The 56,987-nt window shown below is 30.4% G+C and overlaps 6 protein-coding genes across 16 annotated transcripts; 1 reads left to right on the top strand and 5 right to left on the bottom strand.

Annotated features, from left to right (window-relative positions):
• Positions 1-6,398: 6,398 nt before the first annotated feature.
• LOC115716206 (two-component response regulator-like APRR3) lies at positions 6,399-10,430 on the bottom strand. Its single transcript, XM_030644948.2, has 8 exons — positions 9,737-10,430; positions 9,175-9,336; positions 8,951-9,081; positions 8,708-8,857; positions 8,290-8,458; positions 7,867-8,209; positions 6,954-7,740; positions 6,399-6,872 (listed from the first exon to the last, which is right to left on the bottom strand). Exons 1-8 carry the CDS (start codon positions 10,050-10,052, stop codon positions 6,759-6,761), a joined length of 2,172 nt encoding a protein of 723 aa, XP_030500808.2. The 5' UTR covers positions 10,053-10,430; the 3' UTR covers positions 6,399-6,758.
• A 10,204-nt stretch (positions 10,431-20,634) lies between these two features.
• Positions 20,635-25,594, bottom strand: LOC115702547 (mitogen-activated protein kinase homolog NTF3-like). Of its 7 annotated transcripts, XR_009687749.1 has the most exons (5): positions 24,730-25,594; positions 23,950-24,367; positions 23,599-23,663; positions 23,289-23,390; positions 20,635-20,970 (listed from the first exon to the last, which is right to left on the bottom strand). XR_009687749.1 is itself a non-coding variant. In XM_061115134.1 (4 exons), exons 3-4 carry the CDS (start codon positions 24,357-24,359, stop codon positions 21,326-21,328), a joined length of 438 nt encoding a protein of 145 aa, XP_060971117.1. In that variant the 5' UTR covers positions 24,360-24,367; positions 24,730-24,825; positions 24,993-25,594; the 3' UTR covers positions 21,146-21,325. The 7 variants fall into 7 exon arrangements, 4 of the variants coding, with proteins under 4 accessions (XP_060971119.1, XP_060971117.1, XP_060971115.1 ...); XR_009687747.1 differs by lacking the exon at positions 23,289-23,390 and having other exon boundaries at positions 20,638-20,970; positions 24,730-25,592; XR_009687748.1 differs by lacking the exons at positions 20,635-20,970; positions 23,289-23,390 and adding an exon at positions 21,146-21,353 and having other exon boundaries at positions 24,730-25,592.
• A 4,874-nt stretch (positions 25,595-30,468) lies between these two features.
• Positions 30,469-33,879, top strand: LOC133037720 (ribosome-binding factor PSRP1, chloroplastic-like). 2 transcript variants are annotated; one of them, XM_061115130.1, is made up of 7 exons: positions 30,469-30,620; positions 31,310-31,369; positions 31,654-32,119; positions 32,624-32,767; positions 32,862-33,128; positions 33,277-33,385; positions 33,473-33,879. In XM_061115130.1, exons 3-7 carry the CDS (start codon positions 31,859-31,861, stop codon positions 33,598-33,600), a joined length of 909 nt encoding a protein of 302 aa, XP_060971113.1. In that variant the 5' UTR covers positions 30,469-30,620; positions 31,310-31,369; positions 31,654-31,858; the 3' UTR covers positions 33,601-33,879. The 2 variants fall into 2 exon arrangements, with proteins under 2 accessions (XP_060971113.1, XP_060971114.1); XM_061115131.1 differs by lacking the exon at positions 31,310-31,369 and having other exon boundaries at positions 30,483-30,620.
• A 378-nt stretch (positions 33,880-34,257) lies between these two features.
• LOC133037718 (subtilisin-like protease SBT3.9) lies at positions 34,258-41,931 on the bottom strand. Of its 2 annotated transcripts, XM_061115127.1 has the most exons (10): positions 41,545-41,929; positions 41,353-41,444; positions 41,174-41,271; positions 40,483-40,638; positions 38,759-39,435; positions 38,118-38,197; positions 37,653-37,898; positions 37,435-37,549; positions 35,953-36,145; positions 34,258-35,044 (listed from the first exon to the last, which is right to left on the bottom strand). In XM_061115127.1, exons 1-10 carry the CDS (start codon positions 41,662-41,664, stop codon positions 34,413-34,415), a joined length of 2,409 nt encoding a protein of 802 aa, XP_060971110.1. In that variant the 5' UTR covers positions 41,665-41,929; the 3' UTR covers positions 34,258-34,412. The 2 variants fall into 2 exon arrangements, with proteins under 2 accessions (XP_060971110.1, XP_060971109.1); XM_061115126.1 differs by having other exon boundaries at positions 41,174-41,444; positions 41,545-41,931.
• Positions 41,932-44,607: 2,676 nt separating this feature from the next.
• On the bottom strand, positions 44,608-48,308 carry LOC133037719 (transcription termination factor MTERF8, chloroplastic-like). 2 transcript variants are annotated; one of them, XM_061115129.1, is made up of 3 exons: positions 47,747-48,308; positions 46,337-47,635; positions 44,608-44,968 (listed from the first exon to the last, which is right to left on the bottom strand). In XM_061115129.1, exons 1-2 carry the CDS (start codon positions 48,021-48,023, stop codon positions 46,356-46,358), a joined length of 1,557 nt encoding a protein of 518 aa, XP_060971112.1. In that variant the 5' UTR covers positions 48,024-48,308; the 3' UTR covers positions 44,608-44,968; positions 46,337-46,355. The 2 variants fall into 2 exon arrangements, with proteins under 2 accessions (XP_060971112.1, XP_060971111.1); XM_061115128.1 differs by lacking the exon at positions 44,608-44,968 and having other exon boundaries at positions 46,179-47,635.
• Positions 48,309-48,952: 644 nt separating this feature from the next.
• LOC133037717 (uncharacterized) lies at positions 48,953-51,729 on the bottom strand. 2 transcript variants are annotated; one of them, XM_061115123.1, is made up of 3 exons: positions 50,519-51,729; positions 49,557-49,684; positions 48,953-49,443 (listed from the first exon to the last, which is right to left on the bottom strand). In XM_061115123.1, exons 1-3 carry the CDS (start codon positions 51,425-51,427, stop codon positions 49,272-49,274), a joined length of 1,209 nt encoding a protein of 402 aa, XP_060971106.1. In that variant the 5' UTR covers positions 51,428-51,729; the 3' UTR covers positions 48,953-49,271. The 2 variants fall into 2 exon arrangements, with proteins under 2 accessions (XP_060971106.1, XP_060971108.1); XM_061115125.1 differs by having other exon boundaries at positions 50,528-51,729.
• Positions 51,730-56,987: the final 5,258 nt, after the last annotated feature.

Below are 56,987 nucleotides of genomic sequence, written 5' to 3'. Positions count from 1 at the left end.
CCTTCTTGATATAGGTAGTACCAATCAATCCATTTAAGCTCTCTACAACTGTGTAGTCCCATACCTACACAGTCTCAGAATCATCCCAGTTGACCTTCCCCAGGCGGTGTGGGATTGCACAGCTTACCCGGTATATCCCCTTACGGATCACGGGACTACTGACTGTCACAATCACCCCCCCTTACGGGGTCCGACGTCCTCGTCGACCACACTTCCGGCTGGGTCAAGGCTCTGATACCATTTGTAACGTCCCCGCTTCAAGCCTCCATTGGGTCCTTACACCCACGGAATGAATGGCTCTTATACACGAGTACGTCACTCTGGCTACTTCATGGACTGATGACTGACCCTACAGACCAACACGAGTGTTTTCAGCGTGCTTTGTCCTCACTCGTACGCATCCTGTGAAAACTTCCCAGGAGGTCACCCATCCTTGAAATTGCTCCAGGCCAAGCACGCTTAACTATGGAGTTCTTTCGAGATGGGCTACCGAAAAACAAGATGCACCTTGTTGATATAGGTAGTACCAATCAATCCATTTAAGCTCTCTACAACTGTGTAGTCCCATACCTACACAGTCTCAGAATCATCCCAGTTGACCTTCCCCAGGCGGTGTGGGATTGCACAGCTTACCCGGTATATCCCCTTACGGATCACGGGACTACTGACTGTCACAGAGCGATGGAGGAAAAGAAATGGAGGCAGGGCCGGTCCTGAGAGTAGGCGAGCTAAGCGTGTGTTTCGGGCCCCCAAACGCTCAGGACCTCAAAATATTTAATGTGTAGCTATAAATGATTGCATATTACAACTCTTACGACTTTTTAAAAGTTTTACCATTACTATAAATGATTGCATATTGAAACTCTTACGACTTTTTAAAAGTTTTACCATTACAATAAGCATTAAAATTATTATTTTGATAATATTTTTTTTTTATTTAAGCGTTTATATATTACAATGTATAAATTGAGACTCGAACTCAGAACTTTCAACACACACGCACCTTCTTATGGCTACTTGAACTAACCTCAAATAATTTATTTTGATAGGATTCCAAAATTTCATTTTTCCTTAGATCTTATATATCTTTGGACCGGCCCTCGAGAATATGTGAAATCTTTTATTTGGCAAAAGGTAAGAGAAATGGAGGAAGACTTCTTCATCCAAATTAAAATTTTCAATCTCTTAAAACAAAAATATTTTTTAAAAAAAGACAAATATATATAATATCATATTTATCCTTAAAAAAACAATAAATAATTATGTTAGTAATGATAAAATTTAGTAATTAATCGACATTTTCCATTTCTAATACCAAACAATATATAAGAAAGACATAAAAAAGAGTTACTTTCCTCATCGTTCATACTAATTCATTTCCTTCCTTCCTACCCTCCATTCTTGTAACCAAACATATCCTAATTCTCATTAATTATAGTTTCTTATTGCATATAATCCAAGAGTGGAGTAATGGAGCCAAAGAGCAATGGTACCAAAGAATTGAACACATGGCAAACATGTAGGGACAACCCCATCATTCATTGGGGTCCATTGGTATCACATATGCTATGATATGATTATTATGATATACATATTTATATATATACAACATCAATGAATATATATACATTTTCCCACTCTTTGCAGCCATACAACAGGCTTTAAATGATTCAATTTTTCTTCTTTCTTTTAAAGCATTTGAATTTATTTAATTCATTTAGTTGAGTGTATGCAGAAGATAACACTCTTAGCTAACACTTTTAAAATAATTGAAGTGGAAAAGTATTATTTTTCTTTAAAGGGTCATATGATCATTATCATCATGTATATATAGTGGTAATTTCCTTTGGTATATATGAATTAAGTTACTATAAGACAAATGAGTAATGATTGAAAATATGTACACATGTAATTATATATACATATAATGAGTTTCTTCAATGAAAAAGAGTTAAAAAGTGAGATGAAGACATGGAGAATCTGCTGCAGAAACTAACTTTAATTATTAATTTGGGAAAACTCATTGGAGTCTTATGTTTAGATTGTTGTAGTTGTTACTTTTAAGTTAAGTAAAGAAAATGTATGGTGAAAGATTATTAGATGAGATGAGCCTTCAAATCTCAGCCATTGGATTAGAATACTAAGAAAGAAAAACAAAATGAAGTGTTTTGACAATTTTAATTTAGTGGGTCACTAACAACTACATGACCCTACCACCAAGTTGTTTGAAATTTTCAAGAGAAGAACATTACAATCTTCCAACAAAGAAAAGAAAAGCAAGAGCTTTTGAAATTAGAAAGAGAGTTATTTCTCTTTTTCTCTTATTATTATTATTGAATTTAGCCCTTGAATTAGGAGAGTTAACCCTTTTTTTATTTTATTTTTTCTTGGTTGTTAAATTAAATGGTAAGGGACATAAAAACATGCCCTTTATAATGAATTTGATTACAATGGGAAAGGAAACATCATTGGCTTGGCTTTTTCTTTGCTTTGCTTTGTGTTTTTAGAGATAAAAACATGTGGTGATGGGGCTAATGAAAGCAGCCTCTTAATTGGTTCCACTTCCACTATATATATCATATTCATCACATATATAAATATATTATATATGAATTTATGAATGAAAGCCAATTCACTAACAAGAAGAGTTTGTGATTTAATTTTTAACATGAATAATTGGAACACTTTCGTGTACAAGTCTTTCACGTACATTTTCTTGAGGTGGGTTTGGTTTCAGGCCTAAATTTCTCAAGTTGATATTGAGTCTTTTTCCTTTTGATATCGTTTTGTCATTGAGAAGAAAAACTGAATTGTTTTTCATTCTAATTGAAGTCACATCTCGAGTCACGTGACAATATGAGATTGGTCAGCATCCTCGAGATATTTAACAATGTTCAGGGGAAGAAGGGGAAGAATTAATGATTTAAATACTTTTTTTTCACTCTTATTTTAGGGCAACTTGCTACAACTTTTTTTTTTCTTTCCAAATATGTAGGTTTTCAACATCCATTTATGACCACACATTAATACATGATGCCCATATTCATTCAATCAATATAAAATCAAGATATGTGTATCCAATATATACATTCCAAATATTGCAAATAGTGATGGGACACTGTATTTTAAAACTATGTATGTATGTAACATTATAATTTCACAATAAAGAGAAAAATCAAAACTTTCAATTTCTCCTAAGTCAAATCATAGCAGCTATTGATTTGAATGCTCAAATTTTTGAAACCAAATACTAGTTACACTCTATTAAGAACTACAAAGAAGTAAAAATGGAGACCCAAACATTATTTCTTTTTTTTTTTTCAAGAAGTAAAGGACCACAAAACTCAAATACTATTTACACTTCATAAAAATGAAATAAAGTTATGTTAAGTAAATGATATATATAATAAATTTTTGAAATATACTCTTGTGTTTTAGTAAAAATATTACTTTTAAATTTAGTTGTAAGTATCTAATCACTAAACACTTAAGTGATAGGTTTTTCAGTTAGTAATTGTCCAGCTCATTCATTCATTAGCCATATAAAAGTGGATTTTTTTATTCACTCTTTAACTAAGAAAATAGAGAGAAGGAGAGATGTACAAACTTGTGTTTTTGATCATCATGAGTCTCATGTGAGATTTTTATTGTGTAATGAAGCCATTGCTTCTTAGTGTGTTTAATCAGTCTGGTTAGTTCTTTTAATCACTAAAGTGAAAATAATTCTCTCAAAGTTGTGTTCAATTCAGAGTAATTCAATATAAGTTCTTATACTTTCATTGTCAATTCATTTTATTGATTTAGTTTAATGTCACTCTTTTAGAATATCGAGATGATCTCAGATTATAACAATTGGTGTCAGAGCCACGATGAATGAACTCTGAGAATTCAAGAACTTGATATAGAATTCAAGAACTCAATTAAAGAATGTCATCGACAAAGTTCAAGGTGGACAAGTTTTCGGGGACTAATGATTTTAGTCTATGGAGAATCAAAATGAAAGTTTTTCTAGTTCGTCAAGGAATAACATAGCAATCGATGAAGAACTCGTGAAGGAATTAAAAGATTAGAATGAAATGAGAGAAGCGGAATCAAAAGTTCACAGTGTTATATTATTGAGTCTTGGTGATGAGGTTCTTCGAGAGGTTTCAGATGAAGAATCTGCTCTAGGCCTATGAAAAAAGTTAGCATCGATTTATTTTAAAAAATCATTGACTAACAAATTGTATCTTGATACAAAGTTATGCGCTTTGAGAATAGATGATACTAAAGAATAGAAAAAATATTTAGATGACTTTAAAAAAAACAATTTTGGATCTTAATAATATTGGTGTACTTGTTATTTCAAGTCAATAATCAGGTGAGGAATTGATTCTTGACTTAGGGTGTTCCTTTCATATGATACCTCATAAACACATTTTCAGTAGTTGTTGATTTTTATGGTCCAAATCAAAGAAGAAAGCAGTTGCAGATTTAGAAAAATATTTTAGATTCTTATAATCTGAATCATAAGACCCAAGATCTTAATAAATTTATATGCATTAAATTTATACTTCAAGATGAAATCATTATACATGTTGATAAACTATTAGGGTATCCTTAATTTTTTTTCGTTATTTAATTTGACAAGAACTCAAACCACAGGTCTTCTAGATCAATCTCAACACTCAGAACGAGTGTGGGCTCATATGATTAATTACAGGATGATTATTTATATCACAGTGTGTACTCAACTCATGAGACATTATGATGGTAGAGAGAAAGGGACTCACACGAGTAGGGGAGAGAAAGAGAATGATTGGTGGTCATTTTGTTTTTAGAAAATAATTGATCGATCCTTTTAAGTCAAATGTGTATATATATAGTTTTTATTTAACCCAATAAAATAAAGATAAATAAATCATTTATTCAAATTTAAATAAATAACTTATCCTAACTAATTATTTAATCATTTAATAATAAATATTTTATCCTATAATATTTTTAATTAAATAGTTACTTATTTAAAATTATTTATATGATAAAATAATCGAAACAAATCATACCGTCTTTCAAACTGTATGAATGTACAGTCATAAGCATGTGACATTATTTTAATGACCGAAATTGATTTTTCATTCTTTTTTCTTAAAAAATATTTATAATTTATTCTCAATATATAATAAATGATTAATTCTAATCATTATCTTATTTAATTTTAGATTAAATAAATATTATTTTCTACTAAAATAACATATTATCTCTCATAATATTATTTAACTAATAAATAATATTATATTCAATTAATACATAGTTTTAATAAATAAAACTAAATAATTAAATTAATTAATTATTTAATTCATAATTAAATAATCATTTTCAAAATAATAAGAATAATTTTCAAACAAAATTAATTCTTTCTCAAAATAATCAATCCTCATATTAAACTACCTCATTTATAATGTGGTATAGAGGTAATCAGGAGTACAAACCTATATTTCTAAGCTCCAATAAACTCAAGATTACTAGATCTCATAAATATAGAATTTTTCTCTTAGACAATATAGAATTATATTTATAGAATTATTCTTTATAGTCCATTCATATAATCTATACAGGTAGTTTGTCCTCCCGTTTATTAGTTCATAATTAAAGCTAGTCAAAATTATTATTTTATCCTTTTAATTATCTCTTAAATTGATTCACTCACAAAATTAACACTTTAAGAAAACTAATATTTAATCTTTTTGGAAAACTTAAATTCCACTTGTTGTATAGCATGTTCTCATGCCATCCTTGTTAATGTTATATAATTGTTGGGCCCATTTCTTCCACCTTGTTGGGTGCAGTTTTATTTTTAGACACTTTCTCAAAAAATCTCATACTAATAGAGTTGGTAGAACACTTATATCTAAAGTAACTCTTACATATTCTTTCGATGTGGGACTTGAGTTGATACCCCAACAATAATCTATTCTGACATTAAAAAAAATTGAAATGATTCATTAGTTTTAGTTTTCTTTTTTCCAAAAAAATTTAATGATTCATCAAATTTAGAAAAGAATAGAAGAGTTATAGTTAATTAACTAATTTGTGGCAACATTGTACACCATTATTGAGTGGTGCAAGTATAATTATTGAGTAAAGAGCATTAAAGTTAGAGCCAAAAAGATACAATCAATTATGATGTGATAGCCAACCAATTGGTGTTACACAAAAAGGTTAATGGTAGTCAATTTATATTATGGTTTTTGTTCTTTTCAGCTCTAACAAATTTCAATGGCACACCTTCATAGCATAACCACACTTATCTTTATTTCAAAAAGTATTTTGTAAAGAACAAACCCTTTATTGAAACTTGTCAAATCAATACTCAATACCACTTTGTGTATTTATACAAATACAAAAATTGTAAGAACTACTAAAAAAAATGAAGTCTTTCATATATAGTAGTATACAAGCTGGTGATTGGTAATGATGGTGTTACTATGGATACAAATCACAATACTAAAAGAGTGTATATACCAATATAAACCTATGAGATTGTTAATCAACAAAATTCACAGCTACCCAAAAAGAAAAAAAGAATTGAGTAGAAATTACAAAGCTATACATAAACCACACTAAGTGATTTTCTCTTGTGCTTATGGCCCCCAAAGTTCACTCTCATACTACAACAAAAGAAGTAAAAGATTTCGAAATAAACTACTATTGATCATCATTATGAGTGTTTTCTTCAATCATTAATGTTATTCAAAGCTCTAAATAGTTATTAACTCCTAAGAATTTCCTTCGGTTTCTGCTATCGAAGGATCTGTTTGCGCTTGGCGAACAAACTGTCCCTTGACTCGGGGACGTTGCTCAGCGAGTTTCTTTCTGCTCTCGTAACGGACCTGGAATAGACATGAATTCGTTAGAAAAATGAAGAACACTTAAAAAAAGTAATGAAATTGAGAATGGTAATAATGTTATACCTTCTTTTCAAAGCATCTATCTTTCCTCTTCATTCGAAATTTTGTAAGAGCTGCTTCTCTTTGAATGGCTCGGTGAGAATTCCCGCTGTTATTAAAGTAACTTTCATCATTCTTGTTCTCGGAAACAGTTCTAATCATGGCAGTCTGATCAACATTGCTATTACTTCCACAAGCACTTCCATACCCAATACTATTAAGATGACTTGCATTTCCATTACACAAACTACTACTAGCGCTTTGATCGGTTGTAGGAGAGATACGCCCACGATCTTCGAAAAAATCCAATTTATGTTCTTGATTTAGCAAGGATTGATCTTTGGCGATGCTGTTGTTTCGACAAAGGCCATTTGACTGCTCAGATTTGTTCTTTTCAGGAGTCGTTTGGTAAAACGCATTGATTAGCAATGAAGATTCTTGTTGGGCAACCGAGCTTGGACTGATCCCGGAGGAAGAACCTGATTGTGAACAGAACCCTGAAGGTACTACTACAGAACCATAGCCTGCCACTGGATTATTAACCCTTACACCTTTCACAGGAATCGGTAGAGGAAATAATCTCGGTTGAGGGGAATGAGTTGCAACTTCAGAATGGTTAGATTGACCTGTAGCCAATGTAATATGACTTTTCGGTGAGCTTTTTGAGGGACCAGGGGGGGTATCAGAGTTAAAACTAAGTCCAGCAGCAAAACCGAACATATGCTTTTCGGTGTTTGATCCGCTTTCTTTATCTTGATCGCATACACCGGCTGATGTAGGGTTTGTGGGCTGCAACGGTTTATTGATGTATCTGCATGAATAATCACCGAAATGTAGCAAATACAAGTTAAGAAAGATAATCCAATTGATGAAACTTTCCATATCATCATGACATATCTCACTGGTCAAAAAGTGAGATGATCGAAATAGAACTCACCGTGTAAAGGCCGAACCATTAGAATGACCAAGGTTGTGCCTCTTCTCAACCATATGGCTCTCAAAGTCACCAGAACTTGATCTCAAGGTAAGATCCAATTTCGGACCAGAATCAAACTTGCTAGTTCCATTACTAGATGAACAATTTTGATAATTGCAATTTTGATTTTCATCGAAAGCTCCATTCAAATCAATGGTGCCTCTAGAATGATTGAACAGGAATTTATTGTTCTCACAAGCCTCACTAGACATAATAGCATCCCTCCTACTAATACTTTCTGGCTTGGAACACTTGCCTGGTGAAATTTCGGTTTCACCATCCTGATAGATTCCCATCATTGAACCTATTTCGATTGTGACACCGTTAGATTCTTGAACACTGATTCAAGAATAATACTTAAAAAAAAGTTGTAATATTATTCACCTCTTGCATCATTTCCATGCATGAATCTCTGTCCTGTATTGATGTGCCCTTCACTCTTCTGTGTTCTCGAGTCACTTGGAAAAGACTCGCCCCGTGTTGGCTGTGAGCATTCCTGCATCTGATCGACGTGGACATTCTCAACCTCCATTTCTGGCCTTGTACAAGAGCTCTGCAGGAGACAGCAAACATGCAGTCTCTATATGAAACCTAGACTGGAAGGAAATTCCTTTTTTAAGAATTAATACTAACATATTCCTCGGCGAAGAACATACTCTATATCGCTTATGACCAGTCTAAATTTATTCTAAACTAAAACCGTTCATTAATATCTTCAACATTGAGATACTAGCAATTACATTTCTGTCAAACAATAAAGGTTACAAATTCTTTGGAGGCTCATACAGAAAATATGAGATACCTGAGAATCGCTCCCTTTATCGATGTTTTCTTCATTTCTTTGAATGGAAGGAATATAGCCATTGGATTGATTGGTTGCAGGGTCATTTTCAGAAGTGGCTTCACCCTTATTTTGTGCAACACCTTCATATCGAAGACCATTTCTCGAGGCCTAATAGAATCACGAAACAAACAAAATTAGAACATTGTAAGAACAAGACAATAATATTCGATACAACACGAAATCTTAAAAGCCTGTGCTTACAGATTTTCTTCTCCAAACATGTTGCCATAGATTACTCAGTTCATTCCTTCTAATAGGCTTAACAAGATAATCAGCAGCACCTCTCATCATGCATCTGTAAACTATACCGATCGAATCTTGTGAAGACATCACTGCAAAGATCCACAAAATACATAAGTACATGAAAATCGAAAAACACTAAACACTTAACAAATACATCATTTTTCCATATTTGAAAAACATACTTATAACAGGAATGTTTTTGCAAACATCATGTTCCATGATTAAGGTAAGTAACCGAAAACCGGATACTGATGGAAGATCCACTTCTGTCAATATAAGATCTATGTTATGGGGTCTTCCTTTCAGTAATTCCCATGCTTTTAAGCCATCAGCCACAGCAGCAACTGCCCAAACCAAAGAAAACATTTTCAGTTACTAATCATAATAAACAGCATAAACATAAGGAAGCTAAGCCATTAGAAAACAACCCCCTCAATTCACTTGGGCTTTGTTTGGATCTCAGATTCTAAATTTGATTCACATATTCTTGTTTCATTTTTTTAAAACCCTAAAATCTGAGTTCTAAATAGAGTAAAAGTCAAACCATATCCTTCCTTCAATTGGTTTTTTTTTTTCCAATTTACAACAAACATTAAAGCAACAAAAACATGAAATTTCACCCCAATTACATAAACTTGACCAAAAACACAAAATTGGAAGAAACCCCATTTCAATTTTGCAAACCCCCTAAAAAAAACATAAAAGCAAAATCAAATTAAAAGAAACACAATACAACATACATACCTCTATAGCTACATTTTCTGAGAAGAGCAGTAATAATCTGCCTTGTTGAATCATCAGCTTCAACCAACAAAACCCTCATCATCATTCTGGGCAAAAATCTTTCCCAGGTAGTAATAGCTCCACTTGAGCTACACCCATCTTTCATCTTAATCTCCACAACTTCATCATCATCACCATCATCACAATCATCACCACAATCATTATCAATTTTATTATTATTCTCCATTTCTTCCATCTTCTTCTTCCTCCTTTTCTCAACTTCACTATCTCCTTTCACTGCCCAATCCTCACTACTACTCAAAACAGCCTCCCCCATCTTCAAATTCTCTCTCTAAATCTGTAAAAATCCAGTCTTTTTTCTTCCTAAACCGAAAAAATCCAGTCTTGAATTGTTGATAAGCTGGGAAAAGCTTGAGGAAGAAAGCTCAGAAAAAAAACTTAGAGTTGTGGGAGTTGTAAATAGAAAACTATATTTGGTAGATATTTTTATGCAGTACCTCGCTTTTCAATTTGAGGTGTGAGATGTCTCAATTCAATTTGAGCTGTTAGATTGGATTCTAATTGTGAAAAAGTTAAATCCCATGGATCATAATTGTGCAAAGGTAAAGTTTTTAAGAAAATAGGTAACCGATTCAATTGTTTGAAGTGATGTACTTATTTTCTTTAGGAAAATGCTAAAAATATATACCAATAGTGTTTGGTTGGTACCACTCAAAATATTATATCATTATATTTTGATTAAATGATATCATTGTTGGTGTAATGTAATTAAAGTAGAAAAATTTACCTAGTAAATTAAAATTTTAAAATATATATATATATATATATAAAAATATGTTAATACCAAATTTTTTTTTGTTTTTGAAATTTTTATTTATAAAAATACTTTTTTAATAAAAATAATTTTATAATTTATTTATAGTTGTCATGAGATTATTTTTCTAATTATTTTTTGTTTTTTTATAATTTATTTATGGTTTTTATAGTGAGTATGAGGTTGATATCTCATTATTTTTTAATAATTTTTTTTACCTTTTATTGAGTAAAGTATATTTTTATATTTTTAAAATTTTACAAGTATATTTGTATAATTTAAAATTTTAGACCATAAAATTGTAATAAAACATGAGGAAAAAAATATTTTTAAAATTTTCTATAAAAGTATCGAATTTTACATGATTTAGTATAATAATTTTTATTAAATATTACTAATCGTATATAATTTAATATAATAATTTTTATTAAATACCACTTACCAATTTTAAAACTTCAACTCTTTAATTTTCTTATATATAATATAAATAGCATTAATATATTTTTGAGCAAGTTATTATATCTTTCTTCATCCTATAATTATATATGGATATGAGTGTTGTTGTATGTCAATTAAAAATGACATAAAAAAAGTGTATACCTTAGGAGAAAAATATATTCATTTCGATATCTTTATAATAAATATTATTTTGAACCTTATATTTTATAAAAATTATTTAATTATTTTCGTTATGATAATTTTAATTTTGTATTTTTTAAAATAGTACTCCAAGCAAATTTTTTATTTAATAAAAACTTAATAATAATTGAACCTCGAGATTTTAAGACTAAATTGGTTAGATTTTTTGTATCTATTCATGTTGAAAATTGGTTTTAAGTTGATTTTATTAAAAAAATGATAAAAATCAAGCTCGGGATATTATTTTGTATTATTTTTAAAAAATATAAAATCTAATTTATTATTTAATTAATTAGAGAGTACAATCAGTAATTTTTCTAAAATATAAAGTTTAAAATAATATTTATTAATATTTGTATGATTATATATATTTGTTAAAAATTATGGTTATTCTTTTAAATATTTTCTAACATAATTATATTATGATTTGCTGGTTTCTATAATTACTTTAATATATAAATATAGATATTAGAGAAAATTGCATTAATTACTTTTGTTAAACTATCAAAAAAATTATTTTACTAATGAATAAATACTAAAATTTTACTTTTTCAAATTAAATTATGAAACATTACTTTTCTTGTACTTTAGTACCAATTGTTAAATTTTACTCTTTTGATTAGTTAATATTAATCAACATATTATTTTTCCTTTTCATATTTTTACCATAAAAAATATAAAGTTTTAATTTTTATCCACTAATATAAAATGGCTAAATTTATCATATTTATTATTTATAAAATAATTTTTATGTAATATGAGTGATCTAACACCTCATGACTATATGAGGGACTCATAAACAACCTTTGAAAATATCTAAAATAAAAAAGAAAACCAACCCTTTAAATTTGGGAATAATCCAACGGCTGAGATTGATCCAGCCACTAATCAGTGATCACGGCCTCAAACACAAGTGGTGTTAAATATCTCCTAAGCAAAAATATCTACAAAAAAACAACCCCACTTGCGGAGTGGGGCCCACAATGTGCCACGTCATCAGCCCAATCTAATTCCCAATGCCATAGATCAAATGTTAAAGCGCCATTGATCAATACCACTTTTTTTTTATTTATTTTTATTATTTATTTATTTTGGTGGTGCAAAATTTTCCTTGTAATAAAAAATAAAAAAGAAATAATGATTTAGATATTTTGTTTGTGGGTCCCACTTTTAATGTATAGACACAAAGTTTGATACTTTTAACAACAATCCCTATTCTTTTGCTTATTTACCTATAACTTTTTTTAAAAAAAGTTTCAAAAGATTTTATGTTATATTGTACAGTTAATAATTAAATAATTTAATTTAATTTATTACTACCTAAATAAATTTCAATTGATTTAGATTATGAATTTTTAGTTTTTTTAAAAAATTAATTTAAATATACTAATAAAAAAATAATACGTGAATAATATTTTGACATTTAACAGTTAATTATTTATAGAATTTTAAAAATATAACATTACCGCTAAAAATTAAAATTATTTAATAATTAATTACTTATAGAATTTTAAAAATATAACATTACCATTAAAAATGAAAATTAAATATTATATTGTAAATTATTTCAAAAATTATTGTTTTTCTGTAGTCTGTCTATTTTGTAATAAAAAAATAATTTTTATTTTTATTTAAAATAAAAAAAATCAAAATGTTTTAAGATATAACTTGTTTTAAGAAATTAAATAACTAATAATTAAAATATATTGTTTCTTTTTTTTCTATTTTTTTAAGAAAAAGCACCCTCTATGTTTCTTCTGTCTAATTTAATTATGAGTAAAACAAATATTCAAATTGTGTTGTTTTTTTGTGTGTGTTTATATAGCTATTGTTTAAATTTTTTTCAGATATTTTACAACTTTTATTTATCTATTAGTGGAAGATATTATAAAATTGTGTAAATTATCCTAAGATAAAGGACTATTTTGTTATTTCACTAAAAATAGATATTTCTTTCCTTTGGAGTACTCCAAAGTCCATTAACGACGGCTGTCTTTTTTTAAGGACACGATTGTGCCACGTGTCAAATCATCAAAGGAGAAAATTTACTCTCGTGGCCACTAAATTTGGTCAAAACGCTATCTTTCTTTTTTTTAAAATATAAATTTAGGCGCGTGAGACTTTTGACCCACTCGCCATCTCATTGGTCGTTAAAAATCTTTAAAAGGATTGGCTGGCGGTGATTTTTAGACGGTCTAAAATTACGATAATATCCACGAATGTGTGACACGTGGCATCCTCGTATAGTGGTGCGGCGAATATAAGTGATCGATGTTAAGGCGTAGCTGACATGAGTTTGAGGTTGTTTAGTGGCCCTAATTTTTCCACGTGACCGTTATAGCCTTGGATATCTATATTGACTAATTTGTTTATTGTCACGTGACATGACGTAACATCGTACACGTGACTTTTTATTTAAGTTTCCTCTTTTTTATGAGATAGTAAATAATAAAATAAGTACCAAAAGTTTTATGTTTGTAAGCGGTATAAATTCAATATTTAATTTTAGCGGTATAAGTACTTAATGTTTGTGAAACTGTAATTTTTCTCTGATTATGATTCGGTTATTATCTTAAACATGGCATATATAAGACCTAAATTCTTAATCATTGGGTCTAGATAGAAATATATAGTATCAGTTAGTTCCAAATGTTATTTTGATAAATTTAAAATAGAGTCTGTACTAACGAAACTAGATAAAAATTATAGTTTTACAAACATTAGGTACTTTATGCCACTAAAAATAAACATTAAGTTTATGCCGTTTACAAACATAAAATTTTAACTACTTATGTCACTATTTAGCATTGTTTCTAACATATGAATACAAGCACGATAAAGATAAATGAATAGGATTTTTTATAAGCTTTAATATATTTTAATATTATGATATTACCATCAATTATTTAATTTATTAATGAACATTGATGGTATTTTATTTTTTATAATAATTTATTTTTTAAAATGTTATTGTACATTGGAGTATCATAATAAATATAGTATTGATTGAGATTTTTGGCAACTAATTTATCGAGTGATTAATTTTTTTAAAAATTAAAATCATGTCTTTATTAAAAGATAACCTCTATTACCAAATGAGGTAACAAAACAATTAGAATAGACGACTTAAAACGATAATCAGGGCATAATATAGCAGCTTTTGTAAATAAATGAGCCACCATATTTGCTAGTTGTTTAACAAAATGAATTGAAACACTTCTCAGAGAATTAAGTATAGCCTTACAACCATTAATCACTTGACCGAATGTGGAAATCATAACAATATAGCTACGAATTGCTTGCACAACAGAGAGACAGTCCGTTTTGAAAATCACCTGTGACCATTGATGATTTTTTATCCAACTCAGTGCTTCTCAAATCCCCATTGCTTTGGCAACTTCAGGAGAACTCGACCCCTGGAATAGCTTTGTGCAACCTTCTATCAAGAACTCACCTGAATTGTGTGCCACATACCCAGCACCAAAACTCCAGGCATCCTCAAACAAAGCCGCATCAACATTGATCTTAATACTATCAACATGTGGGACTACCCATTGCTCAGCCCTATCTCCCGATAAGAAATCAGCAAACAAAGGATCTAGATGTTAATTTTGAGCAAGTAGTCATTGCTTAAGATAGTTTGTTGCTGAAGAAACGATGCTTTCGACACCCACAATCTTATTTCACCAAACCTTGTCATTCCTTGCATTCCATATGGCCCAGCAAATAGCCACCAACAACTAAATACGATCTGTTTCCAACACCAAAAACTGAGAAATACACCAGCCAAGAAAAGAGGTACCCGACTGCAATGTGGTACATATCCCCCACCCGATTCCCGCACATAGTTGGGCTTGAAGCTAAAGCATGTATGATTGTTTCATCCTCAAGTGAACATCTTGGACAAAGATTAGCAACATCAACATGCTTTGATCTTAGCTGAACCATGGTTGGAAGGCAACATTTACCAGCTCTCCACAAAAGATTTTTCATTTTGGGGGGAACTTTGATCTGCCAAAGCTTCTTCCAAAACTACTCCTCCAACACATCATCGACATTAGCGACACTAATCATCTCTTAGAGCAGCCGGTAAGCACTTTTTACGGTGTATAAACCAAACAACTCCTTAGACCAGCTCAAGATATCAGCACCACTCGTCACAGGTAGCAATAGGATAAGATGTCGATCCCTCTATTCAAACAGATTGGCACCAATTTCTTCAACCCAACTCGAGCCATCAACTGTCATAATGTTACACACCTTAGCATGTATGAGACTTGGGTGATTAGAAATTACCATGGGGTTAGTCTCATCTAAGTGTACCAAGGTTCGCTGAACACCGATATATCCCCACTGTTCCCGACTGTACAATGAGTCCCTTTGATAACTAAATTTTGCGCCTCCAAGACACTTCGCCAAACAAAGCTTGGGTTGGAGCCAATAGTAGCAGTCAGATACGATCCATGAGGGTAGTATCTTGCATTAAAAATCTGAGCAACAAGAGACTCAGGTTTAGTAATGAGCCTCCAGCCTTGCTTGCCTAAGAGCACCAAATTAAAGTCCTGTAAGTTTCAAAATCCCATTTCGCCCTTACTTTATGGCTTCAAAGCCGCTTCCATCGAGTGGTTAATGTTAATAGAGTGTATAAGTAGTGAAATTTCTACGTGATTCATGCATTAAAAAGTCTTAGTCCACAAGTCACTTGTATTGAAATTGAGAGTTATAATTATGACAGAGTGTTTAGACGATTTGACAACCTTTATCTAAAATTCTTCCCCCTTTTATAGTGGACATGTCTTCCTATTTATAAAAAAAAAATGTGGCTTATTCAAGAAGGCAAAGGCCCATTTATCTTACAATCACTACTACGAAAAAGATTTTTTGTGTTGGTCAATGTGTTTGGTTAAAGTCATTGACCGGCGTAAAAGTTAACCCTCACTTTTTTGCTTTTATTGGTAACATATGCAAATAATGATTAATTTGCTTCAGTTGTAACTCTGACACTAAAATAAAAACTAACGCTAAAGATATAAAATTAAAAAAAAAATAATATCAATAAGCTTTTACCGTCGATCAATATTTAAAGCAAAAATGGTTAGCTTCTATTGCTAACTAACGCTAAAGTGGGTATCTTTTATTGATAACTGACGCTTAAGGCGTCTTCTTTTACAAAAATAATAAAAAATAAATAAAAGAATCATCAGTTATGGTTTTCGGCCCATTTAAAGAAAAACCCCTAATATAAACCTAACATTATAACCTAACCCTCTAGTTGCCCACTATTCTCTCTCTGTTGCACCGTGGAAGCTTTCTCCCTCATTTTTTTTTCTTTCCTTGGTTGTTAGATCCAGATCTAGATCTAGATGGTGCTAGGTGAGATTAATCTAGTTTAGAATTTTTTTTTTAGTATTTTTTGTTCACATTGGTTCGTAATTGAAGCAAAGAATTAATTTACATCGCCGCACTACTATTTGCATCGATCATGAAATGAAGCAAAAAAAAAAAAAAATACATCGATTAAGAACTAAAGTAAAAATAACAATATTTGTGTTTATAGCTATAACGTCGGTCACACTAACTCACACAAATATTTTATATGTTACTTAAAAATCGTAGCAAAAAACTTTTTTTGTAGTAGTGAATTCTCTTTTTGGTTGTATTGACTGAGGATTGTTTCCTTAGTGTGGAGGGTTTTCCCTCTTCACGAGCTTGCAGACTAGGGCCAAGATAGGTGTTTGGTGAGAAAGGACAGGGCATGTCTGTAGTTGATGTGACTACTGAGGGCATGAGCTTCATATACACAATTGTGAAAAATACATGTTAGAAAGGGAGCAATGAAAATTTCTAAGTTATTTATTTACTTTTGTGGGAAACTCATTTTTTCGCTTGTACATAAGGGATATGCTACAATATTTTTTCTAATAATGCACTACGAAGGTTGGGGCGACATGCATCGGGGGGATCCGAGGGGTCTTGACCTTCCCAGATGTTATTTCCCCTTTATATTTTACTTACGTAATTTTTTGGGTTGACGCGACTCTCCGGGAGGGTGCTTTCCTCTCAGAGCTACTTGCACTTTTCCCAAGAAATAATTATTACTAAGTGTCTTAAGTCAGACCCCTCTTGCCACATGGCTAACTCTCTAAGTGCCATGTGGATGGTCTAAATTTTGGAATAACATATAGCATATCTATTTTTGTGTTAAATTTAATATAATATATAAATTTTACCCTAGTTATGGTCTTAAATCAACAGGAAAATTTAATTTTTTATGCATATATTACTCTAAAATTAATCCGTTAAACCCATATGTATTAATATTAGCCAAATAGGTCAACATTTCTTTTTTTTTTTCTCAAAATACCCTCCCCATTTTCAAACAGCCACTATCTCTCTACCCTCTTTCCCTCTCTCGGTCTCTTCATCTTCTCTGAATGAAAACTCGAACCCCTACCAATTTTCCATCCGAGGATTCACGCAACCCACCACGACCCACGACCCAAACACCATCCTTCTCTACCACCCACGACGACTGTGAATGACGACCACCGTGACTGACGAACTGAAGACCTATTTCTCCACGACCACCGCGACCCACAGACCCAATGTCAAAGGTAGTGTTTTTGAATCTGTGATTTTTGAGTTAGAAAATACATTTTCTAGGTAGCCCAGATACATGTTTGATGCATCCCTGATGTAGGCCCGATACATCATGATGTAAAAATTGGATCTGGGTTGAAGACAAATGCTCGATATAGGGCCTGATAGGGTCCGATATAGAGCCCGATAGGGCCCGATGGGGCCCAATGGCCAGTGAATATTTTTCAGAAAAATTGACTGGCCATTAGGCCCCATCGAGTTCTATATCGAGCTTTTATCTTCAACCAAGATCCAATTTTTTCATCACGATGCATCGGGTCTGCATCGAGAATGCATCGAGCTTGCCTAGAAAATGCATTCTCTAAAGCAGAAATCATAGATTCAAATCTAACCCTAATCTAATCCAAAATGTACATATCAGACCTTAAATCTATCAATAAATAATATTTTAACCCTAAATCAATAAGAAAAACATTCAAAATACCATAGGGGGAAATCTTACCTTGGTAGTTGTTCGTCTTCATGGTGGGTCGACTCGGTGGTGGGTGGAGTGGGTCTTCGTCCTCACCATGTGGTGCTCAGATGGTGGGTTCGGTTGGTTGGACAAAGTTCGAGAGAAAGAGAGATAGGAGAGGAAGAGAGAGAGTCAGTTTTTAGAATGAGAGGGGTAAATAGGTTTTTAGTAAAAATTAATCTATTTTACAAATTTTGAATAGTTTTGAATTAGTGAATTAATTTTAGTTATTAATATTACATTGCTAAAATATATCATACTTTATAAAGAAAATTAAAAATTATTCCAATAGTATATCAAAAATCATGTTAAATTTGATACATACTAAAAATTATATTGAATTGACACGTACCAAAAACTGTACTAAAATAAGAATAAATAAAAGTCAAGTTGTGCTAAAATATGTAATAAAATCCTATTTGAATAAAAAAGAAATTAAAAATTAGTGGAAGGTTGATAGTGACTTTAGACTTATCACCCCCATCAAGTAGACAAGGGTCAATAATGTCTCATTTATATTGTTGGGCATATTTCTCTATTCTACAATCAATAAAAACAAATATCTACATCTAATCCTAGAAAATCAAAAACCTATAAATGTTCACTTTTTTTTCCTTAAGAAACTCATTCAACATTAATCATATTAATTAATTAAGATTTTTTTGGGTGAGAGAATGAGAGAGGTTGATCGGAAAGAGACAATACATAATAATTATACTCAAACTTATTTTTTATAAATGCTTTTTAATTACTTTTATAAACGAAATGAATGGCTAATAAATTAATTAATATATAGTTAGACACAAAATCCTCTTAAATATTTTAGAAGTCATGTTTAAATTTTAATTGTTCAATTTCATTAAAAAGATGTTTTGATACATTTTTATCTGCTTCGATATACAAACCAGTTTATTAGTTCAATTTTTATTTTATAATTATGTATGATGTAATTATTTAGAATCACTTATAAATTTTTTAAAAATTCTGAATAATTTATAATACCAAAAATAATATTCAAATATTTAATTACATGTGTGACTATTTTTTTCTCATACGTGTAGTAAGAAATTATTTAAATTTTATTTTAATTCTATAATCTATTCAAAAAAAATTTAAAATTTGTAAATGCTCCTAATAAATTACTAATATACATATTCGTCAAAATAAATTGGATTAAAAAAATTCTTCTTACATGCCAATATACATATAGTACGTACCAAAATAATTTTTTAAGGAGATGTACTGATTTTTCCTATATTTTTTATAATTATAATTATTTTTATTTTTATCATAGATAGATGTAAAGAACTTTTGCAGGTTCATATTAAAAGCCATGCAGTTCTATGTATTAAATTAAAAATTATTTCTTCTATAAAATAATTTCGGAAATAAATATCAAAAGTTTAGCAAAAATCTACACTATACCTCCCAAAAAATTGTTCTAGTATATATTTGTTTGGACATGCATAAAATCTTTTCAGTTTAATTCTTTTTTTATAGCCGTGTATATTGTATTTATTTAAAATTATTTATAAATTTTATAAAGAATTTTTAATATTTATAATGCCGAAAATAAAATTAAAATATTTTTTTACACTTATAGTTATTTTTTTTCATATAAGTAATTATTTTAACTTTATTTTTAATATTATAAATTATTTATAATTTTTTTAAAAAAATTATAAGTAATTTTAAATAACTACAAAGCATACAATTATAAATATATATATATATATATATATATAAAGCTCTCTTAAATACCGAAAGATTTTAATAAAGAGTTAATAAAGAGTGTATCAAACAACCTTTTGAAAGATTTTACTATACACTTACCCTATAATTTTAAGTAATGATATTGTCAATTTGAACCTTTTTATTTTTTATTTTTTATCCTCCCTTAATTAAAAATACATGCATAATGAAAGCAATAAAAATGTATTTTTTTCTTGGTGTAATAGATGAATTAATGTACCATCTTGAAGTATATAGGAAAAAGAAATGAAGATGTTTTCTAGTGTCCAAAAAGAATATATATAATGAATTCTTTTTAAGGACATTTGTTGTTGTGAGTAATACACAACTTTAGCTTTCAAGGCTATATAACATGCTATGTTCATATATATATATATATATATATATATACTAGTTAAGAGTTACGTGTCTCGGCACGTAAATATTAGTTTTAGTTGAAGTTTAGTTTTTTATATTTTTTCTTATTTAGATTGTGTGATCATACAAATGATTTGTTTTATTAAAGTAATATTTGTGCTATTATAATTGAGTATTCAAATAAAATTAGGTATATATAAGTCATAACAAAATAATACTTTATTATTTACTTATAGAAAATTTGGAGGAACAAGACATAAGTTTTGTAAATTTTAAAGCAAACATTATGTAATAAAAATTAAAGTGAATGTGCGATCTTAAAATAGAAGAAAAAGGTATTTAAAAAAGACTTAATATATGGAATATTGTTAGAAAAACTAAAAAGAGTATAGTGAAACTTCTACCTAATCTTCCATTGGTTCAGCTGCTTGAATGATGAATTAATTGTACTTTGAACTCATTGTTCGTTTTGGGTCTACATACAACTGAAAGTGTACTGTAGCAGAGGTATGTACAATACACATATAGGACTGATGCTGGCAAAATGCTTCCGTTTACCTATTTTTATCGGAAAACCACATCAGGAAAGGATAAATATAGTCAAGATCCTTACAATATTCATCATTCCTGTGCATTCCATACACAAAGCTTTGATAAAAATCTATACACAATAAGAAGAAACATAAATTTACAAGGCTTTGAAGCAAAAATATTACTAAAGCCACAAACAAACAAACGCAAGTAATAAATAAATAAACTATATACAATTGTTCAGAAAAATAAAGTTTTGGTTGGTAAAAAGAGGTACTGGATTTTAACTTGCAAACTGTGCAGAAAATATCACAATTGTTTGGTTTGTAAATTTATCTTAATTAATTACTAAGGTCTTTATTTCTCGTAAAGTAAACATGATTTATAATGCCCGAACTTTGAAATTGTCTCTGCAAACAAAATGGTAACCATAAGATAAACACACGCAGTCAAATACATTATATAAATATATATATTATATTGGAAAGAAAGGAATTAGGAAGTTAGGATTACACTAAATCACAAAGTCGAACATGCAGATAAATTTAATTTCTATCATAGTGTATGTGCTTGTATTAGCTCCAAGTTTATAATATTAATGGTATCAAAAGATAGGAAACCAGAGATGAGCTGATCAAACATGCTTTTAGCTAATTGGGGGTTAAGAAAATGAAAAGCAAAACCAACACAATACTATCGTTCATCCATGCTGCACAGTACAGAGTGTCAAAAAAAACAACAGTAAAGGCAGACAGAAGGTTGTTTTATTACGGATCTTGATAACTAAGAATGCAAAATGCAAATCACATGTAAGAATGTAAACTACCGATAGAGTAGCAACCCACAAAATGCAAAACTTTCAATCACCCAAAGCAAATTAAACATTAACAAAACCTTAATAATAAGCTGGTGGTGGGTACATTCCTCCTGGAGGACCCCTTGGCAAAATATAACTCAAATGCTTTTCAACAAAATATAATTTATGGCATTGAATCTAACTTATTAGTTAATTAAAACAAATAACAATGTCAGTAAATATATGAATCAAATAATCAAATAATCAAATAATTATCATTCACAAATAAACCCTACATAAATATACATGTGCTATGAATATGCACTTTAAGTGAGACCAATATCCAAAATTAAAACAGTAAGACCAATATTAAATTGGCAAGTGAGAAAATGGAAGAAAAAGATGAAGCTAAACTGTAGCCCAACATAGAACAAAGCACAAATATATAACAAAGACTAATTCATCATCTTATTTCATTTCCACCATTTTCATCTCTAAATTTCTCATACTGGGTTAATGGAGTCTTAATAATCTTCAATATTAATCCACCTAATCATTTCAATTTCAGTTCTTTAGAATTTCAAGCTTTATTCTACTTTCTAATTAAGCAACAAGTTATTGTTATTAATTAGTATCTAATTAATTAATTACCAGGTAGTAATTTTCGAATGCCAATATGTTTTATGCATATAAATATTCTATTAGTATCTATTTATATCTTTTGTTTTTATCGCTTTAATTCCTCTTTTGTGTGTTTTTTGTTTTTCAAATATTTACTTGGTTATACATATGTGTGTGTTCAATGAGATGGTATGAAGTTTGAGACTTGAGTTAGCCAATTAAATGAAAAGAAAATAAAAACAGTACGAGGCAAAAAGGATCAGCTAATTAATATGTTTTATACATAATGCAGCCTTTTGTGATAAGTGTAAAAATACATGCATATAAAAATTACTCTATGGAATGTACTAATAATTTGAAATATATATACTTTGATTCATGAAAAAGTTTCATATAACAGATAAATTTTGTCTAATTAATTATTAAGTAATAAAACTTCAAATACCAGAATAAAAAGTTAAATAACATACCAGAAAAACTATATATACATGTAGCAGCAATTAATTTATAAAAACCACACATATGCGCATATATTAAACTAAACCAAGCATATATAATCATAAAGTTCAAAAATATTCTAACCGATCGAATTAAACCTCCAATGGTTATATCTTCAAAATACTAAACTAATCAAATCAGTTGATATATATACTATAATAAATGTATTTTTTTTCAATACTAATTGGAATTATTGATAGTTATTGTATTATAAAAACATAAACCAATTAATATACACACACTATAATAAACGTATATTCGATCAAGAACTAATAATTATATATTAGTTACATGTTTTTCATCGTATTAATAATCGATGATGATGATGAATCTATGTAAGGTTGAATACATTTGTAAATTTCTTAGCAGACCAATTGTGCATAAACAGATTAATGAAAACATATTTATAGAAAAATATAAGAACATATACCTAAATACTGATACTGATAGATGAGAAAGTAAAGAGAACCTACAGACTTTTTTACATTATCTCATTTAGAAGCTTTGATATATCATTTTTCAAAGTTCCAATCTACCAATAGGAAACATTTGCAAGATTTAGAAATAAATATTACTAACAACACCCAATCAAAAGAGAGAAACACAACGGCATATGCAACCATAATATGCTATTACATATGAAATTTATACAAGAAGTAACATGATAATTAGAAACAAATCACATACAGTAGATATTCAGCTTAACTAACACATTATAAAGAGGAGAGAGGGTTGTTCACCATAGATTGATCGATTTCAGAAGATGCCAGAGAGATAACACCAGCAAGTGTTTTAATTGCTAATCCTGCAAGAACAACAACAACAAGTTAATGACAAATTCAAGACATTGAAGCAAGTGATTTGATCTCCTATTTAATTTTAAGAAAACTTCATACTGATTTAAAAAAAGTTATTACCGGCAGGATCATTAATGGATAGCTTAGATCTGAATTTTGATGAGACTATGAGTTTAAAAAAGAAAAACCAATCTCAGAAATTATTAATCTTGTCTACCATGCAACTGGAACCAATATTCTACCAGTGCAATTCTATTAAATACAAAAGGCTTGCTTGCAGTGGTCAAAGCATACCTGAAAAAGGAAATACTGGCAGTGGTCATTACTAAGTGATTGAGAAGATTTATAATCTGGTGCAGATCTGTATCCATGAGTTCATACACCAAGTAGACATCCTTGAAACTTTTCCTATGGATAGGCACCATGACATCTTTCAGAGCAATCACATTTTCGTGCCGAAGCTTCAACTCTCTCAAAGTTCTCAGAGCATCGATTCGGTTGTCGAAGACATTGTGTATTTTCTTAATTGCAACCTTCTCATTGGTTTCCCTATTAACAGATGAGCAAACAATGCCATAAGCTCCATGACCAATTGGCTTGATGGGCACATACTTTGTATCAAGTTCAAACAAGGTTTGCCACATGGAGTAGTAATGCTTTCCTGGGGTTCTAATCCCATTTGCAGGCTCTACAGGAGTTGCCATTCCTATTCCTAGAGAAATGAAAAACATTAATTATAAATAAATAAGCAAACAATACAATTACCATACTTGGATTTAGACTATAAAGATCAGATTTTTTTTTTCTTTTTTTCGTTTTAAGCTAATAGTAAAATGTAGATGTTTTTGGAATCAATTTCGTACAACAAATTAAACCCCACTTCTAGCAAAAAATAATAATAATAATAATTAAACCCCACTTTGATAATTCACAACTGAAATTGAATAGTCGATATATGATAAAAACATTCTCTGGCTCTCATCTCAAACACTACTTTCAATAATTTACAGACTAAAAAATTAAATAAACAATTTTATTATTATTATTATTGAAAAGGAAAGAGCAAAAAGTTACCTTTAACGAGTTAGTGAATTTCTCGTGTCCAAACTCAGCGAATCCACATCCGAATTCATCCCAACTCAGCGAAATTATCAAAGATGCTCAAGATTCCTCCAGTTATTTTACAGTAATGCAGATTGAATATAATCATTGAAATTGTCAGGATCAGTAAAGTTTCAAATATCAATTATTTGTTCTACCAATTTCAAAATCAAGAGATCAAGCATCAAACAAGGAATCAAAATTTAGGGTTTAAAAATGGAATTATATTCACAGACCAATCATCTTCCCGATCAGGGTGAGCTCATTGCGCGCCTCCTTGATAAGCTCCTCGACCTGGCCACAGGCAAGTCGCTTCTCGATGACCTCCCAATCTTCTTCTTCCTCACAAACCTTGAGACGTTGTCGTGTGAAGTGCTCCATAGCCTTGCGGTAACCCTCATCCGCTAGTATGGCCTCAACCTCTTTTAGGGTTTTGTTGTAGAGCTCGATGAGGACCTGCCTAGCATTGGGGACCACATCCAAACCGACGATTCCCGTCGTTTGCTTCACCTTGGCCAATAATGACCCTTATTGTGTCAGATCTGAGAAACCCAGATCAGAAAATCAGTACAAGCCAGATGCGATACCTAGGGAATGGAGCGAACCGTGAGGAGAAGAAGCGAAGAGCTCATTGTTCCTGTTGAGGGAGAGGCGGAGAGACGAAGAAGAGGTTGTTGAGGAAATCGATTGGGCAATGGCATCCTGGAGTTGGAGAAGAGAAGAGGCATTAGGGGAGCTCGATTCTGGTGGTCTTTTTGGATTCAATCCCGATAGAAAAGGCCATCGGTGAAACACTATTAAGAACCCAAATCGAATGAAACGATTGAGATGTGATAGATATATTTTTTATATAAGTATAGTTAACGACGTTAAAAGAAAACGTTTAAAAAAAAAAAGAATGGTTCTCTTGGCGTTAAAAAAAAAAAAGAATCGTTAAACCAAGAATCGTTAAACCAAGAATTGCCGTTAAATAGGCACTTTTAATATATAAAGATATATTTATATATATTATATACACACACCATATTCAAGATTGCTTATAAAAACCTCCCACAACTCAATAAATACATGCTAATCTTCAACCTAAATGATAATTAACATGTGATACTAAAAAAAATAAGACTATATCCAATCTTCCATTTTAAATACAAGCATAAAAAGAAAACAAATTATATGTCTCAAGAAGCAATTTTCCAATAATATTAATTTAAAAAAGAAAGTGAGAAATTAACATGATCATCAAGAAAATGTTTCCACCCATAGAACAAAACAAGCTTTCTTATACCATTTATATTTATTAAACCTAGGATAATACTAATAGTTGTAAAACTAACCAAATGTTGACTAGAAAAATTATGAGATTTGAATAGTTTATTTATTTATTTATTATTATTATTATTATTATTATTATTATTATTATTATTATTATTATTATTATTATTATTATTTTATATTGCATAATCCTTGGCTGATGGTTCTTGGGCCACTACGTACTGTGGTCCTTAAAATGACAAATCAAATTATAAATGTAACATTTCATAGGGATTTTTTTGTATTAATTAAGTTTGTTGGAATCATTTAATTGAATTTGGAAAAGAAATATATTGAAGAAAATAAATTTTACAAATATATTTATATATATATATATGGAAGAGGTTTCAATGGTTACATTTTTATTGTAACCATCATGGTTACATTTTTTTTAAGCCATTGGATTACTATTAAATGGTTGTGATTAATTTAGAAATTAAATAAAAATAAATAATAAATAACTTGTAACCTGAAAGTAACCTAATTATTTATTTCCTTATAAAACTTTAATTAAGATTAATTATATTTTAAAATTAAATTAATTATAATTATTAATTAATTTTTTGCAATTTATTACTATATAAGGATATTTTAGCAATTTATTTTTTTATACTTAAATTATTTAAAATTTTATAGCAAAGCTTTTTATAATTTAAAATTATACACATATAATTTCATAATTTAAATTTTATTATACTTATAATCTTAATTTAATTATTACACTTAATTATTTAATTTTTTTATTTAAATATTTAAAAAGTAAAAAATGAAATAAGTAGAAGAATTTTTTAGAAAAAAAATGGCTGCACTTGTTTTGAGGTCTCATACTTAGTTCATATAATTGTAACAAAATAATTAAATATCATTTAAAAATAATTAATTATTTGAAAATTTATTATAAGAAGAGAATTTTAATTTGTGTCAAAAGAAGTTTAATTTTTGTAAAAAAAATAAATTTTATTGTAAATATTATAATTAAATAGCTTAATTATTAAAATAATTCAAGTAAGGATTTAAATATAAATATTAATTGCTAAAAGAGGTCTTGTTAAATATTTAATTAATTATTTTAAGAAAATAATTAATTATAATTAAATAATTCTAAAAAAGGAATGTCTATTTAATTAATTATTTTAAGAAAATAGTTAATTATAATTAATTAAATCTAAAAAAGGAAAGTCTACCTATTAGTAACCTGCTATTACAGGTTAAAGAAAAATGTAACCATATAGTTACAATAAAAATGTAACCATTAAATAGTCACCCATATATATATATATATTAAATTAATGAATATTAAAGTATATTATTTGATTTTAATTTTATGTTGAGGTTTTTAACATTGTTTTTTTTTTTAGAAAATAGAAATATATATTTAATCGGTAAATCAAACAAATACCATGTACATGAGAATAAAGCTCTAACCATTTAATTTTACGTTGAAGTTTTCAAATTTGATTTGATCATGCCAATTTACTTAAACTTAGGTGTCGTTTGGTAACACTTTTATTTTTTAATTTTTTAATCACAAAATGAAAGTGGAATTTTTATTTTTAAAAAATTTATTTTTTAAAAACAAAAATGCGTTCTATAACCACTTTTATTTTTCAATTTTAAAAACAGAAAACAAAAGTGTGTTCTCTAAAGTTCATTTTTATTTTTATTTTTTGATTTTATTTAAGTCGGGTCTAGGTCCGGGGCCGAATTCGGGTTCAAGTCAAAAGCCGGGTTTAGCGCCTGGGCCGTAGGGAGGGGATTTGGGTCCGGGTCTGGTCGTAATCTAAAAGATTGATTAAGAAAAAAAACTGTTTAAAAAAATATTAAAAGTGATTTTTTTTGTTTTTAAAATTTTAATTTTTAATTATAAAATTGAAAAGTAAAAACGGTTTTATAGAATATGTTTTTAAAAAATATTTTCACTTTTCTACTTTTAAAAATAAAAAACTGATTAAAAAAATATTACCAAACGCCACCTTAGTTAAGGATTTCATATCTCACTAAAAAAAATATTAATTTTAGGTTCGGACATATTCATTTTCGATAAATAGGGAAATTATATATTAATTTTTAGGTTCGGGCATATATTTCTATATTTAGTAATAATTATGAATTTGACCTTCTCATAAAGTTTTTTTACATTCTCGCCCAACTTAAAACAAAAATCTCTAAAGCCCTTGATCGTGTTAGAATTTAGAGATATGATGAATGATTGTTCCATCTCAAAACCAATTGACAATGGAAGGGGTAGTTCATTCATCTAAAATGCCTTGTCTACAAATGTTCATACAATACAAACAAAAATAATACCCTTACCTAAAAATTTCACATTTGAAACAAAATTGTGAACAATTGAAAATAAATATTACTTTCACAATGATTTGTGACTTAAAGCACTCACAACAAGTGAGTTAAAATAACTAAAAAATATAAATTTAGCTAAAAATGTTCAATATGCCACTATATCATGTGAGGTATAATACCTCAAACTTTTAGCTCATCATTTTTTTTTTTTTGCTAAATATAGCTCAATAAATAGTTGTGAGTAAACATATTTTTAATATTTTTTCTTTCACTCTCTTATATTATTTTACATTAAATATGGGTTTAAGGCACGACAACTACATCTGGATTGACGAAATGTACGTCGTTCTTCATAGTGAGGGTATCAGATGCGACTAACCAAAATCGTTCTTGATAAAAATTCTTTTATTTTCAAAATAAATAACTAACTTTTTGGAATGAAAATACTCTCATTAAATGCAAAAATATCGTTCCTAAATGTTTTTTGTTTTTTTTTTCTTCGAAATATTACCATTTAAAAGGAGTGAGATGTTTCCTCTCTAACATCTGGCGCGACACATGTTGTTCTAGATACTTTGAAAAGTTGTTCTAGATGTATCTTTTGGAACAACATTTAAAAGTATATAGAACGATAAGTGTAGCATCATATACTTTTGTACATATAAAAAAAAATGAAAACATAGAAACCTGTCTCTTCCCTCAACCCTTCTCTTTTCGCTGATTGTTGTGGTAATTTGCACACGCAAGTGTAGCGTATCGTAACAAGTAATAGACTCACCAGGAGTGAGGTCAATCCCACAGAGATTGTAATTAAGTACATTAAAATTAAACTTTTACTTCTATTTGGTCGAACAAAAATTAAGAATAAATTAATACTAGAAAACAATAAAAACAGTAAAAGGAGAAGTAATTAAATTAATATAAGAATTTAACAGTGAATAAAGTTAGGGCTTCGATTTTAATTGTATCTATTGATTATGGCCTAATATGATTATCTTCATGTTACCAATTTCTATACAATAGCAGGTTTACTAAGGTAATTTATAGTCATCTCAGATATATAAATCTCAATTATATGCAAATTTTATAATCTCGAGATAAATTAAACATGCAACAGGCATTAAACACAGAAATTCTATAAGCTATCTAAACCATACATGTACTCTCGTCCTATATCGAAATTCAGTTCTATTTCACTATAACATATTGGCACCCACTTCTCAGATCTTGCATCAAAATTATAAAAGCAATTAATTGATGACCAGACAATTAAAAATAATTAAGTATGAATGAAATAGAATACATAGAAATTGAGGGAAGATAAAATCATATTAAAACCATAAAATAATGTCAACAATATCCATCTAAACCCTAATTAAGTGTTTAACTACTTATATTTATGAGAGCAAAATCACACATATTAACTTAAGAAAAGAGAAGAAAATAGAGAAGAAAAGAATGCTGAAAAACCTCTGAAGAATACCTCTAGTATTGCAGTTGATCTCTGAAATTCGTATCTATAGACTGCTGTTTATTTCCTTCTAAATTGCCTGAAATCAACTGAATTTCACTCTTTATATAGCCATTGAGGGATTGAAAAGATAAAAACGCACATGTTGATGATAGCCAAACCTTAAATCAATTTTGAAGAATACTGTCTTACCCTGAAGTTGATCAAACAGATCATCAATTCTAGGCAAAGGGTATTTATTTTTAATAGTTAACTTGTTCAGCTCTCGATAGTCAATACACATTCGAAGAGTCTCCTCCTTCTTCTTTACAAATAAAATTGGAGCTCCCAAGGGCGACACACCAGGTCGAGTGAACCCTAGATCCAACATCTCTTGAAGTTGTATCTTCAGCCCTTTCAATCTTATCTTAATTAGGTTTCTTTCGATATTTGGAGTTGGCGCCTACATAATAAAAAGGAGAGTAAGATTGAACAAAGTAAAATATGTGACCAATAAGCTAATCCCCATTGATATGAAGTGGATCACTTTATATATTGGGTTTGGAATAATTAGGAATGTTGGGCAGTGACATGGACGTGTCTCCCAAGTCTAATTTTAATTTGTTATAATAAATTTCAAGGCCATGAATATGGTGTTCATGCTTATTAGGGTTAGAAGATGCAAACGAAGATGAAGACAGAGATAAGAGATAAGGACGAAATGAATAAAACTTTGTTAATCGAGAGAGTAGTAGAAAAGATCAAGAACCTTAACAAACTATCTTATCTAAGTGTTACTATGGTAAAGTCATTTTCTAATAAATTAGTTGTCAAAATATTATTTAATTTATTATGAATATTTAATTCACTTAAATATATTTTTCTTGTGGTAAATGACGTTTTATGGCTGTACTATATTGTTTAGGAATTGTTTTGATAAGAGAAAAATAATTCTCTTTATGGAATGTTTGAATAAATAGTTTATATATATAGTGTAACTGATCCTAAATGATTGAGATTTGATATTTTTAATTTTGCTATGTATATAGTAAATTGTGTAATCATTTTATAGCAAGAAATAAAATTAAATTCGTGATCTTGGCTCTACATGAAAAATTTGTTGATTCCGTCTGAGTTGTCACTACAGAGTGTGTTTCAATCGCTGCAAATCAGGGTTTATTTTAATGAAGTTTCATACAATTGTAAAAAATATATTGTGACTGTCTTTAGGATTTTTATATGCTATAAATAGGATCTAGAGAGCTGTCAATCGTTCTCATCTCTTCAAGTCTTATTATTTTATATTTTGAGATTTGTGTGAAGAGTGTTTATTGTGAGAAAATTTACAATATTCTACTAAGTTTTAGTTTTTGTTTTAATGTTCTTTTATTGTTCTTAAAATAAGGTGAAGAGCTTCGTTGAACAAAAGAAAAATTCTTTAAAAGAAGACTTATCTAAGATTTATTTAACGTCTAGCTCTTGTTTTTTAAGATTGTATTTTAAAAAAACTGATGTACTATATTGTAAATATAGCTGATTTTTCATGTTAATGTTAGTTAAATTTTATTAGAAAAAATGCACATTTATAGCATTTATGCACTAAAATTATTTTTTTTTTAGGAAGAAAAAATATATAAATTGTTACCCAAATTATTTGTTGTAGTGTAATAGAAGATAAAACTTATCTACGGAAAAGAACAGGCCCCCATGCGGAACAAAGAAACCTCACTTAATCTAAACCGTTCATTTGGAATGTACGGTGTGGATTAAGGACATGTGTATGATCAAACAAACTCTAATAAAATTTCTTAAAAAAAATCATTTTTTTTTTGTAGATAATGCATGTATGACACGTCTGTAGACGAGTATATATCCAAAAATCTGATTTTTATGTCTCCTTCATCCATATTCACACTCTATAAACACTAAAGCCACTATCTTTCCCCCCAAAACCCTCACTTTCTTGCATTTTCTTTCTCATTTTAACTCAATCCAAACACTTTTTGCAACTACCCACAAGCTCAAATTTTCTGATCAAAAATGGCTACTTTACTAACTTCTTTGCAGACAACCCCTCTTCACTCCCTTTATTCCTCTTCATCGTCATCTTCAATGGCAACAACCCTTTTATCTGGATCATCTGTAAAGCCCCAAATAGCCCCTTTAACTTCAACTTTCTTGAACCCATGTAAGTTTGTGAAAACCATTTCAGAGATTTTGCCCAGAAAGAAGTGTAGTAGTATGTCTTGGGATGGTCCACTTTCTTCGGTCAAGCTCATCATACAGGGCAAGAATTTAGAGGTAGTTTACTTGATCTTACTTGGGTTTTCTTTCAATTCATGAAATATGTAATGAAAATTTCTCAGTTTTGTGCTTTTAATTGTGTTATTTGATTATAAATAAGCATTTGAAGAATTTTAATCACAATCAAGGCATTAGCTCAATGATTATATTGGAGTTACATATGTAGTGAAATTTCAAAACCCCTTTAGTGTTTAAGTTTTGACTAGATTGTTTTTCCATACTAAATTCTAAGATGAAATTTAGTCAATTAATGTTTTGGATTACAATTGTCACTAATACTACACAGTGTTACACATTGAACTAAATCGAAATTGGAGACTTGTTCTTACACTATGAAAATAGTTCAGGGACTCATTAACAATTTTATAGTTGTATGAAATGCTTATAGATATGTAATGTCATTTTCACAAATGGATTATCAATGAAATGAATGAGAATTAGGAGTATTCCTATTGGAGTTTGGCACTAACTCGAAGAGTGCTTCCCTATTGCATAATGCAGTTGACAGACACAGTTAAAACTCATGTGGAAGAAAAGGTTGGAAAAGCAGTTGTAAAGCATAGCCACCTAGTGAGGGAAGTTGATGTTCGGTTGTCAATTCGGGGCGGTGAGTTGGGAAAAGGACCAAGGATTAGGAGATGTGAGGTACAAAACAACCTTACTTATTTTGGTTTTTGATACTACTTTTTTATGGGATTGCAGCGAATAGTTCGGTGTTTGAGGATTTGTGTTCTCTCAGGTGACTTTGTTCTTGAAGAGACATGGGGTAGTTCGGGCCGAGGAGGAGGCAGAGACAATGTATGCAAGCATAGACATTACTTCCTCTATTATACAGAGGAAGTTGAGGAAAATCAAGGAGAAGGAATCAGACCACGGCCGACACATGAAGGGATATAACAGGTCGAAAGTTAGAGATCCTTTGACTCCTCCATTAGAGCAATTCGAAGAACCAGCTCCCGAGGAAAAGGAGGAGGAAGAGGAAGAGGAAGGAAACATTATTGAGGAGGTTTTCACCTAACTTTTTCATTGAAATCATAGTAAAACTTATGGAATAGAATTAGATTGCATCTTGATTTAAGTCTAATTATATATCTTCAGTTTCCTTTAGCTTTAATCATCATTTTCACCCTGATAATATTCTCAATACATTTCAGATCGTTCGAACAAAATACTTCGATATGCCACCGTTGACTGTCACCGAAGCAATTCAGCAACTTGAAAACTTAGATCATGACTTCTATGGCTTCCGAAATGAAGAAACTGGTAAAAGAAAAAACAAAACAATGTCCTTTGCTTATTAAGTTTACATCATTATTAGTTTAATATGTCCATTGGTTGATTACTCTGCAGGCGAAATTAACATAGTGTACAAAAGGAAAGCAGGCGGGTATGGACTTATTGTACCGAAAGATGGAGCTTCGCGGTTAGAAACTAAGGTGGTGGTGGAACCAGCTAAGGAACACTCATTGGCAGAATAAAAAATTGGAGTTTCCTTCTGTATAGACTCGAAATTCGCATCAACTAATTTGAAGGCAAGTGCTGCATAATACAATGTGGATTTCTCCCCAGAGAATTTGATACCATTTCTAGCCAAAGTTCCAATATGCATTGCATGAACAAAGTTTTTTTTTCCAGATGTTCTTGTAAAATGAGATACCCCATGATCTAATTTTGTGTCTGAACACAAAGACATCACATGTAACATGTTTTAGTCTGTAATTTCTATGTTATATAAATGGTCAAATTCAAATTATATGAATGAGAAAACTCATATGTTAAGAATTATCATCTTGATTCTCATACCATAGTGTTAGTATGTTTTTTAGGTACTATAAAAGTGTTATGAATTGCATAGTATTTATTACCATTTAGAGTAAATTCTACCTTAAATCACAAAATTTATAGTATATAATAAAATACATTCCATTCTTTTTTTCCCATAATGAGTGACAAGTCCATTTCCTATATATGTAATTTTTAAAGTGTCATAATGCTTCATTTTGAACTTTATTGAAGGCAATCTTGAACATTCTACAAAAAAGTGTTGCTCTTTTGGTTCTTTCTCAAGAAAATTGGTCTCATAATAGTATTAATAAACATAAGAAAATGGTCTCAAACTAACAAAAAAAATGTCATATATATATAGTTTTAAACTTTATTAATATTAGTCTTGATAAATCAGCAACATTTTTTGTTGCTGTTTTTTGTTCCTCTCTTCCCAAGAAAAATGAAAATGGTCTCAATTAAAAACCATATATAAATTATGGTATAATTAGAAACTAATAATTAATTAATTATTAATAGAGAAAACTCTAAACTCAGTTCTGACAGAAATTGGAGTTGTAACAAGATGAACACCATCACTCCAAGTCAAGCTTCCAAAATAGTAACCAGTAGTAACCTTATGAGATGAAGAAACAGTTACTTTAAAAGACAAATTCTTTGTTGTTGAGTTGAACACCATAAAACGAGGTCGTATTGATACTTTAATACCTTGTGGTTGATTCACAATAGCCTTATAAACAGAGTTTATTGGTCCCACATTTGTGACTCTTCTTCTCAAACTTGTTCTTCTTCTAAGTGATGGGATTGTAATGGTTGGTAGGTTCAAGTTGAGAATACTATTTTTATTTTTATTGTTTTTATTATTATTATTATTAGTTGGACATAATGAATTATAATAGTTATTGTTACTATTTGGGGTTATAACTATTTGTTGACCAAGCTTGGTTATGGCAGAGGATTTATAACCCATTGAACAGAGATAATAGAGATAATCAGAAGTGTTCATGTCATAAACAAGGCCTGGATTTACAGCACTGTTGAAATTGATTATGCCACCTCCATAGTCAAATGGGTCTGCAAGTTTCATTGTCTCTCCTTCTGCAAATATTGGCTCACCAGAAGGATCATTATTCCATGCTGCAACATAACAGAAAAATAATTAATATATATAATCATATAGTATACTACAACTAATACTATATATGCATAACAAAACAAATATATTTGAGTGAATTCATAAATTATACATGCAGTGTAACATGACACTATTTTAAACCTTATTATATTTATCAAAGCTGGAACAATAAACCCTATTATAAACACTATTATATTATACAGAGATAGATTTCATTGGATTTCTAAAGAGAATTATTAATTCTTAATTGGAAATAAAAATAAATAGTTCATGCATTTATATATGATATTTAGAGATTTATTGTTTCTGACTTTGTTTTCTTATAGAGTTACACTTCAAAATCAATTAGTAATGAAATGAATAGTTAATGCATGTTATGTATGATATTTAGTTTCAACTTTTAACACGCTATCAATGTGGGAATCTCTAACATCCCCACAACATTATTTTTTTTCTCACTTGCACAGCTTGATCACAAGTGGCTCGTTTACCTTACAACGACTCCTTTTTTTTGGCTCACTATCCTGAATCACAAACGACTCTTTTAGCTCGTTTTTTTGGACCGGTTTTTAAATTTAGTTCGAATACTTCTTAGAATTTAATTTGACTCGTATACCATATTAAAATTATACGATGCATGAGATTTTATCTCAAAACTAATTGACAGTGAGAACAGTAAGACTTTTCAACATATTAAAATTATACCATATTTAGTTTCAACACATTATGAATGTAAGACTTTTCAACATTCCCTATTTTTTCTCTTTTGTTTCACCTTAACTATTATCTTAACAAGTTAAAGTTAACCTTGCTTGGAGTGAGGATACCATATATCTTCTGCATATTTGCATGGAGTTTTAAGAAATTGGTATTGGTTATATATATATAGAGAGAGATGAAGGTATAGGACCTGTAGTGACAATGGCAGACTTGATAGCAGCAGGAGACCAATCAGGGTGGAGAGACTTAAGGAGTGCAACAATTGCAGAAACATGTGGAGTAGCCATTGATGTTCCAGACATGAAAGCAAACCCATTCTTCTTCTTTGGGTCAGATGGAGACACTGCTGATAATATGTTCACTCCTGGGGCTGCTATATCTGGCTGCAACCACACACACATGTCAAGAGCAGCAATACGAGTTATATAGTATTTTTCTTGAAGGGCAAATTAAGGTTCCAAGTGAAATATATGACATTATTATTATTGCAATATGGGTACCCCACACATTTTTGATTAAATTATGAGAAATTGCTAACTACACTTATAGAATATTGTTATTAAGCACTTTAGGTGGCGTTTGGTTGGAGGTAATAAAATAGAATGGAATGGAAAAGAAACAATTTTCATTCTATTCCTTTGTTTGGTTGCATTTTAAAGTATTGGAATGGCATTCCAATGGAATGCTCTTTCCACCATTTTGGTGGAATGGCTATTCCATTTAAAAAAAAAAAGAATGACCATTCCAATATAACAAGAAAAAAAATTTAATGATTTTTTTATCAATTTTTTTTTTTATGCATTTTAAATTTTATTCCATTCCATTCCTATTCTTATTCCCATTCCAATTCTTATTCCTATATTTTCATTCCTCCCAACCAAACGCCTCCTTAATTATTAAGAGATCCAACACCACATGTGATGTAGTGCGTTGTGAGTAGTTAGTAGTTTTTTATATTATTTTTAAATCAAAATGTGTGAGACTTGATATATTGAATTGCACTAATAATAATATGTCATATCTTGTGGTGCTTATAACATGCCATGTTAATAAAATATTAGATACGTTAAGGTCAGCAGTCTGTAAAAACAAACTAACAAGATAAGCTTTTACAGATTGGGCCAACCAATTAAAAAGGTTAGATTTTTGTCCCCAAAATATGACATGTGTATTATTGTGCCCTTTAAACTTTTCAACTCGTTACAAATTATCCTTAAACTTTCACAGTATTGTAAATTAGTCATTCTATCAAGTTTTATCACATGTAGCAAACCAAATAATGATATTAATGTTGTTTAATCAATTGCTACACCAATATCTCGTGTATAATTTAATAATAGGAAAATAAAAATTATATATTTTTAAAAATCAATTGATGATTAAGAAAATTACTTAAAACTAAATAAAAAAATTTTAAATTATTTTTTTAAATTAATTACACACTTAGCATTGACATAATATTGAGGTGGTAATTAACTAAGCAATCAAATTATTATTTTATTTATCTCGTGTAATAAAATTTGATAGAGTGATCAATTTATAATCATTTTTAACTGGTTAAAAAGTTCTTGTTCGAGAGTAAAAATTGTAAATAACCATTAAAAAACAAGATTATTAGATAATCAATACCCAATGGTAATATATACATATATATATATAAATATATATATACCTTCAATATAGCTGGGGCAACAGAGCTAGGCCCTCGAGAAGAAAAGTAAGCCAGTTTAGTGGAAACTGGTCTTCCATCATGAGTTTTTGTAGGACTTATTCTCACCTTAGGAGACCTATTAATATATACACAATACTTTAGTATATATATCATATATAATGCATGCATGTACATTTACATGTATATAATATATATTGTTGTTGTTGATATATACTTACTTGGTAGTACGAATGTAGTAGAGAATCTTCATGGCTACGTCATAGCTAAGTTGAACACAAGGGAAGTCATCATCACATGAATAGAGAGATCGGGTCGGGTTTTGGGCCACGATTAGGCCCAGCCCACCAGCTTTCTTGACCCAATATGCACTGTCTTCTATATAACCTTCTTTGAATGATGAAGTAAAGCATAGCACTACTTTTCCTCTAACCCATGTATCATTTCTTCTTAGACTTTTACAGTCACTATATAAATATATAAAGATGATATAATATTATTATTCTACTAATTACTTTGAGAAAATTTAAGATGAAATAAAATATTATTAAAAAATAAAGATGAATAAAATATATCTTTGTGGGTCTTTATGAAATTTAAAAAACATATAAAAATCTATATAATATGTATATAATTAGCTAAATAATATATAGAAGATGATGTATAATAATAAGGTATATAGTTACCGAGGATATTGGAGATCAGAGACCTCTGGATAAGCTAATCTGATAAACCCTGTTTTATTTCCTGTAAACATGGCTTGCCCCTGCAATTTTATTATTAATTTCTTTCATTAATATAATTTTTAAAAATAATAATAATAATAATAATAATAATAATAATGAGTTTTGATATGTGTTGAAAAAATAATTTTAACAAGTAATTGTTTCACAAACATATTAAAAAAAATATACATCATTAATTGTTTAAGTTATTAAATTTGGACGTGCAAATAAAATTCTATTTTCTTATTTTATATATTAAGATAAAAAAAATAAATAAGAAATTGTATGAAATTTTGATAGAAAAAATTAAAAAATATTATACATGAGTTAAAAAAGTATATGAAAAAAATTAAAATAATTATTAAAATTAAGATAATATAATATAAAAATATTTTGTTTATTGGCAACAAAATTCCTTATAATTTAATTGAATGTTAGTATGTACGTACTTATAATTTTATTGATTGCAAATAAAATTCTCGAATAAAAAATATTTTTTTTTCAATTTTTTTTTTAAAATTAAATAAATAAGAAATAATTGAATTTAAAATACTATTCTTCATCTTCTTCTTGTTTAGAGAGAATAGAAAGTTAGTTATTACCGTTGTTGACCAGTTATTTCCCAGAGTAACGACAGTTGGAAAAGACCGGTCAACGCTACTAGCTCCAACGGTCAATATCCATGGCGAAGCATTTTGCACAGTCTGAGGACTAGGCCCCGCATTTCCCGCCGAGCAAACCACAACAACACCTTTCGCCACCGCATGAAACGCCCCAATGGCGATCGCATTCCGGTCATCCACTTCCGGAAACGACGGAATATCAGCGGCGATCGACACCGAAATCACATCCACTCCATCTCGAATCGCTTCGTCGAACGCTTTGAGTATATCGGCTCCGGCGCAAATTCCGCCGCTGAGAAGGCTCCAACAGACCTTGTACATGGCGATTCGAGCTTGGGTGGCGCCGCCTCTTAGGGTTCCGGTACCTAATCCGTTGTAACTCGTGTTGGCCATGGAAGATCCAGCTGCGATCGTCGATGTGTGAGTTCCGTGGCCACTTGAATCCCTAGGAGAGAGAAATTCCCCTGATTCGGTGGAATTGAATGGCTTTCCGAATTCGGCTTCGAGTGCTTTGATGAAGTAACGTGCTCCGATTAGCTTTTTGTTGCAGTGTTTGGTTCCGTTGAAGTTTTCTCCTGATTTGCATACTCCTTTCCATCTGGATGGGATGGGTCCCAAGCCTTTATCGCTGAACGTTTCAGATTCTGGCCATATTCCTGCTCGTGATTCAAACAGGTGAGCTTAGATTCTTTACACTCTTATCAAATTTACTGAATTACACTATGTCTGCTATGTTTGGTAACTAGTAAATTTTAGTTTTTAGCTTTGTGAATAAAAGCAGAAATACAGCTAAACAGAACCTATGTGCTCGATAAAATGCCTAAACTAAACTTAGTTTTATATATTCAGAGAGATTTTATTGCAGTTAAAGATATCCTAATTAGTATATGTATATGCAGTCAAAGATTCAGTCTTTACACTCTTATCAAATTTACTCAAACACACTATGTGCTCGATAAAATGCCGAGACAAGTTGTGTTTGGTTGGAGGTAATGAAATGAAATGGAATGGAATGAAAAGGAAAGGAAATAAATTTTATTCCATTCCTTTGTTTAGTTGTATTTCAAAGTATTGGAATGTCATTTCAATGGAGAGACTTTTCTATTATTTTTGTGGAATGACTATTCTATTTTGAAATGGAAGGAAAGACTATTCAAATGCAAGATGAGAAATAATTAAATAATTTATTTTTATGCATTTTAAATTTGATTCCATTCCATTTTTATTCCTATTCTCATTCTTATGTTTTTATTCTCTCCAACCAAATGCCACCTAAGAATTTTAAAGCTGTTTTTCGGCTTCTAAAGCTCCATAAATACATTGGTTGGATAACTAGTGAGTTTCAGCTTTTAGCTCTAGAAAGCTCGAAGCTAGCTTTATTGAGAAGCTAATTCTAAAAGCAAAAACCCAACCAAATAGGCATGTTTTGTTGGACTTCTAATTTTAACTTCTTAGGGATCTTAGTGAGAAAGTTACTAAAGTTGGAATTCTCTTAAAACGGTTTCTTTAGAGTGAAAAACTGAATCTTACTGGTTAACCAATCAACAACAAAAGTGTTTTTTTGGAGCTTCAGAAGCTCAAAAGCAATTTTTAAAAGCCTAGCCAATTAGGACCTAAGCTTAGTTTTGTATATTCAAATAGATTTTATTGCAGTTACAAAATATCCTAATTAGTATATGTATATGTAAAGAGAGAGAATAAACCTGTATCTAGGAGACCAATGATAGCACCATCACCAAGTTTGGAAATCTGATCATAATGGGTTTGATAACGAGATGAGAGTTGAAGATAGTCCCAACTTCTAGTTGTTTGCACCTTAAAAAGTTGATTAGGTATGACTTGAGCCACACCAGGTAACTCTACAATAAAACCAAGAAAAAAGAAAATGAAATTTGTAATGATTGAAACTTTGTCTTCTTATATAGTTAAATTTTGTCCTTGAATGATTAATAATATCAAGCTTCAAAAATCTTCTCAATTTGATTTATTTTCCATTATTATTGATTACTTTTACTATATTTGGATACATGACAATGTCCTTACTATACAAAGCTTTGAATTTGATGTGTTCTATCAGTTTTTTTTTTTACTGTGGCATGGAGTATAACTTATGACTTAACTTGAAAGTGTACAGTTTTCTTTGTTTTTTGCACAATGTAATGATTACTCAAGTGTTTAAATTGAGAACCCCACTTCCCAAAAACTCAAAACCTTTTTGAAAAAGTTGGTTTAGTTTGTCAAAGTATGGGGGGTCATGTGTTGTGTTCTTCTCCCAACAACTTATGGGCTTTATTATTAGAGGGTCAACAATAATAAGCACATGGTTTGCCATAATGGAGGAGATGGGGTCCTCTTTAGTAAATGGAGTCTTAACTTTGCCTCATGATGATATACCTGAAATGGTTTGTGCTTGAGTTTTTGTAAGCTTGGCTGCAAAACCAGAGAATCCATGCTTGTAACTGTACACCATGGATTTCACAGATTCTTCTTTACTGCACAAGAGATCATTAGTTCTAAACTTAGCAAAGTTCAAATTATAAAAAAAGCTAGTTAACTTTCCCATGTTGTAGTACCTTCCAAGAACTGTAGTAAGCACCTCATGATGAGTTTTCTTGAGTAGCTTTAGATCCTCATGTTGATTTTTCCCCATATGAATGATGTAAACCTGTTTATTTAATTTGCCCAAAAAGTTAAAGCTTTAACACACCCCCAAAAAAAAAAAGGAAGAAAAAGTAGAAAAGAGTTGTGTAAAGGGTCATACTAACATTGCTTTTAGGGTCAGCTGAAGTGAGCAAGTATTGTTCACTTAATAGTGATATCAGAAGATAAATGAGTACATGTATAAGACTTGTGTTATGTTTTTTCATTTGTAGAGAACATTTCATTGCTGCAGAATAGAAAAGAAGCTTGATGATAGGAAGATAAGATTGGCTTTGATTTGTTTGTGTGTAGTGTATCAAGAGAGAGAGAGAGAGAGAGAGAGAGAGAGAGAGAGAGAGAGAGAGAGAGAGAGAGAGAAATGATGGAGGTGGTTTTATCTGTGGTGATAATGGTTCTTTATATAGAGGAAAAGGAAAGTTGCTGATGTTACACTTTGATCTAGAAAAGGGAAAAAAGAAAAAGAAATACCACCATAGGAAGAATCTAATGGAACCACTCTCAAGGGTGCCCAAGTACTTATATTCTACTAACCAATCCCATACTTGGTCAATGTGGGATCCTAACAAAACACCTCCCTTTAGAGCCCTTCCGCAACATCTCTCCCACTTGAGAGTGCGTGACTCTGATACCACTTGATACAAGTACTTAAGTAGAACTCACTCCTAAAAGTTAGAATAAGAAAGGAGGATGCCTAAATAGTTATGATTTACCAACCATTCCCTTGGTCATTGTGGAATCCTAACAATACACCCCTCTTTGGAGCCCTTCCACAGGTCACCCCTTTCACAACGCCAGTCCCACTCGAGAGTGCGTGACTCTATACCACTTTATACAACCACTTGGGTAGAAATCACTCCCAAAAGTTAGCCTAAAAGAGGAAAGTTCCCAACTTATTATTTTCTACTTAACTAGTCACATACTTAGTCAATGCAGAATCTAATAGAAACACTACAAATGGAACACTATTTAGGCAAAACTTCTTGTGATGATGCCTTGAATCATCTAAGGTAATTCAGTCCAAGGGTATAATAAGATTGATTGCGTCACACTAGCATATACAGCAGCAGCACCACCAAATCAAAAAAACGTGATGCACCATGAATTGTTTTTGTTTTTCCCTTTATTAAGTTTTCTTTGAATTAGTGCACCATTGATTTCTTTTTTATATAGATAAAGTGTTTGTCCACTTCCATTTGATATTCCAAGATGAGTCACTTTTTTCAAGCCCTTGGAGTCTTCTCTTGTCCTCATTGCTATTCCTCATTCTTGTCTAGTCTACACACTCTTATATGATATATCATTTTCAAATTCTCTACCACTACTTGATAAAAGTTTTGAATGACAGATAGGATAGTTACTACTGCTGCAAATGTTCTATTGGCTCAACTCAACCAAGTTTTTGCATTTCAAATGCTTCCATTTTGAATGGTCAAGAATTTTCCTGTACTGAAATAGTTGAACATTCTGTTGGTTGTGCCTTAGGAAGCAACATCAAGCATGAAATAATTATTAGGCAAAAATAAAATAAAAAAATAAAAAAAATGTTTTATTATTATTTACTTTCAGAGTGCTTTCTTTACAAGGTTTTTATAATAATTAACTAGTGTAGGTGTTTTTGGAGGCTACTCCACTAAGAAATATATGATTTTTTTTTAAGTAAGACCTTTTGAAATGCTCAAGCTGTTTTGTGTTCATATATGACTTTTATTCATAAGGAGGAAATGTATTAATAAAGTCTCTTGCTTATTCAATTAGTCTCATAGAATCTTCTCAATAATTTTGATAAAAAGTGTAACAAAAATTAATTAAAATACTTAGCATAAGTGGATTAAGATATAAAGATCTTTCATTAATTGTTTGTATATACCTATACATACATATATATATATATATATATATGCTTATTATTAATATATATGATGTTTCCAATAGCTGAATACAAAAAATGACAAAAGGCCTATGCATGTTATGATATGCCTAGATCCTTTTAAAGAAACTTTTTGGTGCTTATTTATTTATATAGGTTTTGTAACAAAAATTAAATAAGAGGGCAAATAAATCAATAATTAACATAATGAAGACCATTGTATTTGTAGTGGTATTCTTTGGTAGAAGAACTTATACTAGATTCTTATTGGAGACAAAGAAAACCCCATAAAATTTAGTTTGTTGCTCAATTTTTTTCTTCTCAATTAACACCATGATTACTATACTAATCAACTTTAGATAATATTACCAACAGCTTTAGACAAATCGGTTTCTAGCTTTGTCTTTTTATAGTGGAAGCACTTGATAGTTTTATCCACTGTCATTACTTTTATTTTTCTTTCTTGTCTGAAGAAAGAAGTGAGACAAAAAATAATTAGGAAAGAACAAACCAATAATCCCCTGGTGGATTAGCTATGAACCCCATAATTAGCCACTAAGAGAAGCAGGATCATCATGAATAATGAAAATCGGCAGTACTTTTTTTTTTTTTGCCCTTTAAACAAAGTAATAAATAGAATTTGTCCTCCTCGAATTATGACTTTTATAGAAGACTAATTAGGATTTTTACCCCTTAAACTTTGACATGTACCAAATTATGCCCCCTAAATTTTTAAGGTCGTTAAAAAATGCTCCGTGAACTATTGAGATTGTTGGATTTAAGGACTTTGTTTAATTTTAGTAAAAAAAGTCTAACATTGATGAAAGTTCAGGGGGCATGATTTAGTATATGTCAAAGTTCGAGGGCATGATTTAGTAGATATCAAATTTTAAGGAGCATAGTTTAGTACATAAACAATTACTGAAATAGTAAAATTAAATGAAATTAAACAAAAGTCCTAAAATCCAATAATCTCAATAGTTCAAGGGGAATTTTTAACGTCCAAAAAAGTTCAGGGGGCATGATTTGGTATAAGGAATAAAAATCCTAATTAACTTTTATAGAATTTTACTCTTAACTTTTTTTTGTTGCAAAATGAACTATAAAAATTATTGCAAATATTCTCTCTCTAGTTACATGTTAACTAATAACTATTTTTTTCAAATAATTTGTTGATTTAGCACTAACGTGATATAAATCTGATTTAGTTGAAGTGTTCGACAATAATAAAAAAATATATAAATAACAATTTAATGATAAATTATGTGAATATGTATATGCATTCTTACACTATGTTTGATAAAAAGGGGGGAGAGATGGGTGGATAGAGAGAAGTGGAAGGAGAGTGATGGAAGAATATTCAATCTCTTGTTTAGCAAGAGGGACATGAGAGATCAAATCTTAAAAAATTATTACCTCCAAATTTAGGAGAATTGTAAAAAAGACAAAATAAAATTTGTAAAATATAATAATTATCCATTAAAAGTAATAAATATTTATGTTAAAAAGGAGAATTTTATAATTTTACTAATTAATTTTTTTTCCACCTTTCCCACCTCAGAGGCTAATATCAAACAACACAATAGAGATCAACAATCATCTCCATACCTCTTACTCTCCATCCTCTCTAACTTCTGCATCCATCCTACTTTCTCTTATTCCTATCAAACATAAGAGAGATAATATTTATACGTTTAATGCTGATAAATTAGATTTTAAGTAGGTTAAAGTTGTTAAATAGACACTTGTGTTACAACTATGACTGTAACTCATGGCCACGTAAACAATTCTTAATATATAAATAAATAAATTCAAGAGGCAAAAATGTAGTAGGATCATAGTTCATAGGGAAAAAAAAATCCTTTTTAAGACATAAATCATTAGCTGATTTATAGAGCCAAATAGGCATTACTGAAGCTATGAAACATTCCCTCCTTTGTGTGATATGACATGTTGTTATGCTTTGATTTAGTTGTACATAAATAAAGTCATTTGAGACTTTTGCCGGATCTTTAATCCTAGATATGTTTTATATGTATGGCACTTTCTAGCATTTGGGGTAACCAAGGGGGGTTGTACAAACAAAGGGTCATAAATAAAGAGTGTATGGCTGAGCAGATTTTAAGTATTGGCTCCACCATTAACCCTCCACTTTGTTGTGTTAATCTGAGTAAATTTGCATTATTAGCTGTAATGTAATGATGGTTTTAGACAGTCAGCAAAGCATTTCAACTGGTTTTATGTTTGTCCAAAACCAAAAAACTATCCTTATTAGACATCTTATGGGTAGATCCAATGTTAAAGAACCTTCCCCACCTTCACAAATGAGACTTTGTAAGACACAATGTCCCTTGTCATGCTTCACAAAGTGCTGAGATTAGCACAATAGCATGTGCTTCTTTACCATTTTTGACACACTTGGCTTATTACTGACCTAATGTGTTAAAAAGGAAAATTTTGTATGGACCAAACTTATAAGCTTGGAACATAAAACAGCAACATTCTTTCCTCTTCTGATGATTTCCAAAGGATTCCAACTACAATCTTTAATTCTTATAGCCCGCCATTATACTTTGTAACTACTAAAAACTTCTATTTCAAATATGAACTACTAAAATATATTATTTTTATATGTAATTACTAACTATTTTATCGAACAAGGCATTAGGAATTCATACAATGATCATTTCACATCCAAACACACCTTATATTAATACCATCCTAGTAATTGCACGTAGTAATTTTCAAACACACCTTTAATATTCTACCAAGTTGAACCCAAAAGAGATACTCAACAGATCAGCCTGTGATTTGTTCCCACAATATTGATGTTTGAGTCTCTCTTGAATACTTATATAGTAATTGTTATAGTTTTATGTTCTTAAAATTAAAATTATGTAGGGTGAGGCAATTAAAAAACAAAAATATACATTCTACATAGTTGTTATCTCACCAAATTATACATATTTTCAATTGATTGACTGAGTCTATTGATAATTGAATTAAACTTTAGTGAAAAGAAAACTTACTGTTGTCTTAACATTCAATTCACTCTTCTTCATTCACAAGAACCGGTTTTTCTCTTCTTTTTTGAGAAAATCTCTCACTGGTAACAGTTAAAAGCTTGTTAAGCGACATTCGGTCGCCCATAGTCTTCCTTTTCAATTCATATCTGGCCTTAATTCTATCATCAAATTTGTAACCAAGGAATGCAGGGAAAGCCAACAACTCTTCGATATCTCGGCCCATCTCCTCTATTAAGTACTCCATCTTCTTCTCCAAAGAATCATAGCTATATTGCAGTATCTGAGGTTGCTTCTTGCTCATAGCAAAGATGTCTTCATAACTAAATCCATAGTTCAAGAATAGCCCAACTACTTTTTGCATATTCAAGCAACTTGTTCTAGTTATAGACCCCATTACGATTGTCAGATCTTTTGTTCTATGTCTATATCCAATCTTTACTAGCAAAACTAGTTTAAAAGCAATGTTCTTCTCATATGAAAGGCTAATAAATGTAGGAGCTTTAAGCAAGAATCTAAAAATCTCCCTCGAATTCAGCCCACATTGTTTGAGAAGCTCTATTCTAGGCTGCAATTTCCTCTCCCTACTTGCACTAAACACATTAGGATAAACAACAACAATCTTGAATATTTCCTCATCAGTTAAACCAGCAAAAGACCTGAAAAACACAACATGATCTTCCATATGTTTCGCGCTGTAACTCAAAATCGCGGGAAGCCTACTCAAAACTGTCCCTACACCATCCTCATCTCCTCCAGCTAGCTCCCTAAGAAACTCAATTCTTGGTATAAGCTGCCTCTCAAGATCATAATTCAAAATCTTTGGACGTTTTACAATCAAATCTATGCCACCATAATGGCTTAAGTAAGCAATAGTTTTATCAATATCTTCAATTGGCCTAACACATAATGCCTTAGATAAACTCAAATTGTTGAGAACATTATAAAGGTTTTCTCTTGGAACTCCTCTTTGAAGTAGAAGATTAACCTTTTGATCAAAACCCATCAAGTACAATGGGGATGTAGTTGCAAAAAGAATCTCTAACTGTGAAGTCTCAATCTTTCCTTCCAAATCATTGAGAACAAAACTTAAGAACTTACCAACTTCTTCAGATGTTAATAAAGTTGGTCTTTTAGTGATTAAGGAGCAGAGTGAAAACCCATCAATTCCAACTGATTTTAAACTAAATACCCTTGCTTGGATGGAATCCATAGATGTCAATGCTAGAGCTGAATTCTTGAGCAAAAGTACTTCAGTTTCATCCTCGTTAAGACCCACTTCCCGAAAGAATGAAAACAACATTCCTGAAGTAAAACAAAACCAATGACAAACCAATATGAGTTTAAAGATTGAGTTTTTATTTTTCATTAAAAGACTGCCAAGTGTTTGTGAAAATGATTGTTAGAGCTACTCACTCATATCAGTGTGAATGCTCGGAGTTGATACAACACAACTGCATTGGACAAGTTCCCATTTAGTGGGTGGAAAACACACTTGTGTTAATGGCGGTTTCAGTTGAAATTTTGGGGGTTTACTGATGGAAAAACAACACTCTTCATTATGGGAAATAGTGTATGAAGATAATGAGAAACGACAAGGTAATGATGAAGGTTTTAATGGGTCTAGAAAAAGAGAACCAAATGGATAGAAAGAAGGAAATGGATGTTTGGACAAAGCAAGTAAAGCCACCATTTTTGTGTCTGCTTAGTTAAACTGTAGACCACATTCAAGGCGCGGGTGTTTTCAACTTCGAAACCTCTTGAAGTAACGATTTTGGTTCAGAATTTAGATGATAGAGTCTAAGTCTAGTCTAGTGAAGTAGGCGAGAATTGATAATAATGGGCTTTTTAACACAACTCTTCAGTCCAGCTAGTAAAATGGGCCTCTTTCAGATATTGGATTTGGCCCAACGGTTTTTTATATATTTTTTTATTATATAAAAATACAAAAAAGAACTTGGTAAAAATAATAAGAAAATAACATCAAAACAATAACAAAACAACATATAAAATAATAACAAATAACAAAAAATCAACCATATAATAACATAATAATAGTACAACATAAAAAATACATCAAAAAATTATATTTTATGTAAATAAATTATCAAAAATTATAAAAACATTTAAAATTTCGTACAACTGTATTTTTATTTTATTATTTATTTTCTTTTGGAAGTTAACCCTTTTTTTTAACTAAAAATATTGGATTTTACTCTGTGCAGTTTTTATAATTCTTTTTTTTTTTAAACAATTTTATGTATATAAAAAATAAAATTAGAAATTAAGTGATAACTGATTACTACTACTACACTAATTTTTACAATAATTGGTTAATAGTGTCGGGTTATTTTGAAAACTTAATGCTACAGAGACCAGTTATCATCATATATCATTAATACAGTAAAATAAAAATCCATAGAAGTGTAAAATAAAAACTAAATAGTTCATATTTTGGTGGTACTTTATTTTTTTTGTCCATAAAAACTTAATACAATTACCTATGCATTAATATCTCTTTGATTCTTAAAATTGAAGACGAGTCCTGAAAATATTAATGGTAGAAAGTTTAAAAAACTATTTCAAACTGGAAATGAACTGTTCATTGTCCAAGAGTGCCAATAATAAACAGTCAAATTTGCTATTGTGGGGTCAGCAAGATCAGGCCTCCAAGCAAAAATTTGTACAGTAATTGTATCAATCAACACATTTACAAGAAATATGTCAAAAGAATAACAGAAAACAATGTTTTTGCCAATGAGACAGAACAAAAAATTATACATATATAGATATATCTATATATATATTTTACTAATAATCACAACAACATGTTCAATGGGCCAGTGCAAATCATCAGCAGCACAAAGACCAATTCTCAACTTCTGTTCTTTTCTTTTTTATGAATAAAAAATACCAATCCCAATCCCAATCCCAATCAAACTCACTTCCTAGGGGAGTTGTTGTTGGGCATATGTAGTTTTTGAGTGCTCTTATGCCAATTTGGAGGAACCATTACTCCATTTTTCTTCTTGCCTGTTGAAATGCCTTTTATAAGGACAACAGATGATGAGCCTCCCTTCTTCATTTTTCTAGGTGAACTGGATAGCCGAGACCTGTTGCGGTGCAAGACACACCACCCGGTACCAATTTAGTTTAGTTTAGACAATGTTGGAAGATAAAGATTTGAACTTTGAAATGGTTGTGTAAGTGTTAGTACTACACTTGCCTTTTTCTGAAATCTTGGCTAAGATTATCTGGTGATTCGGTACTACTGATTTCTTTCCTCGTAGTATTCAGGTTCTTCGTCGTTGCTTTGTAAATTTCTTCGCGGGATTTTTTTCTAAAGTTCTGACCCTTCACAAGGCAAACCAGAAAAAAAAATATATTTTATGTTCTTACAAGCTTATTTTCAAAGCCAGATGATGACAGAGCTACCTCTGTAAATCTACATATCATTCCAAGATTTGTATAAGAAAAATCTATGATGGTTAGAGCATTTTGTCAAAGTAGTTGAAACAATTTGAAAAGCTTAAATCAAAATCTACTGAGCATTGCTGTTAGGCAACATGGTGCTTAGCACCCTTATGAGGTGACGCCCTATAAATGGTAACCGATTTTCTATAACTATCATTAAAGTAAAATCAATGTGAGAGTGCTAGGCACATTATAAAAGTTAAAAAACAACTAGTAAGATGTAAGGTCATGCAATTGCAGTATCTCTCCTCAGAAACTTTTACATTTTGCAATCTCTTCATTGCCATTTATAGCAACAGAATTTTTCAAATTTACAGTTAAACCATCACTGAGTTCAATATAGAATTGTATTTATTTATCATTATAAAACAAGTTACAGCATAGATGATAAATCTTAAGTAGATTCTATATTTATGTTGTGTGTGTGTGTAAAAACCATCCAGCTACTACATTAGGCAAATGACCATTGTAAAAGACAATAAAGAACTCTAACTAAACACCCAAATTTTAAACTCTCACACTTCATATGGAAGCACATGGATGATAAATCTTACACCAAATCATATCTATTGAAGTAATAAAACAAACCAAATCCTACATAAGCCATTCTGAAATGTATCCAAAAATCCATACCATTACTAACATATGTTTATCAATACCATTCCAAGAAGATTAAATTAAACCATGAAAAAAAAAAACATATAATAGGCTTACTTTACTTACTTCATCTGATGAAGGCTTTATAGATTGATTACCACCATTAATAGCATGATGAGAATTCAAAGCTTTAACTTTCTTCTTCTCCAAAACAACAGCTCCCCAAGACAAATCATCATCACCCTCACCATCACCATCACCATCATCATCATCATCATCACCATCATCAACATCATCATTTTCTACTTTCCTTTTCTTCCTAACAAAACTACTCAACTTACATTTCTTCTCCATAACTTTCCACACATTCTTTCTTCTGAAAACCATCTTCTCTGATTTCCAACACCCAAAACTAGTATCAATTACAGTCACTTCACTCCTTGAATAACCCTTAAATTTCTTCTCCTCATTCTCTAATTCCTCTTCTTCTTCTTCTTCTAAACCCAATTCTTCTTCTTCTTCTTTATCATCAACAGCTTTAAATCTCTTAACACGAACATTCCCTTTTCTCCTCCGAATCAGACTATTACTATCCGAATTAAACGACGCCGTTATCGCCACAACGCCACTGGAGTTACTGTTAACGACGGTCGTGGTTGTATTACCCATTGATGTAGAGAAGATTCTGGGGTTTGTTTGTTTCCTGGGAAATTTTTTCCCGGAAAGTTTAGAACTTTCGTCAGACCCATCCATAAAGAAGAGTTCCGATAAAACATTGTTCATTGCGCCGACCCATTTCCGATTCCGATTAGCAGCTCTCTGAGTCTTCGTCGTTGTCGTCGCTGAGTTGAGCTGAGCTAACTCGGAAGAAGAAGAAGAAGAAGAAAAAGAAGAAGACGAGTTAGGGTTTTGTGTGAGGAAGTGATCGAGGTCGAAATCTTCGGCGGTAGGTAAACCCTTGATGGACCGGAGCCGGTCGAGCCAGTTCGAGCCGGATTTACCGGCGGCCGGCACCGAACAGAGCATTGATGACGTGGCGGAATGTGATTGGAGGGTTTGTAAAGATTGTAGTTAGAGTCGACCGCAGAGGATTAGAAATGGAAGAGAGAAAAAATGGGGATCGGGTTTCATCATTGTTAGTTAGTCGGAGTGAAAACTGAATTTGGGGTCCGAAAGCCTGTGAGTGATTTTCAGGCTTCGTATTTGTATATGCCACGTGTCGAAACCACAGTGAACTTGAATAAATCACGTGCGCAATATAATATCTTATTTAATAAAATACAAAAAAAAAGTTTGGAGTTTTTATGGTCCCTTTCACTATGATTGGCTTGCACATTCTATTAATATTGATTTTTTTTTTTTGGAAAATTATCTTATTTATTATTTTTTATTTTTTTTTATAATATATGATTTGAGTTGTTGTTGTGGTTGCTTTAGTAGTTTCTATGTGGATTACTATATAAATTTTGGTTATGATTTAAGTCGTATCTTGGTTGTTAAATGCGAAAAAAATTTGTATTAAAATGTAAAAATAAAAAAAAATATATATATATTTTTTAAATTTAATTATATATAATATATATTATTTTTTAGATGAATTATTGGGTGTATAAATATTCATCATTAGGTGAGACAATAAAAGATTCCAACTATGATTATTTGAGCCCCTTGTTTGTGAAAATAATTCTAACTAGTTTCAATGGATTAATAATTGGTTTTTTTTTTTTTTTTGGAAGTGTTGTCTAGAACTAGTGATATATTCTCTCTTTTTTTTTGCTTAACCAATAATTTGTAAGAAAGGAAAAATAAAAATATAGAATGAGAAATTAAAAATTGTACATACAAAGGTATAGCTAACAATCCTAAACAAATCTTAGAAAATGATGTCAAGTTTGCACGTTAGTGAAGTGTGTACTTTTGCTTCTATGTTGGTGCCTAATCTCCAATTGTAATATTTTGTTGGATACAAATGTGTCATGGCAATTAATTGTTCTTAGAGATGTCATGGTTTCGTGTGACGACAAGTTCTAGCATGGGTTTGGTGCTTCGAGTTCTAGACTACCCTAGAGTTTGAATGCTTGCCCCGAAATGACTTGGCTCGATAGGGAAATCTTAAATTGTTGAGGTTTTCTATTTGATTGTGAAATTTTGTATTTTAATATTCTCAGTTTAATTATTTAATTAAGTGATTAATAAAATGCGGAATAATGAAACTGGTACTGAAAACAGTTTTTCCGTAGTTACAGAATACAACTCTGTAACTCCAAAGAAACCCAGAAAAATAAACAGTGCAAAAAAGTAAAAACACACAAGATTTTTGTACGTGGTTTCAAAAATCCTTTCAGATTGTTACTAGTCCACGGGGTCACGCCCAGAGATAAGATTCATTAGATCGGTATCAAAAATACAAAGTAATTAAATTATGCATAAATAGACTCCCTCTTATTGTATGCCGCAAGCTTGATTCATTCCACCTACTAACCGAATCTTGATAAAACTCCAAGAGCTCAAACTCCCTTCGATCACCTTGAAGAGTGCTTGAATCCTCCCGATTCAAGACTTAAAGGCTATCTCCCGAAAGCCTATACAACCATCTCACGAAGGTTGTGTGCTTGTATCATCCCGATGTAAAACTTCAAAAGCAATCTCCTGAAAGCTTGTAATACCTTCTCCCGAAGGTGTGCTTGTATCCTCCCGATGCAAGACTTCAAAAGCAATCTCCCGAAAGCTTGTAAATACCTTCTCCCGAAGGTTGCACTGATGTTCTTCTTCGATGTAGACTTGAATACAGACTCAAGACAATACAACTACAAATAAACAGAGTAAGAGTAGAACAGCTCTTCTCTACATAACAAAGACTCTCTTTTCTAAAGATATGAATGAAATTCAAAGATACAAGAGAGGTACTAAACAAAGACACTCTTTCCTTAAGATATGAAAGTGAATGAAAGAGATCATAAACCTAGCTGCTATAAGATGTATTTATAATGAATATACATCTTATTGACAGCTTACATTCGGTCTGAACAAGACCTCAGCCCACTAAAAACTTCCCTAAAATAATTCTTCAATTCAGTCCAGGAATTTCCGTTTTCGTACCTATAGAATCGTGGGCAGTAAGTACAACTTTCCTTTTATAGAAAAGGAAAGTTCAGCTCCGATTTTCTCTTCAAGAAATCTGATCTAAGAAAATGGGAAAGTCAAACAAGATCAGAAAATACAGCTGGTTAGATAAGAAATTAATTGTGTAACCAAACTTACCATTTTTACCACAATTTCCATAAATAGGAAAGCTAGACAACTTTCCTTCCAAGATTGAATACACAAAATAAGGTAACCATATTAAAACATACTAACCGAAATATACAATAATTAATAAAATATTTTTTTCAATTAAATATGCCAAAAATGAAATTAATAGTTGTATCGAAAACCCCAAGAGCGCCATATTCTAAGAGCCTTTGTTGATTGATGTCTTTTTTTTTTGTGGCTAAAGGATGTGGGTCGCAATTATCCAGTATGGATGGCGACCGACAGTGTTGAGTAAGCTTATTCATTGTCAATGTTATTGGTTACCTTAGTTGTGATTTTTTTAGCTTTGCTTTATGTTGTTAGGTCCTTTTTTTTGCAATTTAGTTTTTAAAATATTATTTATTTTATCTATGAATTAAATGGTGTCTTTTTGTGTTAATTTGGTAGCTATGATTGTCCTTTTCTTTTTAAGAAACTTTGGTTAATGGTTGTATTTTTTTTATAAGAAACTTTGGTTAAAATGGATTGGATTCATCCATGGGATCCATTGGATGGATCCAATCCAATCTAATAAAAAACCAGTTAAAGCATCCAATGGATGGAACCGATCCAATCCAATACATCCATTGGATCGGATCGGATCGGATGACTCAATTCAATTGGATTGGATCGGATGAAAAAATCCAATATCCAATAAATAATTGGATTGGATTAGATGGGTCCAAATCCATTGGATGTGATCCAATGAACACCCCTACATCGGGCCCAAGGCATCGGACCCATCGGGCCCAAAGAATCGGACCCTCCTATATCGGGCCATCGGGCCCATCGGGTTGTCATCTTCAACCTCCAGCCATGCCCCCATCGGACCTGACCATCGGACGGGCATCAGGCCCGATTAAAAAAATTCCATTTTCGACAAATCTCTTCCTAATCTTCCTAAATATAACCTTAACTAACAGATTTCGCACAAAATTACAACATATTATTCTATTTCATGAATTTAAGCACCAAAAATTAAAGGAAAAAATTGAAAAAAAAAAATCATCTTAGACATTTTGGGTGGTCCGGACGGTCGGCCATGGGTCACGTAGGTCGGTCGGTCGTGGGTGGTCTGCGTGTGTGGGTGCGGCACCGAGCGAGAGAGAAAGAGAGAAAGAGAGAAAGAGAGGCGAAAGAGAGAGAGGGCAGCAGGTTTCAAATGGGTGGTATTGTGGGAATTAAGTAAATGTTATCTTATTTTACTAATACCCCCTATTTTAAGTTTAAGAAAAAATTATCCCCTAATGCATGCATAGAAATTCAAATTTTCCTATTAATATTAATGATATGATATATATATATTATATATACACATAAATTATTATTAGAGTAATTTGCGGTAAAACCCCCTCAACTATCAATTTACTTGCAAAAAACCATCCAACCTCATATTTTGGTGGGAAAACTCTCCAAAGTACTGTTTCGTTTACATTTTTAAGGTGCCGTCTATCCAGTCTCGTTAAGTCCTAATTTTTCCCACGTGGCAATGACAGGTCACTAAAAAATTATCCTACGTGGCCATATTTTACAAAATAAAATAAAAAATTTAAGAGTAATTTGCGGCAAAACTCCCCCAACTATCAATTTGCTTGCAAAAAACCATCAAACCATCAAACGAACAGTTTAATATGTGTCTAAACTATTTGGAGTAATTACATGTGCTTTCAGAATTTGATTTGTTAGTTCATGACTGTAAAAGTCTATTGAATAATTTTTGTAATATTTTATAAAGTCTTGTTGAATGATTTACAAACAAAGTTGTCCATTAATTGGAACATAATTCTTATTTCTCTCTAAGTCGTATTTTTTAGCTATTAATTTATTAACTGAATTAATGAAAGATATCATTTTATTGAAAAAATAATATTTTAACAATCTTAAATTCACAATTCATTCAAAATAACAACATACCAATAAGAAAATAAATAAAAAAGAAATACACAAGGAAGTAGAATAGTATTAAAATGGGTTTTGCAATACAAATACACCCCACTTCCTATACCTATCTATCCCCAAAAATTTGATCATTATTACTTATCAAACAAAATATGCTTTTATATATATATATATATTTTAAATTAGTGGTAGGTATAATGTGACTATTGTTTAAACCAATTTTAAATTCTAAAAGAAAAGATTGGATAATATATAATAACAAATAAGAGTGATTATATATTATACATACTTCTATTACAACTACAATAACACAACATTCATTAATCTTAATCTTATATTATTTTATTACAACAACACATCTAATTTATTTCTAAATATACATGTATAATAATCCAAATGCATAGTCAACACAACAACAACTTTAAGATCATGAACGTTAAATTCAAGAATTTAATCCAAAAAAGAAAGAACAGACGTATGTATCAAGAAACCTAAATCAATACAATAACAACCACAAAAATCTTCAAAATAAAATTCTATGCTTCCAAGTAATAAACACATTAATTATTAAGTGTTATTATGACATTTTTTTCAACGTACAAGCAATATGTTATTGTGGACTTTTATTGTGATTTTAGAAAAAAAAAACAAATCAATCAATAAATATAGTTTATCCAAAGAATTATTATTAATTTTAAATTGTATTTTTGAAATTTTCGTATGGTTAAAAATTACCTAAATTATTGTCATTATCAAATTGTGTTTATTTATTTAAAACTCGTAATACTGTGTAATACTTGTAATGTTTTGAACATTGTTATTGAATATTAGTGGTACCTTTTGACAGTTTTTTAATATTTTAGGGCAAAATATAATTAGAGTTTTTTACGGCTAAATCCTCTTAATTATTACTCGACTTGCATTTAACCATTTAAGCTTAAATTTTGACGGTAAAATCTTACAAACTACTGATATGATAACAAATTTAAACTTAGAGAGTTAAATGCAAGTAAAACGACAGTTAGAACGAAATGATATAATTATATTACCTTAAAATAAGAGGAGACACTTTGATAGTGTTACCAACTTGAGTAAAATTTTTGAAAGTGTAAAAAGAATCAGAAGACAAGATCGTTGAGTAGTAATAATTCAAAAACGAGTTAAGCAAAAAACAAATGATGCGAAATGTTAAACCACAACATAAATTTAACACCATTACATACAATTATTGATGCAATTAGAATTGGATTTCACTGCATATTTTTTATTGCAAATAAATATTTAAATTTTATTTTCAATGGTAATAATACTCAAGTTATAGTTTTAAAAATGTAGGTATCTAACCATTAAGTGTAAGTTAATAATCACATGATAATTTTTAATTAGTCCATATTAT

The sequence above is a fragment of the Cannabis sativa genome, chromosome 5 (genome assembly GCF_029168945.1).
Source record: "Cannabis sativa cultivar Pink pepper isolate KNU-18-1 chromosome 5, ASM2916894v1, whole genome shotgun sequence".
NCBI classification, from domain to species: domain Eukaryota; kingdom Viridiplantae; phylum Streptophyta; class Magnoliopsida; order Rosales; family Cannabaceae; genus Cannabis; species Cannabis sativa.
The sequence above is the reverse complement of the archived record's forward strand: the minus strand, read 5'-3'. Positions and strand labels throughout refer to the sequence as shown.

What these genes read in the sequence shown, in the direction of transcription:
- LOC133037720 (XM_061115130.1), top strand. Translation starts at nt 31,859, where the DNA reads ATGGCTACTTTACTAACTTCTTTGCAGACAACCCCTCTTCACTCCCTT. An exon ending in CAAGGATTAGGAGATGTGAG is followed by an intron (nt 32,768 to 32,861) that starts GTACAAAACAAC and finishes GTGTTCTCTCAG; the next exon opens with GTGACTTTGTTCTTGAAGAG. An exon ending in CTTCCGAAATGAAGAAACTG is followed by an intron (nt 33,386 to 33,472) that starts GTAAAAGAAAAA and finishes ATTACTCTGCAG; the next exon opens with GCGAAATTAACATAGTGTAC.
- LOC115702547 (XM_061115134.1), bottom strand. Translation starts at nt 24,359, where the DNA reads ATGGCAACTCCTGTAGAGCCTGCAAATGGGATTAGAACCCCAGGAAAG. An exon ending in GCCAGTATTTCCTTTTTCAG is followed by an intron (nt 21,354 to 23,949) that starts GTATGCTTTGAC and finishes TTTTGTTTGCAG; the next exon opens with AGACAATTTCAAAGTTCGGG.
- LOC133037717 (XM_061115123.1), bottom strand. Translation starts at nt 51,427, where the DNA reads ATGCTCTGTTCGGTGCCGGCCGCCGGTAAATCCGGCTCGAACTGGCTC. An exon ending in CATCAGATGAAGTAAGTAAA is followed by an intron (nt 49,685 to 50,518) that starts GTAAGCCTATTA and finishes TGCCTTGTGAAG; the next exon opens with GGTCAGAACTTTAGAAAAAA. An exon ending in AGCCAAGATTTCAGAAAAAG is followed by an intron (nt 49,444 to 49,556) that starts GCAAGTGTAGTA and finishes GCACCGCAACAG; the next exon opens with GTCTCGGCTATCCAGTTCAC.
- LOC133037718 (XM_061115126.1), bottom strand. Translation starts at nt 41,664, where the DNA reads ATGAAATGTTCTCTACAAATGAAAAAACATAACACAAGTCTTATACAT. An exon ending in TCAAGCACAAACCATTTCAG is followed by an intron (nt 40,639 to 41,173) that starts GTATATCATCAT and finishes GTTTTATTGTAG; the next exon opens with AGTTACCTGGTGTGGCTCAA. An exon ending in TTGCCCCAGCTATATTGAAG is followed by an intron (nt 36,146 to 37,434) that starts GTATATATATAT and finishes GTGTGGTTGCAG; the next exon opens with CCAGATATAGCAGCCCCAGG.
- LOC115716206 (XM_030644948.2), bottom strand. Translation starts at nt 10,052, where the DNA reads ATGGGGGAGGCTGTTTTGAGTAGTAGTGAGGATTGGGCAGTGAAAGGA. An exon ending in CAAAAACATTCCTGTTATAA is followed by an intron (nt 9,082 to 9,174) that starts GTATGTTTTTCA and finishes GGATCTTTGCAG; the next exon opens with TGATGTCTTCACAAGATTCG. An exon ending in AATGGTTCGGCCTTTACACG is followed by an intron (nt 7,741 to 7,866) that starts GTGAGTTCTATT and finishes TTATTCATGCAG; the next exon opens with ATACATCAATAAACCGTTGC.
- LOC133037719 (XM_061115129.1), bottom strand. Translation starts at nt 48,023, where the DNA reads ATGGTGGCTTTACTTGCTTTGTCCAAACATCCATTTCCTTCTTTCTAT. An exon ending in GAGCATTCACACTGATATGA is followed by an intron (nt 47,636 to 47,746) that starts GTGAGTAGCTCT and finishes GTTTTACTTCAG; the next exon opens with GAATGTTGTTTTCATTCTTT.